Raw genomic sequence first — 72089 nt, 5'->3', positions numbered from 1 at the left:
TAAAATCAAAATGGTCTAGAAAGAATAGAAAACAAGGAAATTGATCTTTTAAAAAGCGGGCACATCCAATCCAGCATTTGCAAGTCAATAATAAATCAATTAATCAATTAAACCCTGTTGATTAATTTGAAATTAAAACCAATTTTACTTGTCGAAAGTAAATAGTAGACAACAATAACACATGAGACAAAAGGAGAGAAACCCAGGGTTAAAGTAGCTCAAGGTCCTGCATTTTTCAGGAGGAGTTCAGACATATAGCATAAAAGTATATGTTTAGTTAAGATGCATGTTAAAATTAACGGTAAACACTAAAATATTAAAAACATAAAATAACTTCCAAATGGTTAGAGGAGAAAGGGAAGACTAAATAAAAGGCAATTAAACTAAAAGTCAGGGAAAGGGGTTAAGAAAAAAAGCATAACAATGCAAATGGAAAAGTGAAGTGATAGGACTAAATCCAAATAGATCGGAACCCAAAGTAAATCTGGACTAAATTCTCCAGTTAAAGACAAAATGGTTATCAGGTTTGGGGAAATAAATATAGATGAGCCTGGAACACATTATACCATAAAGCAAAAATGTTATCAAAGATTGCAGGGGTCACATCGAAAGGATTCAGGATCCCACTTAAAGAGGCTTCCACTGGCCAAAGTTGGGACAATTTGAAAATGCATCAGTAAGGATGACTGCAATGGATGGAAACATAGAAAATACATTTGCAATATCAAAATGTAAACTCTATTAGCAAACATGTGAGCAAATAAGTGCAATTAAGTGACATCTCAAATGTATCATAATGGTAATGGTATTTATTTTTAAATAAGATAAAATTAAAATAATTTTTTATTTTACTTTAAATAAAATAAAATTATTTATTTTCATAATAAAAATATGTTGCCCAGGCTGGTCTCAAACTCCTGGCCTCAAGCAATCTTCGCACCTCAGCCTCCCAAACCCCTGAGATTACAGCGTGAGCCAGCACGCCTGGTCCTATAATGGTAATTTTAAATGGTCATATTTGACCAGGTGCAGTGGCTCAAACCTGTAATCCCAGCACTCTGGGAGGCCAAAGCAGGCAGATTACTTGAGGCCAGGAGTTTGAGACCAGCCTGGCCAACAAGGTGAAACCCCATCTCTAATAAAAATATAAAAAATTTGCTGGGCTTGATGGCACACATCTGTAATCCCAGCTACTGGTGGCTGAGGCAGGAGGACTGATTGAACCTGGGAGGTGGAGGTTGCAGTGAGCTGAGATGGTGCCACTGCATTGTAGCCTGGGTGACAGAGTCAGACTCTGTGTCCAAAAAAAAAATTCTTCTTTTTCTTCTTCTTCTTCTTCTTCTTCTTCTCCTTCTCCTTCTCCTTCTCCTTCTCCTTCTTCCTCTTCCTCTTCCTCTTCCTCTTCTTCTTCTTCCTCTTCTCTTCTTCTTCTTCTTTTCTTTTTTTTGAGACAGAGCTTCTCTCTTGTTGCCCAGGCTGGTATACAATGGTACGATCTCAGCTCACCGCAACCTCTGCCTCCCAGGTTCAAATGATTCTCCTGCCTCAGCTTCCTGAGTAGCTGGAATTACAGGCACCCACCACCACGCTCAGCTAATTTTTTTTTTTTTTTTTTTTTTGGATTTTTAGTAGAGACGGGGTTTTGCCATGTTGGCCAGGCTGGTCTCGAACTCCTGACCGCAGGTGATCCACCTGTCTCAGCCTCCCAAAGTGTTGGGATTACAGGCATGAGCCACTGAGCCCAGCCATCAACTTCTATTTTTAGAAAACTAGTAAGAAAAAGGAAAAACTCAAGCATCTATCCTGCCTTTCTCGTGCAAACAATACCTAAGGGTAACCAAATAATTAATAGGGAAAAATATTATTATTAAGTGGCCCCATCTATTAAATGAAGAAAGGTTATAGAACTGGAATATAGAAGGAATATAGAATCACCATTTTGCAACCCTGCTACAATGACAGATCCAGTCCAAGAATTGACAAGGTTTTTGTTAAAGGCCAGATAGTATTTTAGGCTTCACAGGCCTAAATGGTCTTAGTGACAACTACTCACCTCTGCTCAAAAGCAGCCATAAACAACACACAAATGAATAGGCATGGCTGCATTCCAATACAGCTTTAGTTACAAAAACAGGCAGTGGTCAGGATTTGGCTAATAGGCCACCACAGTTTGCTAACCTCTGATCTGGATGGTGGTCATCAATGTTTGCTAACATCCCAAAAAGAGAGATAATCCTACTGACCAAGCACTCTGAAGCACGATGCAGCTCACTTAAAAACAATAGCAAAAGAAAATCATATTCCGAAATGTTTAGTTACACTTCTAAAGATTTCAAAGCTCAAAGAATAAATCAAAATGTAAATCAGAAAATGTTTAGAACTAAATGACAACAAAAACACTGCATCCAGCTTGCAGAATTCACCTAAAGTGGTACTTAGAGGGAAACTATAGCCTTTAATATTATATCAGAAAACAGGAAAGATTGAAAATTAATGAGATAAGCTTGCAAACATTTAGGGAAATAACAACACAATAAATCCACAGAAGTAGAGAAAAATACATACTAAAGACAAGAGGAAAAGTTAGTAAATTAGAAACAAACATACAAAACAGAGAAAAAAAGAGAGCCAAAAGCTGATTATTTGAAAACAACAATAAAACAGACACAGCAGGTAAACCAGCTAACATTCACACTTCAAACAGTCAGGATAGAAAGGAACCAAGAAATTTCACATTAAAAATGCTGCAAATGACAGATTGGAAAGACTAGAAAGGAAGGCAATATTTTGTTAACTAATGATTGCAAACAACAAGGATTTATTCCAGGGGTTCTCAATCTTTTACCTAGGAACATATAATTCTTCGTGTTTTATTCAGAATCCACTATTTTATACTTGATTCTGCCTCTTCATTTCTCCTACTCCACTGAACTTCCCTACTCACCCGCAGCTGATTGATAACTTCACCTCAAGGTCATTGAGGAAATAGAAACCATGGGTGGCAGTCCCCAAACTCCTCTCACTTCCCTAAATTTACTAACCCACCTGCCCTGGACCCATTTTTTTACAAGCTCAAACCTTACAGTCACATTTGCAGATGCCTTTTCCTGGCCTCCCTTTTTGTAACTGGTGTTTGAAGATTTTCTTCCCAATGTTGTGCTCAGCAGGTCTTCTCCATCCCACTAACAATGTCATTAACACACAAGTGAACAGGTGCAGCCACCTCTTGCCCTGGCTCCCTGACTTCTGTCATTTTCCCCCAAATCACTCTGGCAACCACAGACAATCTAATTTCTATTTTTAAAAAATTAAACGCAAAAAAAAAAAAAAGAACGAATCATGCTCTTCGGCTCCAAAGCCATCCACAACTCCCTCCTGCCCCTCATATGAAGACTAAACTTGGTGTTGGCCATGCAAGCCTCCAGCTTCCTCCCAGCCCTGTCCTCCACTGCACTCCTGCCTTTCCAGGATATCCTTTCCCTGCAGACTTGCTCATTGAAGGACTCCCTCCTGGGAACTGCCTACTTCTCCTCCCTCTCTCCCAAACTCTCGTGAACTTCATCTATATAAAGGATTTGGGGGCCTCACTTATTGTATTAGTCCGTTTTCATGCTGCTGATAAAGACATACCCAAGACTGGCAGCAATTTACAAAAGGAAGAGATTTAATAGGACTCACACTTCCACATGGCTGGGGAAGCCTCACAAGCATGGCAGAAGGCAAGGAAGAGCAAGTCATGTCTTACATGGATGGCAGCAGGAAAAGAGAGAGAGCTTGTGCAGGGGAACTCCTCTTTTTAAAACTATCACATCTCATGAGACTTATTCACTATCATGAGAACAGCACGGAAAAGACCTGTCCCCATGATTCCATTACCTCCCACCAGGTCCCTCCCAAAACAAGTGGAAATTCAAGATAAGATTTGAGTAGGGACAAAGCCAAACCACATCACTCTGCCCCTGGTCCTGCCCAAATCTCATGTCCTCACATTTCAAAATCAATCATGCCTTCCCATCAGTCCCCCTAAGTCTTAATTCATTTCAACATTAACTCAAAAGTCCACAGCCCAAAAATATCATCCAAGACAAGGTAAGTCCCTTCCACCTATGATCCTGTAAAATTGAAAGCAAGTTAGTTACTTCCTAGATACAATGGGGATACAGGCATTGGGTAAATACAGCCATTCCAAATGGGAGAAATTGGCCAAAACAAAGGGGCTACAGGGCCCATGCAAGTCTGAAGTCCAGCAGGGCAGTCCAATCTTAGAACTCTGAAATGATCTCCTTTGACTCCAGGTCTCACATCCAGGTCACAATGATGCAAGAGGTGGGTTCACATGGTCTTGGGCAGCTCCACCCATGTGGCTTTTCAGGGTACAGCCTCCCTCCTGCCTGCTTTCACAGGCTGGCATTGAGTGTCTGCAGCTTTTCCAGGCACATGGTACAAGCTGTCAGTGGATCTACCATTCTGGGGTCTGAAGGATGGTGGCCCTCTTCTCACAGCTCCACTAGGCAGTGCCCCAGTAGGGACTCTGTGTGGGGGCTCTGACCCCACATTTTCTTTCTGTACTGTCCTAGCAGAGGTTGTCCATGAGAGCCCTGCCCCTGCAGCAAACTTCTGCCTGGACATCCAGGCATTTCCATACATCTTCTGAAACCTAAGCAGAGGTTCACAAACCTCAATTCTTGACTTCTGTGTACTAACAGGCTTAATACCACATGGAAGCTGCCAAGATTTGAGGCTTGCACTCTCTGAAACCACAGCCCAAGCTCTACATTGACCCCTTTCAGCCACAGCTGAAGCAGGTGGGACACAGGGCACCAAGTTCCTAGGCTGCACACAGAGCAGGGACCCTGGACCCAGCCCCAGAAACCACTTTTTCCTCTCAGACCTTTGGGCCTGTGATAGGAGGGGCTGCCAAGAAGAACTCTGACATGCTCTAGAGGCATTTTTCCCATTGTCTTGGGGATTAACATTCAGTTCCTCATTACTTATGCAAGTTTCTACAGCCAGTTTAGATTTCTCCTCAGAAAATTAGATTTTCTTTGTCAGGCTGCAAATTTTCCAAACTTTTATGCTCTGCTTTCCATATAAAATGGATTGCCTTTAACAGCACCCAAGTCACCTCTTGAATGCTTTGCTGTTTAGAAATTTCTTTCTCTAAATACCCTAAATCATCTCTCTCAAGTTCAAAGTTCCACAAATTTCTAGGGCAGAGGCAAAATGCCACCAGTCTCTTTGCTAAAACACAGCAAGAATCACCTTTACTCCAGTTCCAAACAAGTTCCTCATCTCCATCTGAGACCACCTCAGCCTGGACTTTATTATCCATATTACTATCAGCATTTTAGGTAAAGCCATTCAACAAATCTCTAGGAAGTTCCAAACTTTCCCACATTTTCCTGTCTTCTTCTGAGCTCTCCAAACTGTTCTAACCTCTGCCTGCTACCCAGTTCCAAAGTTGCTTCCACATTTTCAAGTATCTTTTCAGCAGCACCCCACTCTACTGGTAACAATTTACTGTATTAGTCTGTTTTCATGCTGCTGATAAAGACATACCCAAGACTGGGAAATTTACAAAAGAAAGAGGTTTATTGAACTTACAGTTCCAAGTGGCTGGGGAAGCCTCACAATATGGCAGAAGGCAAGGAAGAGCAAGTCATGTCTTACATGGATGGCAGCAGGCAAAGAGAGAGAGAGCGCTTGTGCAGGGGAACTCCTCTTTTTAAAACTACCAGATCTTGTAAGACATATTCACCGTTATGAGAACAGCACAGGAAAGACCTGCTCTCGTGATTCAATTACCTCCCTCCAGGTCCCTCCCACAACACATGAAAATTCAAGATGAGATTTGGATGGTGACACAGCCAAATCATTATCACTTATAAAACACTTTATGAGTGATTTCTTTAAGCAGCAAATCATTATTCTTCTGTGGATTTTCTTCTGCCCGTGCCATCCCAAGACAGCAAGACCAACACATCCTCTTCCTCCTCCTCTTCCTCCTCAACCTACTCAATGTGAAGACAAGGATGAAGACTTCCATGATGTTCCACCTCCACTTAATGAATGGAAATATGTGTTCTCTTCCTTATGATTTTCTTAGTAACATTTTCTCTAGCGTACTTTATTGTAATAATACAGTATATAATATATATATATATAACATATAAAACTAAGTGTTACTCAACCGTTTATGTTATTGGTAAGGCTTTCAGTCATCCACAGGCTACCAGTAGTTAAATTTTGGGAAAGTCAAAAGTTCTATGAAGATTTTTGACTGTACAAGGGGCCAGTGCCCTCACCTCCTACATTGTTCAATGGTCAACTGTAGGTAGGTAGATACATCTATGTAATATACATATATCAGCCCTATTCATAATAACCAGAAATTGGAAACAACCCAAATGAGTAGAATGGACAAATATATTATAATTCATATATAGAATGAAATACTCTACTGTAGAGAAAATAAACAAGCAAACATAATATAGAATGTATACATCATTTTATCCATACAAAGTTTGAAAAAAGCAACACTAATCTATGGGGTTAAAGGTCAGGATACTGGTTACCATTGGCAGGATAAGGAGAGGAGTTGGTAACTGGAGTAGGGCTTTATGGAGGCTTCTAAAATAATAGCTGTTCTTCTTTATCTGGGTACTGGTTACAGGGTGTGTTCTTTTGTAAAAATTCATTAAGCTGTATACTTACGATCTGTGCACTTTTCTGCGTTCATCAAACTTCGACAAAATATCCACTTAAAAAATGCATCAAGTATCCACTATGTGCCAGGCACAGGGTTAGAGCCACTGGGAACACAAAGAAAAAGGTCCCTCAAGGGCCAGAAGCCAGGTGCAGAAGGCAAGCGAGCAACCTCCATTACAGCACAGCGAGAGAGCAGTGACTGAGGTGAGTGCAGAGTGCAACCCACTTCAACTCATTCAACCTCAGTTTCCCCATCTGTAAAATAGAATCCTATTTCCTCCTTCATTGGGCTGCATACAGATTGTCTTAGTCCATTTTGTGTTGTTACAGAAAATTACCTGGGGCTGGATAAGATACAGAGAAAAAAGGTTTATTTGGCCCACAATTTTGATGACTGGAAAGTTGAGAGAAAGCAAGAGAGAGGGTGGGATGGAAATATCAGGCTCTTTTTAGCAACCAGTTTTCACAGAGACTAACAGAGCAAGAGCTCACTCACCCCGAGGGAGGGCATTAATCGGTTCATGAGGGATCCACCCCCATGACCCAAACACCTCCCACAAGGGCCCAACTCCAACACTGTGGAGCAGATTTCAACCTGAGATTTGGAAAAGACAAACATTCAAACTATATCAAGGATCCAGAAAAAAATCCAAAATATAATATAGATGAGCATGCCCCACAGAGTGCCTGGAGCATAGCAGGTGCCCAACAAAGGTTACTGTCTCTGTATCCAGCTCTCAACAGGGGTATTTCTGGAAAGCTCTAAAGGTAATGGCTTCTTATGCTCGGCTTCCATCCCCATTCACACATAGGCACACACACTCAGACACACATAAACACACATATACAGACACTACTAGTCGTGGCCTCTTGGATTAAGACACTAGTAGAAAATATATACTAAACTTCAAAGATCTTCTTGGTCCTTTTCTCTCATTTCTGAAAATTCCTGGGTTTTCTTAATCACTTGCCTGCAAAGTCCTGAACTGATCCCAGTCAGAAGGCACACTGATTTCCCCTGTTGCTCAGTGGACAGGCCAAAAGGGCTACCAAGAAGTCCCATCAGAGGCATTGGTAAGGCTTTAGGTCATCCACAGGATGCTAGTAGTTAAATTTGCGGGAAGTCAAAAGTTATATATGCAGAGTTTTGACTGCACTAGGAGCCAGTACCCTAACCCCCTACATTGTTCAAGGGCCAAGTGTACACAGGTTCACCTACCTACAGTTGGAATACCTATGTAGAAATATCTACATAGCCCAAGCCATGTTATGTCTGGCTAAGAAACAGATGGTTTCTTCTCCACACCCTCTCTTTTCTCCAGGACAGGAGAGCTTTGCAACCTGATGAAAACAGCTGTGTGAAATTTGTTCATGTTTAGGAATGAATGAAACATAGATGGGCTGCACCAGGTTTAGAGGCTGTGGCTCCAACTGGTTTCATCTGACAGCAGTCCATGATCCCCAGTGACTGACGCAGACAGTGATCTCAGTCAGCAGACTATAGAGTCACTGCATGATCATAAACAGGTCCCCAAAGCTGTGGGGAGGATGCAGGACACTCCCATCTGAAACCATTTGGGAGGTGTGAGTATGATAAATTGAGCCATGGATGGAAAGGAAAGTCACCACACTTGTCGGAAGCCTGCATCTCTGTGCCAGGAGACAGGGAAGCACCTCCACCTTTGTGGTTCCTTCTCCAATAGCTCTCAAGCCCCACCCCTTTTTTGCATCTCCTTTCCCAATACCCAAGCCCTCATCATCTCTCAGCTGCACTTCTAAAGTTACCTCCTCTTCTGTATTCCTTATTCCCTCCTTGCCCTACAAGCTCCAGCCCTCAAACCACCAAGCTCCTTCCACACTTGGCAGTTTGCCCTGCCTGGAATATTCCATGCCTCTCCTCACCTGGCAAAATCCATTCATCCCTCAGATCTCTGTTTCAACATCACATTTCCAGAGTCTTTAATGACCCCATCCCCTGTCTAAATTAGATTCGTATGCTGTCATTTCTCCCCAATAATCATCACAATTTGCAAGTACCTATTGCTCTGCATATTTGTTTGCATTTATGACTCCTTTACTGCTAGACTGTAGACTCCATGGGTTAAAAATATGTCTCTTACTCACCACTCTGTCCTCAGGGGCTAACACGCTCCCTCAAACACAGTACATGGTAAATATTATTTCACAGATCGGATGATTGATTAATCGATGGTTCTCTGCAAAGGAAACATTGCCAAACAACTTTGAGTTATAAAATAGAAAGGCATTTTCCTTCATTGGTAAAAGAGGTTTGGGAGGCAATGAAAGAATTATGCTGCTTCTGTAGCTCAAAGTTATAGGTGCTGTATGGCATGAGCTCAGCACCAGACAAACTTGTTCCTGCCATGCACAAGCTGTGTGGCCTTCTGAAAGTGACTTTGCCTCTCTGAACCTTAGTTTCTTTCAGACAACGGGAAAAATAATGTAGTTTTGAGTTGTTGATAGAATCAGATACAATAAAGGATATGGAAGTATTTAAAGACTCTTACAGCACTGGAGAGTTCATGGAGCTTAAGTTAAGGCAGTAATAGGGGAGGCAGAGAGTACTGGAAGTCTACAAAGCTCAACGTATGCACTATGCTGTATTGAATAGGGTCCCCCCATAATTCATGTACACCTAGAACCTGTGAATGTGACCTTATTTGAAAATAGGGTCTTTGCAGATATAATCAAGTTAAGATGGTCCCAGCTACTTGGGAGGCTGAGGCGGGAGAATGGCGTGAACCCAGGAGGCGGAGCTTGCAGTGAGCTGAGATCCGGCCACTGCACTCCAGCCTGGGCGACAGAGCGAGACTCCGTCTCAAAAAAAAAAAAAAAAAAGATGAAGTCATGCTGGATTAAGATGAGTCTTAATCCAATGATTGATGTACTTATAAGAAGATAAAAATTTGAACACAGAGACACAGAGGAGATGGCCATGTGAAGATGGAGGCAGAGATTGGAGTTCTGGGTCTACAAGCCAAGGAACACCAAGGATCTCCTGCCACCACAGGAAGCTAATAAGAGGCAAGAAGAATTCGCTAGAGTCTTCAGAAAGATCACGGCCCTGCCAACACCTTGACTTTGCTGTTTTAAGCCACTCAGTTTTTGGTAACTTGCTGGCAGCCCTAGACATTATATATAATATGCATACTCTTGCAATTTGCCATTGTGAATACCTACAGGTGCCACCTGCACCCCACCTTTGCCCTAGTAAGTAAGCCTTTGTAACCAAGGAAACAGCTCTAGTGCTTGGCCTTAAAAAGCTACCATGAAGATCTCTCTGCAAAAGATAAAGAACAAAGATGAATTGTTTCTCTGGAACTGCCTGCTCCTTGGATGATGCTTGTCAATCTTCATGCCCTAGTTCCCTGCGTACATAGAATGCCAACCAAGGCTGTGATGCTAGCAGCCGATGCCAGCTTTCTCTGTCGCCTGAGGTCTAATCAACTGCTGGTGTCCTCCCTTCTGCTACTTACTGCAAACCATTGGTGGGGAAATTCCATCACAGGTTCAAACTGACTGAGGAATAACTGGCCAGGAATTATTTCTGTTTGCAGCTGAGGTATGTGCTTCTATACAAATGACCTTAAGGAGAAACTAGCCAGAACATCTTTGATGACCTTCCCAGCAGAACACCAGACTGTGACTTCCTTTTCTTGATTGCATGTTAGAGATCAAAGATCAGAACTGCTGTCAACACTCAGCAATGACAGAAAGGAACCCCCAACTCATCCCCCTAAGCCCACAACTGGGCTTGTACCTTCCTCTGATGTGGTAAAGGGGAATGCACCTTCCCTACATCTTCTGTCATGAGATGCAATTTTTCCCCAAACATTTCTGGCTTCTTGCCTCTTACCCTCCCCATAGAGGTGGAATGGATTTCCCAGTCCATGTGCAACAGTCATTGGTTCATATTTCTCAATAGGGAGGAGACAATTCATCAAAGGTGGTGAGTGAGGGTCACTGGTCCCTTTGTCTTTCCCTCTCCACCCAGACCTGTAGGCAGCAGTGACTTGAGGAAGTGTGGTCTGCTCTGCAGAACAAAATTTACCTTTGGAGACAAGACTATGGATGGGAAATATGCAAGCCATTTGGGCTCTATGCTGCAGCCTCCACTGATCGTCAATATAAAAGGTGGCATTTGGTCTCCATATCTTAGTCAATCAGTTCAGAACCTGGGTGATAAAAAAGAGTGCTCTTTCTTGGGCCCCTCAATGATCCTGAGATACAGTTGATTCTCTTTCTTCATGATAGTTATGTTCTATAAAGTTGCTGCGAACACTGAATTTGCAAACACTGAACCATCACCCCCAAGGGAAATGCATGTTTGTGTGTGTAAATACACACAATACACACACACATACATCTATATCTATAGGTTGGTATACACACAACACACACACACATACATCTATACCTATAGGTAGGTGTACACACACACATCTCTCTCATAGATTATAACCTTAGCTCCTAAAAACAACTCATCCTGGTAGATTCTATTTTCTTTATTTTACAAAAGAGGACTGAGGTGCAGAAGTGTTAAGTGACTTGCTTGAGGCTGCCACACAATCGAGGGCCAGAGTGAGGACTCAAACCTGATGCAACCGGTCCAGCATTGGAGCTTCTGGCACCATGTGGCACAGCCCTCTGCACCTCCACGCTCTGCCTGTGTCTGTATGAAAGCTGAAACAAGGAGGCAGAGCGTTGCCTTGTTCGACCTCAGCTAGGAATGTGCACATTTGAAAACTTAAATTTTTCACCACTCTGCTCGTGTCTGCAAATGACCACGAAAACACCTGAGTATTGATTTGGGAATTACAAAATCAGTTTTAGCAAGTAGGAAAATTCACAAATACGGAATCCATGAATAACAAGAGTTGACTGTGCATTGCATTGCTGCTCCTCATTAGTCACTGTCCTCGCAGTTGGAGGATTCTACATCTGTCCACTGCTATGTGACTTGCAGTTCCTCCCTGGGGGAAGAAGGATACTTCTCTGTCCATTGTCATCAGGCCTGGCCATGTGACTTGTTTGACCAGTAAAATGCAAGTAGCAGTGACATAAGCCAATCCCAGGAGAACCTCTAAGAATCATCTCATGGTTTTATGCACTTTCTTGTTCTTTTTCCTCTGCCACAGGAACAGCAAGTTCCAGATGGAGCTGTTCCTTCAGCCCAGATCCTAGAATGAAGATGCATGGATCAGAGTTGTCATGTAGCATAACTGAGAAACATAGCTTTGAGCTCATAAGCCATTGAGATTTTGAGGTTGGAACTGCAGCATAACCAAGCAGAAGATATACACACCAGCTGTGATGAATACACACTCTTGCTGTAACCTGTATCCTGTGGGTTAGATAATAAATCCTCTTTCGTTTTAGTAGTGGTTGGTTGGAACTTTACTTTTTGCTTTCTACAAACCAATAAAGAGGAAAAGTCAACCAATATGGTATCAAAGACAAATAATGGGTCAAAAAAAAAGAGCAGAAATTCATCCCACAGTAGCCTGGTGTGCCAGTCCAAGAGACGGGATAATTGTGAATCATTACCAATGAAGGATAAAGGGAGACAGCGCAGAGAAGGCTGGGAGAGACTTCAGCCAGTGATGCTTTTCTCACATCTGTGAAAGAAGAGAGCAAAGGAAAGACTAGGGAGGAAGAGGCTCAGGCAGCAGTTCAGAGAAAGTTTCAACCACATGAATGGGGAGTCCCAGAGCCAAATGAGAGCCAATGAGAGCCAAAGCTGCTTACTGGGGTATCCTGAATTGAGCAGGAGCCCCTACCAAGCTGTCCTTGACTCAGAGCAACCTGCAGAAAACACACCCTTGGCTAATGGGGCTGCCACTGGGGCTGCTGACCCACTATGTTCCCTGCAGCACACTCTCTTGAAGGAAATCTGAGCCGTGCATCTCAACAGGCCTCAGACCTGGGAAGAGTTAGAAGAGGAGGCTTGCGCTTTAAAATGAAGACCTGTCAGTGGGGCCCAAATTGATATGAAGAATGGGTCAGCCAGAGGTAGAAGTGGGATGCAACTCTGGAGGTGGGTACTTAAACTTTGGACCAGACTGAAGACTAGCTGAAACAGGGAAGATGCAAAAGCCCCTCTCCATGAGACACACCCACCAGTACCATGCCATGGCAACACCCAGAAGTTACCACCTTTTTTCTAGAAATTTCTGCATAATCTGCCCCTTAATTTGCTTGTTACTAAAAGTGGGTATAACTGTGACTACAGAACTGCCCCTGAGCTGCTTCTCTTGACACACTGCCTGTGGGGTAGCCCTGCCTGTGAGGTAGCCCTGCTTGCAGGAGCAGGCACAGAGCTATAATTCCACTGCCTCGACAAAACTGTTTTCTTCTACCACTGACTCACTCTTGAATTCTTTCCCAAGTAAAGCCAAGAACCTTCCTGGGCTAAGCCCCAGTTTGGGGGCTTGCCTGCCCTGCAACAAGATGAGGAATATATTAGAGATAAAATCCAAATGACATATCTCCCATGGCCCTTTACATGCTATCTCTAACACAAGAAATAGACTCAATACCTAGAATATGTTTCTATTTCTACAATGCCCTTGAGAATCATGTCATACTATTACCCCTACTAGCAAAAATGAAGAGGCAGTTGCTCCTTCAAAGAGGAGGAACAGTCAGGTTTAGCCACTCATTCAAATTATGCAGCAAGTCCCGGCAGAAGCAGAATGTAGTTGATGATCATGTAATCCCTAGACGGCCTCTACTTTCTTCGCGGAAGACTTGTGCAGATTCTCCAACCAAAAAAGCATGAACTTGACCGCTCCTGCCGAGGCTCATGCTTCTCCTCTTGACTTGGAGGATGTATCCGTGTAGAATCCATACAGGGTCACAACAGCCCCTCCCAGCTTCGCGTTTCACATAGAAAACAAATGACACTCTGACTCAGAGAAGGTGACGCCCAGGACCACATCATCAAATGGAAACAAGACCCCAGAAACTCCAAGTCTATCCAGGATTACAGAGAGGAAACTGAGGCCTGGATTTCAAAACTCTACATGTGCTGTGGTGTTCATTCATTCACCTGACACATGTTTATTGGGCATCTACTAGGATGAATGCCTTAGGCCCTGGGAATATGGGTAAAAACAGGCACTGGAGACCCTGCCTTCCCAGAATTTACCTTTTCAAAGTCTTCCCAGGTGTGGCTCAGAAGTGCACCTCCAGGATCCCCTGGTTTGGTTCTAAATCTACTGGTGTAAAAGCACAGCCTTTCCCTGCTGTGTGTGAGCTTGTGATTTTTTTCCTGCATCAGTGAGGTCAATTACACTCCCACAGTTTTGCAGCAAAGTTTTTGAGACTCTCCAGTCACCGCTCTTATTAATTACTGTATCAGCTGTTTTACATACCTTAATTATTTCCCCATGGCACAGACAATGCCCTTTTTTGAGATTTTTTTTCCTTACTTTTTCTGGTAAAAATAGAAAATATGAATATGTATGTATTTTTTAAGGTTTTTCAGAATTTAAATACGACATGAGCGCCACCTGCTGGTTAAAATGAGACATATCTGCACTGATTCCTGTGATCTCAACTTTAAATATCCTACTATCAGGTTGGTGCAAAAGTAAATGCAGTATCCCCATTACTTTCATTTATTTTTAAATAATATTTTAGGATCCCATTTAAGCACCTACTGTATTCCTCTGCTAAGTTCCTTAATCCTCATAGTATAATTAATAACTCTAAAATAGTCATCATAAATATCATAGCTGATACTTGGTAAGAACTTATTTTATACTTTATCTCATAAAATCTTCACAATGACCCTGTTTTTAAAGTCCTGTTTCTAACTGAATTTCAAAGATTTGGAAATAGACACAGAGAGAGGAAGTGACTTGCCCAGGAAGTAGGTGGCACAGCCAAGATTGGAACTCCCGTAGGTCTACCTTCTATTCTGCCCTGGTATTATATAATAAGCTTAGCAAAATCAGGTACAGGAGTATTGAAAGTTCACAGGACCCTCCCTCTATTCTGCCTGTATTAACTTTTGCACCTTCCACACCTACCCGTTCTTCAATGGGGAGAGGAACTACTCGACTCCTGGCTACAGGCAACCACCGTCTTCCGACACCGGAGTACTGGCTGGTCCTACCATTAGCTTTTCTTGCAACTCCAAGAATAGTAGGCATCACATTGCTAATCCTTCTTGGTGTCTCCCAAACAGCGTTTTGCACACATCATTGGTAACTCACTGATGTCAAAGGATTAAGATTAAGAACAGAGGAATCCCAAGACCAGAGTCATTCAGAGTCACGCAGGTAGAGTTGGGCACAACTCCACCCTTTACAGAAAGTTATTAAGCCTCTTTAAACTTCAGTTTTCGACTGGGCACAGTGACTCACACTTGTAGTCCCAGCACTTTGGGAGGCCGAGGCAGGTGGATTATTTAAGGTCAGGAGTTCAAGACCAGCCTGGCCAACATGGCGAAACTCTGTCTCTACTAAAAATACAAAAATCAGCTGGGTGTGGTGGCATGTGCCTGTAATCCCAGCTACTCGGGAGGCTGAGGCAGAAGAATTGCTTGAATCCAGGAGGTGGAGGTTGCATTGAGCTGAGATCACGCCACTGCACTCAAGCCTGGGTGACAGAGCGAGACTGTCTTAAAAAATAATAATAAAAATAAATAAATAATAAATTTCAGATTTCTCATCTCTAAAATGAGGATAATAATCCCAAGCTCCGTACTATAGTTTGGATGTCTGTCCCACTAAACCTTAGGTTAAAATTTGATCCCCATTGTTGAAGGTGGGGCCTAAGGAGAGGTGTTTGGGTCATGAGAGCAGATGCCTCATGAATAGATTAATGCCCTCCCTCGGGGATGAGTGAGTTCTCATTCCTGCGGTGGCTGGTCATTAAAAAGAGCTGGGCACTTCCCTGCCCTCCATCGCTTCCTCTGTCACCATGTGATATCTGCACACATGGACTCCTCTTTACCTCCCACCATAAGTGGAAGCAGCCTGAGGCCCTCACAAGATGCCCAGTCTTGAACCTTCCAGCCAGCAGAATTATGAGCTACATAAACCTATTTTCTTTATACATTATCCAGCCTCAGGTATTTCCTGATAGTAACACTAAATGCACTGAGACACTGTGAAATGATAAGTGATGATTAAAGGGGAATCACACGGAAAAGTGCTGCATCCAGTATTCCCTTTGCGTTTGCCAAGGAAAGACCTTCAACTGTATGGCTTTATGAACCATAGTTTCTCCGTAAACTCTGAAGCTAATGGAAACCAGAGATGTAAACACTTACTGTAACATGCTATAGGAATATACACTGCTATCATTATTAGACACACACACAAAAAAATTGAGATTCCACAATGATTTTTCAGCTTCACTATTTATTGAGTAGTCTTGCGATCCAGGCAACCTGTTGGGGGCAGTGGAGGGCAGGATATTCAGAATGCACCATGGTCTTGTGCCTGAGTCACTTATTACCCAGCAGAAAGACTGTACTCCTTTCATTTCTCTCAAGCTGACACAACTAGGACCAATGGATAGTTGGAAAGAAACCAATTTCAGCTCAGTCTGAGAAGTAGCACAGTACAGCAGTGAGGGTGCAGCATCAAAACACCTCTCTGTTCTTCTGTCTGCTTTTACCCTGTGTGTCCTTCAGGCTACTTACCCTGTCTTCCATATGAGTATCAGCCCAGATAACAAATATAAAAAAGGATTTGTAAAGTGCTAAGCAAATATTGTAGCAAAGACTGCTATTTTTCTTCAATTTCATATTCCCCTCCCTCAACAGCTGGAAACATGGCTGTTCAGAATAAAGACTACATTTCCCAGACTTCCTTGCAGATCAGGAGTGGTCATATGACTAAGTTCTGCCAATGGGATGTAAACAAAGTATCATGTGGAATATTCCCTTTGCTTCTGGGAACCTTCTTTAGAGAGAGCTGGCCCACTCACTGGGCCCCCTTCTTCCCACCTTCCTCCATCTGTGTTTGGAAAGTGAATGTCACTCCTGAAGCTCTCTATCTTGGGTCATGAGTACAGTGGCTAAACCCTGGGAGGAGTGGAGTAGAAGGTCTAATGGTGCAGGTCCCTGAGAACTTTGTGGAGCAGAACCTTCATGGCAGTCCTGGATTAGACTAACTGTGGATATTTACATGAGAGAGAAATAAATAGCTATTTAAACCACTGTCATTTTGAGTTTTTTATCACTCACAACTGGTACTAATTCTAGCCCATATAAATGTGGTTTGCTATCATTACTAATGGCATGCCAAAAATGCCCTTTCTTACAGGGATATTGTTCAACAGAATGGGATGGGCAATGTCAACTCCCAGTAAAAACAACATTATAGGAGAGACTGTGCAAGCTTCCTTTAAGGTTATTACAGAACAGAATCTTCCCTCAGCTAGAATCCAAAGACCAGCAACCAGTGGGCATGAAACCTATGTGCAGAGTAGGATCCATGACAGAAGTCAAACCATATCATGAATAATTCATGGAAAATATATTCCCAAAGCACCTACTATGTGCCAGATGCTCAGGCTGCGTGAGAGCTGAGATATGGTCCTGCCCTCAAGTGGCTTACAGTCTGGTGGGAGACACATAATGGCAACACCATGGCATCTATGCACTAACAAAGACATTTCAGGTGCTATGGAAACGTGACAGTGGAAAGACACTGGCATTCTGGTAAGGAACCAAGCAGAGAATCAGGAAAGATTTCTTAGAGGGGCATTTAAGCTTGGTCTTGACCAGACGCAGTGGCTAATGCCTGTAATCCCAGCATTTTGGGAGGCCAAGGCAGGTGGATCACCTGAGGTCAGGAGGTCAAGAGTTTGACACCAGCCTGACCAACATGGTGAAACCCCATCTCTACTAAAAAATACAAAAAGTATCCAGGTGTGGTGGTGCATGCCTGTAATCCCACTACTTAGGAAGCTGAGGCAGGAGAATTGCTTGAACCCGGGAGGCAGAGGTTGCAGTGAGCCAAGATCATGCCATTGCACTCCAGACTGGGCAACAAGAGTGAAACTCTGTGTCCAAAAAAAAAAAAAAGAAAGAAAGAAAGAAAGACATTTCAGCTTGGTCTTAATGGAAAAAATGGGAGTCACCCAGAAAGAGAAGAGAGGAGAAAACATCCCGGTCAGAGCACAGAGCGCAGAGGCAAGAAAATGTTGGTTGGAAACCCAGAGCAGAGGCCACAGTGCCACAGATCACAGAGCCCGGAGGGAGTGGCCAGCTCAGGTGAACCCCACGAGCCTTCCCAGGTTTCACTTGCCAGGGTGACTCAGAGGATGATGTGGAACTGCTGTGGGCTCCCCAGTGGTTTTTTCACAGGAGCAGCTTCTGCATTTCAGGTCACTGCAGTGAGTAAGGACACAGGCAGGCTTTATAGATAGAAAGTGAGACTATATCAAAGGGCTCAAAGCAGGAAGAGAGAGATGTGGGGCAAGCAAAAGAGAGAAGAGCATCATTGATTCCATTTTCAGAGACAACACAAAAGGCAGGCCTGCTACCTCCTTGCCTGTTCTGCTCAGTGAAGACAGAATCTCAGTCCCCAGCTACGTGTCACCAAAGGGTCAAATGGGATCATCACAGAGCCTCCCCGGGTGACTTGGCCTTGTCTTTTACACAGAACTGTAGCATCCCCTGCCACGGAGTATTTGGACAAGTCTTTGCGACTTCTGAGAGCCATTTCCCACCCTACCCTGCCATCCTGGGAGCATGCCTACCAGAAATCCAGGACACAGTTCACGTCTTCTCGGACCTGCACACACTCAGCCCCTGGCCCAGCTGGAACTCAGCTGAGCCCCTGTGCGGATGGTCCAAGAAGGACAATGCCTGGCAGAATGAAACCTCACTTCCTCGTGTGTAACCTGACATGAGGGCTTCCCCCACAACCCTTCATGGAAGCACAGGTTTCCACACTGCTTAGATGAGAAACAGAGTTTGAAGTAATTGTGCCAAAGCTCAGGCCAAGTCAGTGACGCTCTTGTCCCTGTGCTGTGGCTGCTAGGAGGAGACGGTATCTGTTCCTGACCCAAAAAGTCCCATTTTCACATGGCATATATGACTAAAGACGATCACTCTCAGTCCTCAGGCTTAAGGACAGGGGCATCTAACATAAATCATCTACTAGACACTAACATAAATCATTTCATTTCAGCCTTACCATGACTACGATGAGGTCAGAATCAAGACACCAACTGTACAGACATTAGGGGAGCTAAAAGTGATTCATCAAAGATCCAAGAACCAGTGACAGAAGATGGCGTCCCAAAACCTATGCTCTTTATACTACAATAGAGAGTACCATTGTGAACAATGCAGGTTTCTGGGCTCCACCCCAGACCAGCTGGATCAGAATCTCTGAGGGTGGAACCCACCAATGTGCTCTTAAAAAGTCATTTCTGGCTGATCCCAGTGGCTCATGCCTGTTATCCCAGCACTTTGGGAGGCGGAAGCAGGAGCATCACTTGTGGCCAGGAGTTGGAGGTCCAGCGAGTCAATGAGCTATTATTGCACCATGGCACTCCAGCCTGGGCAACAGGATAAGACCCTGTCTCTAAAAAAATAAAAAAAAAATAAGGAAATAAAAAGTCATTTCTCTCCATGATTTGTATGAGTGGTGTAAGAAGAGTGATTTATGCCACATTTTTATGAAAGTGTAAGAAGAGTGATTTATGCCACAAAAGTCCAGCAATACTAGGCAATGGCCCAAGATTCATCACTAGAGCACGTGGCCTGGGAGGCTGATTCACAGAGGTTAAGAACATGGTATCTGGAGCCGGGTTGCTTGGGTTTGAAACCTGGCTCTGCCACATACTAGCTACGTCACCTGGAGCAAGTCACGTATTCTCACTGGGCCTCAGTTTCTTCCTCTGAAAAATTGGTGTCAAAATAGTACATACCTGTATGGTTGTCTGGGAGACTGAATGAGTTAAGTGTGTCAAGAGCTTAGAAGAGTGTCTGCCAGAGAGTAAACACCCAAGATGCTGTCATTACTGTTATATGATTAATTGTCAAAAATGGCACAGGAAAGAGCAGAATTCTTGATGCTGTCCCTGAAGGAGGAGGTCAAAAGGCAGAGTTTCAAAGTATTCAGCTGGATAAAGAGAAAAGAGATGAAATAACTAGCTCTTTCTTTAGTTTCTAGGCTGGTTCTTACGACACTGTTTGTTATTCCTTGGGAAATGTCACCAGGAGCAAGTCACTGCAGTTGAGACGGGTCATGAATCATTCTGCAGGGCTGAATCACAGCCGAAGCGTGGCTCAGGACGGTCAGGTGAGCCCTGTGACTGTTCCTGTTGCTTAAGCGCTGACTCCTTTCCCAAAAACTGAGCTGTGTTTGCTTTTGTTGGCCACCAGGGGGAAACAAATAGGACTTAATTGACCTTACAAAGAATGGTCTTTTTTTTTTTTTTTTTCAACTTTTAAGTTGAGGGGTACAAGCACAGGTTTGTTATATAGGTAAACCTGTGTGATGGGGTTTTTGTTTGTTTGTTTGTTTTTGTTTTTGTTTTTTGAGATGGAGTCTTGCTCAGTCACCCAGGCTGGAGTGAGGCGGCACGATCTCGGCTCACTGCAAGCTCTGCCTCCCGCGTTCACGCCATTCTCCTGCCTCAGCCTCCCGAGTAGCTGGGACTACAGGCGCCCGCCACCACGCCCGGCTAAATTTTCTGTATTTTTAGTAGAGACGGGGTTTCACTGTGTTAGTCAGGATGGTCTCGATCTCCTGACCTCACGATCCGCCCGTCTCGGCCTCCCAAAGTGCTGGGATTACAGGCGTGAGCCACCGCGCCCGGCCGATGGGGGTTTTAAGCCCAGTACCCATTAGTTATTTTTCCTGATCCTCTCCCTCCTCCCACCCTTCAATAGGCCCCAGAGTGCATTGTTCCCCCTCTATGTTCTCATCTTTTAGCTCCCACTTATAAGTGAGAACATGTAGTATTTGGTTTTCTGTTCCTGTGTTAGTTTCCTAAGGATAACAGCCTCCAGCTCCATCCATGGTCTCAGAAGTTCTTCTTAAACTCCTTTATAATTTGGACTATTTCTGCAGCTTTGTTTTCACTTATGTTATTTCTTCAAATGGCCCTACTTTCCACTGCTAGCTTGTTGTCAAGCTCCCAGCTGAATACTTCATGGTAAAACTAACTCAAGCCAGATACTGTGCTGAGGGCCATGGGAGATAAGAAGAAATACAAGGCATTGTCCTTCCCTGGAGGGTGAGGGGGCATAAGCAATGCCTGCTCTGCACCAGACACTGTGCTGGATGCCTAACATAAATTCTCTCATTTAATCCTTGCAACCACTACAATGGGGAAGGCCTTATGTATTCATTGGTCGAGGCTTGGTTCCACAGGAATAATATTCATGGCACCATTATTAAGTGCCAGGTACTGCACTGAGCCCCTTGGGTGGATTTTCTCATTAACTTCTCAGAATTACCCAATGAGCAGGTGCTACAATTATCTTCATTTTAAGCAGAAGAGACTGAGACTTAAAGAAACTAAATAACTGACCCTCACCCAAGAACACAGAGGTAATAAGATAGATGGAATTCAGATATGAACCCATGGAGCCTGGTCATAGAACCAAAGCCCCCATCCTGGCCGCCTCACTGGTCCTGCCACAGAGCCTTTGACCCCTGCCCACGCTGCCTTCTTTCTTCTCTGAATTCCAGTTGCATTTATAGCTTAGCTACTAGGGATTTGTATTTATTTCTTCTCTCACACACGCAGGTAAATTTCACTCTCTGATTTTACTTCACTTGCCGGCCCCTTTCAGGAAAAGGATAAGTTCCTTGAAGACAGTGACCCTATCTCATTCTTCTTTCTATGTAGCTACCTTTCATCGAGCACCTACTGTGTCTGGCGTTATAAAGGGCACTTTCATTGTTTAGATTTGTTCCCAGTGACACTGGGAAGTATGTGTTGTTATTCATATTTTATAGATGGAAGATTAAGGCTCAGATGTTAGGTGACTCTAGGCCAATGTCACCTAGCTTGCAACTAGAAATGCAAGACCCCTAAGCCTATGCTCCCCCCATTGCCCTAAGCTACTGTGCTCCCCTGTGCTTTGCACAGAACTGCTCTGAGTGGAGGGAGGCCTCTGAACATGAACTTGAAGACATCAGCTAGAGTCCTTGGTCAGTGATTGACTAGTTATGAGACTTCAGCAGGTCACTTCACCTCCCTGAGACTCAAGTCAAACACATAATCTGTCAATTCCTGTCCTAGTACAGTTCCCAGGCTTGGGCCATCTGCTGTCCTCAGTCCTGTCCCGCTGCCTCTTGGAATCTCATGTTTGAGTGTCACTAATCTAAGACCTCCTTTAGGATAAGAGCCTCGTCGTATTCAGCACAGAGCCCAGCACACAGTGAATGCAATATATGCTTCATGAATAAATGAACCAATAAACAAACCAGGAAACTGGCACATGAAGTCCCCAATGCACTCTGGGGACTGGCTTGACCACTTCCCACCAGCGTTCTGCCCTCAATCCCATCGTGCAAATTTGAACAATAAAAAAGCACTTTGTGAATTTTTAACAGGCTTGAAATATAGTAGATATCATGCTGCCTCTCTCTTTTCTGCTCTCACTCTTTTTAATTCCCAACAATTAGCCCTGACTATTTGAGGAGAATTCCACTAGTATTAGGATATCCCACAGCACCTTCCCCTTTGTGATAATACTCGATCTCTCCCTTCAATCTACGACACTGGTGAGGGCCTAAGAGATGGTCTGTCTGGAACTCTGATGCTGGCTCAAAGATGCAGGAAGGATGTAGATGTTTTTCACTGTAGGGATGATGTCTGGAGTCCAGCACCAGCTGTAGTCAGAGGTGTGATCCGCAGAGCTGGTGGAAATATTCTAGCAGTACTTCTGATGCTGACTTTGAGGCTGGCCTCGGCTGTGCTTGCTGCTACCCGGCCACCCTGGATTTCCAGCTGGTGCTCCAGCCTGCTGCCAATTCTAAAAGCCACCCAGTACACTTCCAGTGAATTTGAAATGTAGGCAGAGTCCATTTCTGCAGCTTGCAAAGTGGCAAAAGCTAGCTAGATGCTTCCCAGCCTCATTTCCTGTTCTGCCTAGACACACAAGACCGCATTTCTTCTTCCTTGCAGCCAGGGTAGTGGCATCCTGACCAATGGGGTGATCATAAGACATCCTGAGCTATCACCACATTCTCTTCCCCTTTCACAGTGACTTTGGAGGCTACTTGGTTAAGAAGACAACGTCACAAAATGGAAAGCGCTAGATCCCCATATCACCATTTGGAGAAGAGACACCCTAAATGGGCACACGACCAGCACTGAACCATGAAATAAACCTGTAACCATTAAGGCCCTGAGGTTCAACGGTATTTGTAACAGGATCTAGAGTTCCTCACTCAGACTAACAGACCACCAACAACCTGACTAATTAATCATCATTATCACTGGTGTTGCCATTATTAGCATGGCTATTCATATAGTGGGTGTTCAATAGGTGCTCTATTGCTAGAAAATAGGTCTTGAGTTCCTATGAGGCACCCACATTTTACTAAGTATTGGAGAGCCCAGTGTCTAAGGTGAGACAACTGAAAAAAGATATGGGTGTGATTTTTGTAACACCCAGCACATAGTAAGTGAGAGTATTTTATTGTTAGGATGCAGTAGAACACAGTGGTAAAGAATATGGGCCAGGCACGGTGGCTCACACCTGTAATCCCAGCACTTTGGGAGGCCAAGGTGGGCAGATCATCCGAGGTCAGGGACCAGCCTGGCCAACATAGTGAAATTCTGTCTCTATTAAGAATACAAAAATTAGCCTGGCATGGTGGCGGGTGCCTATAATCCCAACTACTCCAGAGACGGAGGCAGGAGAATCGCTTGAACCTGGCAGGTTGCAGTGAGCTGAGATCACACCATGCTTTAAATTCCAGCACTAAGAGTTAGCACAGTTCTCCAAATGCAAGCTCGCTGCCCTGACTTGGGCGCCCTTCCAGCTTGTCTAGGGATGCGCTAACCCTGAACGCCTGGCCTTGGAGGGCTGGTACAATGTAAAGTGCTCGGCTGATGAACTCCACATGCCCAGGTCTGCCTCTTGGCCCCACCACTTGCCAAGTCACTCACCCTCTTTCACCTTCAGTTTCCTTATCTGTAAAATGGGCTTAATCACACCTTCCTCGATGTGAGGATTAGGATGAGGCCTGTGTCTAGCAATCTAAAGAGGAGCTCTCTGTCGCTTCTCTTCTGCCTTTCCCTGACATGAGGCCAAAAGAGTGACCACCCAGTGGAACACCCAACCAATCAGCAGTTCTCATTGTTGTTGTCTTAGGCCCAGACAGGGATTGGGGGTGTGGGAAACAGCTGCGTCACAGCTTCATGATATGGAAATGCCCTGAGGCCTTTGTTACAAACACAGATCCTTGGACTCCACCCATAGAGAATCCATAGCTCTGGATTTTTAACCAGCTTCTAGAGAATAGTGGCCCCGGTGGTCACCAGGCCACCCTCTAAGGCACACTGCCCTTCAGTCATTGATTCCAACATCACAACATCCACCATATCTTCAAACTATCTCATTATTTTTAACTCAGAATTTATACATCCTTTTTATTCCAATCAACATGCTTTTGTAACTTTAAATAATCTATTTTTAAATATCCTTTACACCAGTACCATAAATGCAAATAGATTGAAAGGAAATATGACAGGGTGTTTAACAGGAACATGAGCCCTGGAGCCAAAATTGGCTGACAGAAACCCCATCTCTGCTGTTTGCCAGCTATGTAAATTTAGACAGTTTGTAAGACTCCTTAAAATTTCTGTGTGTCAACATCCCCATGTGTACAAAGGGGATAATAAGAATATCTAATGATAAGGCTGTTGTGATGATTAAATGCTTTGCTGTAAAGCACTTACAGCAGTACCCAGGACACAGTAAATGTGAGTTATTCTTTTTTTTTTTTTTTTTTTTTTTGAGACGGAGTTTCGCTCTGTCACCCAGGCTGGAGAGCAGTGGCACGATCTCAGCTCACTGCAACCTCCGCCTCCTGAGTTCAAGCGATTCTCCTGCCTCAGCCTCCCAAGTAGCTGGGACTGCAGGTATGTGTCACCACGTCCAGCTAATTTTTGTATTTTTAGTAGAGATGGTGTTTCAACATGTTGGCCAGTATGGTCTCTATCTCTTGACCTCATGATCCATCTGCCTTGGTCTCCCAAAGTGCTGGGATTACAGGCATGAGCCACCATACCCGGCCCAAATGTGAGTTATTCTTGCTGTGACAATGAATTAAAAAGAAAAAAACAGTATCACTTATTACAGGTGGAAAATAACCACCAAAAAGTGCATAACTGTGAGAAGTTGTTAAAAGTTCATCCATGCACCATCTAAAGTCATCTGTGTGTCATCGGTAGTAGACATTCCACACTCAGGCAAACACTGTTGCAGAAAGTGCCAAGAAACTCTACCAAGTGGGGCTGTCACCGGGCAAGCTAACTTGGCAGTTATTTTGGTGTTGCTTTAGACCTGATTCTGAGCTTCCCGTTAACCTAAGAGCTGCATGTGTCCACGGAAAATTCTCTTTGGAATCTACTGTTTCGGTTCATCCAAAAGCAGCTGGAAAACATCTGTGCCCAGGGATTAGGAACTGATTCCTCCTCTGTGGGAAAGAAAGTCATCTCTCAAAGCAAGTTGCTCAGCAACGGGCTCATTAGCACTTTGTACTTCTTGAGGTTTGTTTATCTACAGATCTCAACATGCCTCAAAACATTCATTAATGCTCACAACACCGGGTCAACCGAGAATCACAGTCCCCATTCTGCAGATGGGAAAATTGATAGAAAGGGCTATTAAGTGACTGCACTCTTAAGTGACTGAGCCATTAAGGCACTGTTGAGCAAATGAAGAGTTGTGGCAAGAAGAAAAGTGATGACTTCTGAGGATCCGGGCCTGCAGTACCACCCCACTAATCAAGCATTCACCCTGGGATAGAGACACGCAGATGGCAGCAGGCCACACGGTTCCCTTTATTGTTCCCATGACAGTGTGGGAACAGGATGGCATCTTTGGAGAGAATTCCAGAAGTGCCAGGCACTGGGCATTTCATACATTTTTACTGGATGAATATGCAGAGGGAATTTTCACGAAGGAGTCCAATTTCTCCTTCCCATCCAATTTCCCACAAGAGAAGTGAAGATAATTCCAGCAGGACCTAGAGCTAAGCCAGATTTGGTTGGGAAATTTATAGCCCAGAATAACAAACAGGTGTGTAGATAGTGTCAGGAAAGGAGGCCAAGAACATGAAGGCATCGCATCCAGGGAGCAAGATGAAGAATAGAACCAGAAAGCAGGACTATAGCTTGAAACTGTGGAAGAGGTTCAAAACAAGTTGTGAAGATGAGATGTACAAAGAATCTTCAAAATGTTCATTTTTTTTAACTCAAAAAAAAATAAAAACTAAAGTTCAAGAATCTCTTCAAAGCAAATATTAGGAAAATTATATGAAGGTTCCTAAACAATTGTATAAAAATATCTGTAAATATATTGTTTTAAAAGTGTAATCTAGAGCCAGACACAGTGGCTCACGCCTCTAATCCCAGCACTTTGGTAGGCCGAGGTGGACAGATCACAAGTTCAGGAGTTCGAGACCAGCCTGGCCAACATAGTGAAACCCCGTGTCTACTAAAAATACAAAAATTAGCTAGGCATGGTGGCACACACCTGTAATCCCAGCTACTTGGGAGACTGAGGCAGGAGACTCACTCGAACCCAGGAGGCGGAGGTTGTGGTGAGCCGAGATGGCACCACTGCACTCTAGCCTGGGCAACAGAGCAAGACTCCAGCTCAACACACACACACACACACAAAAGTAATCTATACTAACAAAAGTTAGAAATAGGCTGGCTACAGTGGCTCACGCCTATAATCAAGGACTTTGTAGGGGTCAAGGCAGAAGCATCACTTGAGCCCAGGAGTTTGAGACTAGCCTGAACAATATAGTGAGAATTTGTCTCTACAAAAAAAAAAATATATATATATACACACACACACACACACACGTATATACATATACATATATATGTTTATATATAATCTAAATATTCAGAATTAGGGATCAATTTAAGAGGTTATGTTACACCAATACTACAAAACCATTAAAAATATTTTTAAGAAAACTTAATTATGTAAAAAAGATCATCATAAACAAGTGAAACTTCAGGATACAAAATAATTAACACAATCATAAAAATATCAGAATTTTACACTAAAGGTAAAACTGGAAGAACATAGCATTAAAGTATGTAAATAATTTGGTTGGTGGAATTGTGTGCTTTAAATGCATATATGTGTATTTACTAAAATGCCAACAATAAGCATGTATTATTGTAATGTAAAACATTAAACTTTTACTGTGAATATTATTGAGACTTTACTTAGGGACTTGTTCTAACCAAGTGAAGGCTATGAAGTTCTAAAACAGATCCACAGACTTAAAGAGACAGATTGTACCTCTTGCCTGGCTACTCCATAGTGTCAGAATGGCCAAGGTGCTCCCAGCCCTCTACATTTATGAAAGGCATTACAGAGCATGAGAATGAACCCTGGATTCAGAGTCAAGAGATCTCACTGGTAGTCCCAGGTAACTCGCTTACCCACTCCACGGCCTTGAGCAAGGCACTTCATTTCAGATTTCTCATCTAAAATGGAAATGGCAATGCAAGTACTGACAACTTCCCAGTGGCATAGTTTGTAGAAAGCACATTCAAGTGAGAGTTGCATCCCCATAGGAATGAGAGAAACAGCATCCTAGACCTTGTCCCAAAGAACAACTTCAGAGCTCATCCTTGATCAGGTCTGCCCATCCATCTGCATCCTCTCCCTCTATAGGCCACGCAATGAGAATAGATGTCCACAATTGTGACCTTGGAGTCATGTCTAGCTCCCAGAGGACTTTCAGACTCATCTAAGAAAAACTAAATCAGGAATGGAATTCTTAAAAATTTATAGGCCTGGCACAGTGGCTCACACCTGTAATCCCAGCACTTTGGGAGGCCGAAGTGAGTGGATCACCTGAGGTCAGGAGTTTGAGACCAGCCTGGCCAACATGGTGAAACCCTGTCTCTACTAAAATACAAAAATTAGCCAGGCGTGGTGGCGGGCACCTGTAATCCCAGCTACTTGGGAGTCTGAGGCAGGAGAATTGCTTGAACCCAGGAGGCAGAGGTTGCAGTGAGCCGAGATCGCACCACTGCACTCCAGCCTGGGAGACAGAGCCAGACTCCAGCTCAAAAAACAAAACAAACAAAAAAAAAAAAAACAAAAAAAATAACGTGTATAAACATCTGTGTTCACCATGGTGACTTGGTGAGTCAGGATGTTTTAATTAGCCGAAACATCCCATTTCCTGACTCAACTAGATTAATATGTGCTATAGGTTGAAAGAGTCCCCAAAGTCTATGTGTTGAAAAATTAATTCTTAATGCACCAGTGTTGAGAGATAGGATCTTTAAGAGATGGTTAAGTCATGAAGGCTCTGCCCTCATGAATGAATTAATGTTGTATGTCTACCAGAAGTGGGTTCTTGATAAAAGAATGACTTTGACCCCCTTCTTTCTCTCTCTCTCTCTGTCTCACACACACACACAGACACACATATGCTCTCTTACCTTTCCGCCTTCTGCCATGGGATGACACAGGAAAAAAGTGAACCCCTTTTTTTTCACCAGATGTGAACCCCTCAACCTTGGACTTCCCTGCCTCCAGAACTGTAAGAAATAAATCTCTGTTCTGTATAAATTACTCACTGTTAGGTATTCTCCTATAGCAACTCAAAATGGACTAGGACAATATGAGAGAACCACTGGTAACGAGTAGTGGAGCATATTGGTTGCTTTAAAGAACATTACTCGTAGTCAACTGTTAGCACACATCTGTGCAGTACCAGGAGCTTCATTTTCCAGGGAGTCCTTCCTCAGAGAAGTCCCACTGGCTTGCACTTTTTATATTGCATGATTTCTTGTAATAAAGTGGCCAGTGTATTTCTGACTACATGGAATACACACTGATGCATCAGTGTTGCCTGAGAGTCTGCATGTATCTATGTCTCTAAGCTAATAGCTTCTTTAAAAATGAATGGTGGAACACCAGCTACAAAGAATGATACTTACAAGAAAAAGATGGTCCTCACATCATTTTGGGAAATGAACTTCAGAAGGCAGTATACTGAAAAGGGTCACTGTGATGACCATGGAAGCTTTTTTCATTACCCAGGATCTGGGAACACATTTTGGTCAACATTGCTTTGAGGCCCTGTGATGTCTAATGGCACCCAGCTAGCTTTGTCTTCAGAAAGCTCTCTTCTAATTTGTAACTACCTAGAAAATATTCTTCAAGACACTGTCTTCACAAAATACTCTGAATTAAGCATAGATATGGTCAAACCCTGGAGAACGCCCAGGGAATTCCTTTATCCACCTTTATCCCCAGGGACCTATGATTCTATGGCATCTTCAGTAATTAATTCACTGACAACCCACCACCACCAGCAGTACTACACATGCACACAGTGGTACCTGCTCATGGAAAAAAATGCTTTTGAGTGGTATTTCCTTACCTTGTACAATTGTCTTGCTCACTGAAATGTTTGTATTAGCAACTTCAGTCTCCACAGAAGCATCAAACCATGAAATAATCACTGGATAAAAAGTCAAGACCTCAGGGCCATGACTTTGGAGAAATGGCTTAACTTCTCTGGCTTCAGATTCCTTATAGAGGAGGAGGTTAGACTTCCTTAACTTTCTTTAACTTTCTTCAAACTTAGACTCTATCCAATTTCACTGAACAAGATACAACAAATCCTCAGAGCTAGGGTTAATAGAAAGGGGGCTTAAGCCATGTGCAGGGTCTATGCCAGATGCTTCATATATGTGCCTACAGGTAATGTTCTCAACATATCATGCCTATTTCACAGGTAGGAAACTGAGGCTAAGAGCAATCATTGGCCCAAAGTTACAAAACAGAAGTAGCAGAACTGAAACAAGAACTCAGATCTGACAGCTACAGTATGCTGATCATGCTAAAGACCTGAGGTGCAGCGCATGCCCACAAGCCCTCTCTGTGTGATCCACATTGCAGTTACTGCTCTGTCTGTGTGCACACCACTCAGGCTGCTTTCTTTATCCACCTGTTTTAGGAGCTTTATAAGGTTCTCACACTTGGGGATGCCTCATCTCATTGAGATGAAAATATTAGGACACCAAGAGAAAGACACCAGTCAGATATTTCACATACCCTTTGGCTCCCTCTGGAGTGCATAATGTTTCCCACACTGATTTCCCCACACTGATTTCAGACCTCTTGCTAAAGAAATCTTCAATGTCTTCAGTGCCTGGTTCCTAAGCCCCAGAGATTCCCTGGTTCTTGGGTTGCCCCAGGGATGGGAGTCAGGTTAGCTGACAACCTACATAGGAGGACGTACAAAAATTATTGGGCATCCTTAGCAAAGATGCATGGTGGGGTTAAGGAGACGGAGGGAACAGATATCACTATTCTGCAGTAAACATTGTGGACCCATGGAAAATCCAATCACAATTTTCTTTTGCCTCACTTGGAAAACAACGGAACACTTTTCCTTCATTCTAAAATGGAAACATTCATGGCAAAAGGGACAAGCAGGTGGGCTTCCTAAAGAGAAGTCCCTTCAGCAAGGACACCTTGTCTGGTGTTTGTTGACCTCTGTGCAAATGCAGAACCCATCTTCAGGAAATGGGGCTATAGGCTTGTCATACCTGGTTTAAGAACAGTGGCCATGACCTTTCATCTCATCTGGGATCCCACAGAAAGGAAAAAACCATTCCAGGGCATTGCCAGAGACCTCAGGCTCCACCTATTTGCAGATGTTTCCATGGATCTAAAAAGGATAAACATCTCTTCTTTATCATTGTTCATCATTTGGCCAAGAAGGGAAACCAATGGGCCTCCAAAATGCCCTAAACCAACGTGGACTCAACCAGTGGTCCCAAAAACTGACTGTTTCACTAAACAGTCAGTTTAAGACAATTACCTGTTACTGTATCTCTGACTTAGAGATTTATCTTCCTACTGTTTTGTGGACTCATGATTTTTTTTAAGGATATCGGGTTGTGTTATGAGTCGGTCTGTTTGTGCTCTAGAATTGCTCAGTCCACCTCTGAGCTCACTGTTTAAAGCCATGTTTACACTTAGTCAGTCTCCGGCCCCAGTTCTGGAGCCCAGGGAGACAGAGACACACCCAAGCTATGGCTGCGAGGCTGTCCTTGGGCTCCTGATTCTTAACTCCACTTCTAAGAGCATTTCTTCTGAGTGGGGCATCCAACACCAAAAGGGGATGGAAAGGGGAAATATGACCTTTTAAATTCTTGTTGCAAAAGCCTGAGTCCCTGGTTGTTTTATACTTGTTGTTGTTGTTGCTGCTGCTGCTGCTGGTATTATTGTTATTGTTTTGCAAGACAAGTTTTCACAAAGTAAAGTGTCTATATTCAAGGAAAGCTACCAGAGACTTCAACCAGCCCCTCAAGCACCCATGAATTCAGATCCACTCCATGCATCCAACACCTGTGAGTTGGTGTAGCATATATGTACCAAGGGGAACCCTTAAACCCCCAAATCAACTTTAGACTTGTGGTCTTCAGTTACCTCAACAGCGGAAAGAGATTCCAGGCCCTCTTAATAAATCACACCCATACCCTCTAAGGTAAGCCAGGGAAGGAAGTCAGTCTCTGAGAGCTCAAGTTAAGGCTAAAAAAAACCAGCACCGGCCGGGTGTGGGGGCTCACGCCTGTAATTCGAGCACTTTGGGAGGCCGAGACGGGCAGATCACGAGGTCAGGAGATCGAGAAGATCCTGGCTAACATGGTGAAACCCCGTCTCTACTAAAAATACAAAAAAAAAAAGAAAAAAATAGCCGGGCGTGGTGGCGGGCACCTGTAGTCCCAGCTACTCGGGAGGCTGAGGCAGGAGAATGGCATGAACCCAGGGGATGGAGCTTGCAGTGAGCCGAGATCGCGCCAGCACCTCCACCGCCATGAAGATTCCCCTCTCATTGCCAACGCTAAGGGTCCTGGGTTCAGCTTTTTAAAAGGATTTGGAGACTTTTCAAGTGAATTCTAGCTTGCCTCTCCTTTCCCTTTTCTCTCCCTAGCCCACCTCTTCCCCAAGCCCCTAAACAGATCTTTGGAGTAGGCAAGGGGGATTATTGAGAATGAGAGATTATTAGAGCCCTGGAGAACTTGAGAAACAAGTTGATTCCAAAAAAAGGAGCCTCAGGGCCTTTGAGTCCCGGCTCTAAAGCTCACCAGCTGCATGATGAGGGTGAACATGGCCTTCCTAACCTCAGTTTCCTTGTTAGTAATGTGAGGGTACTAACACGTACCTACAGGATTAGTAAACATAAAACCTGCGTGGAAAACACGAACATCCTGCATGTGACATTCTTCAGTTATTCAGCAAGTGATAAGAACTAACAATTCTTGGGTGCTGACTATGTGCTGGGCAAGATTCTAAGAGCTTCATATATATTCATTCATTTCATTCCCACAGACTCATGGTACAAGTGCTGTATTATCCACACTTTTACAGATAAAGAAACTGATACACAGAGAAGTTAAAAAGTGTCCAAGGTCAGGAAGGTAATACATATTGGACCTGGGATTTGAACTTAGGTGGCCTGGCTCTAGCATATACTCTTAAGTGCCACACTTTATGGCTTCTGCACATATTTAGTAAATATCTACCATGTGTTAGGCATGGGAGTTACAAAGACTAAGACCTAGTGCCTTCTCTCAGGGACCTAAAAGTTTCATGGAAAAGAAAGGCATGTCATCATTAACAGCAACACACAATAAGGGGTATAGGAGAATAAATATGATGTGTTATGGGATCACATAAGAGACACCTTTGGGAGGCTGAGACAGGCAGATCACGAGGTCAAGAGATCGAGACAATCCTGGCCAACATGGTGAAAACCCATCTCTACTAAAAATACAAAAATTAGCCAGGCGTGGTGGTGGGCACCTGTAGTCCCAGCTACTCGGGAAGCTGAGGCAGGAGAATCGCTTGAACCTGGAAGGCAGAGGTTGCAGTGAGCCGAGACCACATCGCTGCACTCCAGCCTGGGCAACAGAGCGAGACTCCATCTCAAAAAAACAAAACAAAACAAAACGAAAAAGAGAGAGAGAGAGAGAGAGACCTAACCCAAACAGGATGGGTCAGGGAATGCTTCCTGGAGAAAGAGGCACCTGAACTGGAAGAACAGAAGGAACAGAGTATGCAAAGAGAGATGATGTGGTACCTTCAGGAAACTGCAGAGGCTCAGCATGGCCAGAGCGTAAAGGCAACATGGGAACAAGAAGAATGATGCTAAAGAGGCAGGAGGGTTGCACAGGGCTGTTATAGAAGCCTCAAGTGCCAGGCAGGGCTAAGCAGCCTGGATTTCCTCCGAGGCAGTAAGGAGTCCTGGAGAAATGCAAAGCAAGGGAGGAAAGTCGTAGGATTTAGGAGTTGGGTGTAATAAGGAGAAAGAACACAAAGGATCGAGACTGGAAGCAAAGAGATCAGAGAGGAGGCTATTGCGGCAATCCAGAAATCAGTGATGGGGACCTGGACCACAAGGGTAGCCATGGGGAAGAGGGAAAGAAGATGATTTAAAGCATGAATACAAAGACGTCAGCAAGACGACTCGAAGCAGATGGGATAGGAGTTGTGTAGAAAGCAGGAGAAGCAGAAGCCAGGCTTTGACATGGAGTTTCTCTGAGATGTTGGCACCACTCACAGAGTAGGATTCATGAGTTCAGGCTTCAGTGAGTTGCCTTGGAAGAGGAGATATTCAGTTAGCAGTGAGATATACAGGCTGGGCACACAGTAGAGAATTGTGAGCTTGAACTACAGATTTAGGAATCATGGGAATTCCCTGATCTTAAAGCCATCAGGATGCATGAGGCTGCTCAGGAAAATTGACCCAACAGACTGTGTAGAATGAGCAGAAAGATAGCCCAGGCCTTAACCTTGAGGAATACCAGAGTCTAGGGCGGTGAGCAGAGAGGGTGAATCCAGAAATAAACACTGAGAAAGCAAAGAGAGGAGGAGTTAATGTGGTATCACAGAAGTAAAGAAGGAAGAGGGTTTCTAGGAAAGGGCAATCGATGGCACCTATCTGAACTGAACAGTGCCCCCACCTAAATTCATATGCTGAAGCCCTAACTCTCTCTCTCTCTCTCTCTCTCACACACACACACACACACACTCTGAAGATAGGCTATGTGAGGATATAACAAAGAAGAGAGCCCTCATTAGAAACCAAATCAAGGCTGGGCGCAGTGGCTCACACTTGTAATCCCAGTGCTTTGGGAGGCCAAGGCAGGTGGATCACTTGAAGTCAGAAGTTCGAGATCAGCCTAGCCAACATGGTGAAACCTCATCTTTACTAAAAATACAAAAATTAACTGGGCATAGTGGCATGCACCTATAATCCCAGCTACTTGGGCTGGGGTGGGAGGATCGCTGGAACCTGGGAGGCAGAGGCTGCAGTGAGCCGAGATCATACCACTGCTCTCCAGCCTGGGTGACAGAGCGAGACTCTGAGAAAGAAAGAAAAGGAAGGAAGGAAGGAAGGAAGGAAGGAAGGAAGGAAGGAAGGAAGGAAAGGGAAAGAAGGGAGGGAGGGAGGGAGGGAAGGAAGGAAGGAAACCAAATCAGCCAGCACTTTGATCTTTGACTTCCCAGCTTCCTGAACTGTGAGAAATATATGCCTGTTGTGTAAGCCACCCCGTCTATGGTATTTTGTTATGGAAGCCCAAGCCAACTAAGTACCCAATAATTCAGAGATGTCAAACGCTTGCATCAGTTGGTGTGCTTGTCTAGAAATTCCAACTCAAATTGACTCACTGTCACACACAACTAAAAAGACCAGCAGTAGGACGACCTTCAAGTAAGGCTTGATAAGGGCTCTGGTTCCCCTTCTCTACAATGGTTCCAGAGCTGTTCTCCTCCATATGGCATTCTTCCTGGTAGAACAACGTTTACACAGGTTGAGCATCCCTAATCTGAAAATCTGAAATTCAAAATGCCCCAAAATCCAAAACTTTTTGAGGGCCACCATGATGCCACAAGTGGAAAATTTCACACCTGACCTTATGTGACAGAATGGCATCAAAAGTCAGGCACATAACACATAGATTATTCAGTTTACCAAATGGAAAGAAGGCCCTGCCAGCCCCCTTCAGCTGCAATGTAGCTTTCCTGCACACACCCAGATATTTCAGCACAAGCACACCCACAAAGGGTAATAAAATAAAAACTTGGTTTCATGCAGAAAATTATTTAAGATGTTGTATAAAATTACCTACCTCAGGCTGTGTAAATAAGGTGTATATGAAACACAAATGAGTTTCACATTAGACTTAGGTCCCACCCCCAAGATATCTCATTCTGTGTAGGCAAATACTTCAAATTTCCAAAAAATCCCTAATAGAAACTCTTCTACTCCCAAGCATTTCAAATAAGGGATACTCAACCTGCAGTACTATTGGGGTTTCCCATTCACATACCGTGTTATCCAGTCCAAGAGAGGCTGAGTGTTTTTGGATAAATTTTGTAACATCCCTGAGCCTCGGTTTTTTCATCTGTAAAATGAGTATAGTTGAATCTATCTCTCATAGTTGTGAGGGTTAAGTGAGTCAATTAATGTATTAGTGTCTGAAACTTAACAAATGGACCCTGCCCCTCACAGCTGTCCTCCAACCAGCTAGGAAGAAAGGAGAGAGTGGGCATTGGCAATGAAAAGAAGGGTTTAAAAATAAAGCTAGATTAAATCAATCATGTCACTCCCTCTCTCAAATACTGTTGATGCCTCCCCATTGCCTGAATCTTAGGCATGGAATTCAGGGCTCTCCACCTTCAAGCCCCAAACCACTTTCAGCCTTATTTCCCATTGACTTTTACCTTACCCCCTAAAAATACTGGTCTACTTAGCTATTTTCAAAATACTTTGAACTTCATCCCTCCTCTCCTATGATCTTCAGTTCAAATCAACATACGCACATATTTATATGAAATGCTTTTCTCCCATCTTTTAGGCCCGTGTTCTGGCCTACCAGAGTTTATTTGTGTCCTGAATCTGTCAGTCAAAATACTCAGCCTGTTATTTCTCTGTGGCACAAACTTAAAAAGTGTCTCTGTTGTCTCTGAAACCATTGTTTAAAGTGTTCAATGACACTGAACATGGAATGTGTTCTTAATATCCTCTTTTTTTTTTTCAATTTTTTTTCTTGTTCAGATGAAGTTTCGCTCTTGTTGCCCAGGCTGGAGTGCAATGGCACGATCTCAGCTCACCACAACCTCCAACTCCCAGGTTCAAGTGATTCTCCTGCCTCAGCCTCCCAAGTAGCTTGTATTATAGGCATGCACCACCGCACCTGGCTAATTTTGTATTTTTTGTAGAGACGGGGTTTCTCCATGTTGGTCAGGCTGGTCTCAAACTCCCAACCTCAGGTGATCCGCCCACCTCGACCTCCCAAAGTGTTGGGATTACAGGCGTGAGCCACTACACCAGGCCAATATCTTCTCTTAAGGTTCATGTTTATTTGCTAATCCTCCATTTTAGGGTAGATCCTTACTCAAGTAACTTAGATGTTTTATTATCCATCACCCAGGACCCCAATTTGTCCAGAGAATACCCCAACTTGTTCATGAAAGATCCTCTTGAAAGCCGTGCTGGAATCAGACACTCTGCTCATGAGGCTATCATGGTACAACTGGCCTAATCACCATATTCAAAAGAAAATGTGCTTAGCCTTAAGTGAAGTGGCTGATCCATTCCTCAGGATGGGGTAGACTGCTGCAGTAACCGATCAGTCAGGAAATCTCTGTGGCTTAACGTAATACAACTTTATTTTTCATGCACACAAAGTCCAGGATGAGTGCAAAAGTTTCACTCTTGTATTTTATCATCTGGGATAGAGTCCTCCAAGGCTACCACCACAACAACAACAAAGGAGAGGGCTGGGGAAGCGAACTAGCAAATAATTCTGTAGCGCCAACCTGACTCCGAGGGCATCTATGACATGTCAGGGAGAAAATGAATATTTGGTGGCATTAGTCATCTCCGTCCTCACTGGGTATGTTTCTCTGTGTGATCTCATGACCATTTTTTTCCCTCTGCCATATTTAGAAACCCTGATCATCCACCGTAGCATATTCAGCATTTATGGAATCCTCCGCACTGAAGTCTTTGGACAGATTCCATTAGCATCAACCACCAGAGTCATAAATGCCAGTACAATAACCTAGATGTTCCCAAATATTGCTTAAGAAGTCCCTTTCATGTCTTTGGGAAAAAAAAAAATCTAATCCTCTGACCATCGCAGGATAAGAACACTCAGTTCCAAACTACATGTTTGACTAAGTCTGATTAATGAATTTCTGAAGTTATTTTTGTTGATCCTCCCACCCTTGACGCCATAATTTGCCTGTGGCAACATGTGTGTAGATTAATGAGGCTTTCAGCAGCTAGTGGAAAAGTGTTCATTACCTTAATTATCCACACCTTCAGATCGAGGGTAACGCGGGACTGTCAGGACACAGCAGGGCATCTGCGCTGGGGAAGAGCGCCTGCAGGGTGCGGCCCAGCCAGGCCGTCATCTCTGGAGAAGCAAGGCAAGGACCTAGGTGAAAGAAGTAGATGCACAGAAGACAAAATTACAAGAGAAGAATAAGTGTGATTGCCTAATTGCATGCTGAATTTGCATGCGTTCATTAAGCACCTAGCATAGGTCAACCCACAGTAGCCTGCTTATTCCTCATACAATTCAGGAACCAATCTGTCTGAAGTCAATGGGAATGGAATGGAAGAATCTTCATCAGGATCAAACAACAAAGCCCAAGTCTATCCTCCTCCTGGACTTATCTGATTTTATATCTCAGTTCTGGTTGGTTCCCACTTGAACTCAGGTCTCAATGACACAGAGCCTGACAGTGTGCCTGGGTGCTGTGCGTTGCCTCTGATGGCCCCCATCCAGCTCCCCCAAGGACTAATCCTACTTCTGATCCTAGTTGTGTGAGGATCAAGCAGGCTACTGAGCCCCAGGCCCAAGGGAGACATTTCTCCTCCTTCTTCATGCACTCATCTCATGCCACGATCTCAGCCTGATGCCTCTCCTTATCTCCTGGTTGCTGTGCTCTGCCCACTGGGACCAGCTTTTGCTCATCATCCCAATTGTAGAGCTTTGCCCACTGGGACCAGCTTTTGCTCATCATCCCAATTGTGGAGCTTTCACCTTGGCCGTCACCACCCATTGCTCTTCATGGCTTATAGAACTCCCTGCTAGACCGTGTCAGGGACAGAGATGATCCTACAGGAGTTCATGGCACATAGGAGAGAAGATTGTTCCCCAGAGAAAAATCATTAGAGGAAAGATGGCTTCAACACCTTCTAAATCAGTCTTTCTCAAAATCACTTGATAGTGAGAATCACTGGAGACCTTCCAAAGATACAAGTTACAAAGCCCCACCAAGAAAATCTGAAGTGAGACCCACACATTTTCAACAAGCACCCAGGAGATGGTTATTATGCGGCAAGTTTAGAAAGCACCAGGAAACAACAACGTGACAGTTGCAGTGACCATTGATTGAACTTCCAGAGGCTAGTCAAGGTCCTAAGACAGTTACATCTATCAACTCATTGAATTATCTTATCCAACCTTTCCAGAGAAGTGCTAAATTCTCATTCTCATCCAGATCCACTGACTAAGTGTTCAAAATCATACATCTAGTAAATAGCAGAACTAGGATTCAAATCTTCATCTCCCTGGCTCCTAACTCACATCAACCTATTACTGAAGGCTAAACCCTAAGGAAAGAGAATAGGCCAGTGCTCTCTGAGCTTTTTATAATCTGGCCCTATATCAATAACAAAATTTCAAGCATGCACCTCCAATATATGCCTGTGGATTTTTAATTTATATGTAGATACTATTACTCTATTATTCTAATATATATCATAAAATTACATAACAGTAAGTTTTAAATGTTGAAGTTGAGATGAACTAAATAATTTTAGTAATTTTATTTTATTTAGTAACACCTAATCAACTTTTTTGCTTTCCTATAAAAAAATTATAAGAATAAAAATTATTTCAGTGAGCACAGTGTGATTTTGTACGTGTGTTCCTTTTTTTTTCAATCTTGGTTTAATCTTTATGACATAGTAATTGATGGTTTGGTCCTAAATTTGATTTGTTCTGATACCTGCTTTTAATGACTATCATAGCTGGAAAGGATATCTCAAAAAGATACACAGATCCAAATGAAAGAAATACAGCATTTTTGCCTTATTCAGTCATAATACTTATTTTTTTAATTCCATCTACCAGTTAGGCAAAGGTCTTGGTGAAATTTGGGGCTAGTAAATTTCCAGCCTCCTTGGTGACAATCCATTTTTCTCACAATTTATTGAAATGTTTTAAAAATACTTAAATATGCACTGGAACATTTCATTTGGAAATTTAAAACAGGCTAGATTATTCTATTTCAATCTTTTCAGAAATAGAGATGTGGTTTATACACATTATGTTTAACAATGTTAACATAGAAACTGCTTCAAATCATCACTGCGCAAACCCTGTCTTCACAGAACAAGTGACTTTTTTCTTTTTATTCAAGAAAATGCACACAGAAAAGTGTAGATGTAAGTGGACAGATCAACGTGAACATGCCTTGTTTAGGAAACAGATTAAGACACAAAACATTGTCTGCACCCCTAGGAGCCTCTTTCTATGCTCTTGCCAGTTCTTTTCCACCCAAGGACAACCACCATCCTAACTTTCAATTAATTTTGCCTGACTTTTCTTTTTAATCTCTCATAAGTGGAATCACACCAGACAAAACCTTTTGTTTGTGTGTCTCCTTTTTCTCAAAATCTCATTTGTGAGATGTGTCCATATCACCAAGTATTGTTGTGGATCATTCATTCGTGGAGTATTCTCTTGTGTGAATACACAACAAAAAGTTTATCTATTTTACATTTGATGGGCACTTGGGCCATTTCCAGTGTTAGAGTATGAGGAATGGTGCTGCTATGAACATTTTGGTGTCTGTCTTTTGGTGAACATTTGCATGCCTTCTGTTGGTATATACCTAGAATTAAATTGCTGGGTCATTGGGTTTGCTTATGTTCTGCCTTCCTAAATACTGCCAAACAGTTGCCTGAACTGGTTTTATGAATTGACACTTCCACTGCTGTGGGATTTCTAATTGTTCCACATTCTTGCCAACTCTTGGTATTATCTTTTTCATTTTAGCCATTTTGGTGCACACATAATGGCATCTCACTGTGGTTTACAAGTTTCTTCTGAAAATCCGTTACTATTTCGCTCATTACTAACTCATGACATTTACCTTGATAGGATAATTTAAATGTATGTTTGTGTTTTTTCAAATGTACCTGCTATGCCTTACTCTTCACAGTCCCTTATCCTTGAAAAGATCAAGTAATTTGGCACCCATAATTTTATGTTCACTTACCGTTTCAAATACTTTGCCAAAATAGAATGAGGGAATCTCTGCATGCACAAATATTTCAGGTTTATTTCCTAATTATAAAGCATTGCTAAGATTCTGCTATATTTTAAACATCTTGCCTCTATATATTGGTCCACATCAATGACATCCTATTGTGCTCTATTCGCTTGTGACTTTAACTTACTTGCTTAAATAGCTTGATGTAAAGAATGCAGTAAATAAATTTCACATGGGTGCTAGCTCAGGAAACCTACCTAGTTTTTTCATCCTGGTCAATACAAATATCAAAAACATTGCTTTTGTTAAGAAACTGATTGACTATTGAGAATATTTCTTTCTGGTACATTTTTTCTTTAATGGCTCACAAGAAAGGGCCTTCCAATGTATTCCATTATTGAAAAGAAGAATCCAGCAATGACATAAGCTGAAATATGTCAGTAACATCTGTACTTTTGAGCAACTGCATTGCAAACCTCTCACACTAAACTATTTGTTTTAATATTTGTTTCTTCAGCTCTTTGGCAACAAGTTTGATGCATCTTCCAACAGTATTTAATGACTAAGGAATGTAGTCATTAGGTATTTCTTCAACCATTTTCACTTATCTTTTCAAAGATAAGTGACTGTCAAGAGTCACAAGGACAAGTGACTGTCAAGAGCAATAATGTTTGACCAATGGAATATGGCTATTCACTTTCACTATTAATACATGAAAATTATCAAATTTAATCTAAATGTGTAAAGATCTGGAGTGAGTGTCTCATGGCTTTGAACAGTTGAAAAACCTTAGGTTTTTTAATGCTGGTCAATTGCAATGGCAATTCTCCTTAGCTTTATCAAGACACAATACTCACTCAGGAGAGCATCATCGTGAATGTGAAAGGCCATATTTCAAATAGTCTTCTTAATAATTTTTGTCTTCTGACCAATTTTGTGATTGATGTCATTAGACTGCCATTAATTTTACCCTGTAATTAACTGAAACGCAGCAAGCACCAGGAGTTGCAGGGGTGTCAGTTCAGTCATTCTCCTGCTGCTTCCTTAGCCTCACATCATTAATATTATCTTCAGCTTGCAGTTTCTTCACAGGAATCATTTAAATCACTTGTCCATTTTGTGAGGATTAGCTCAATTGAAATGAGATCTCATGAGCTGCAAATCTACTTAACCAGGCACATAGGCCTGCAATATATCACAAATAGGCTAAATACTTACAGGAGGCACAAAAATTTCCATTTCAAAAAGACTCTCTTCACACCGAAGGATTTCTTTGAATAAGTGCTCCCCTGCCTTTCACCATGGGACTCTCTCACATCAGCACTCTCAGAACCTCTAGAAAGCCTCTTGTCAGCTTCCTCATTTGACAGATAAGGAACCAGAGACTCCCAGAAGAAGACTGGAGGCTGTTTAGAGTGTGGTTTAGTATACAGGCTCTAGCAGTAGAGAACATAGGTTCAAATCCTGACCTCAGCTATTTCTTCTCTGTACATGCTTGAAAAAGTTGTTTTATCTCTCTAAACCAGTTTCCTCAGCTATATATCTAAACAGGACAAATGCTACCGTATGTAAATTTTAATTTAATAAACTCATCTTTAGAGGGAAGGGAAGGGAAGGGAAGGGAAAGGAAGGGAAGGGAAACCAGTCAGAGGTAGGGTCTCTGTCTTATCTCTGTATCCCTGATGTGCTTAGCAGAGTGCAAGACAGAATAGACGTTTTAAAGTTTAAGTTATTACTGATTATAGTGGGTTGAATGGTGACCCTAAAAAGATACATCCCAATCCCTGGAACCGTGACTATCGACTACTGGTACATTTTTCTTTTCATGGCTCACAAGAAAGATTCTGCTATATGACTGATAGAGCTTGGATATTTGTCCCCACCAAATCTCATGTTGAATTGTAATTTCCAGTGCTGGAGGTGGGGCCTGGTGGGAGGTGTTCAGACCATGAGGGTAAATCCCTCATGGCTTGATGCTGTCTTCGTGACAGTGAGTTCTCACAAGATCTGGTCATTTAAAAATGTGGAACACCTCCCCTGCTCCCCCAACACCTTCTATGCACCTGTTCTCTCCATGTAATGTGCCCGCTCCCCCTTTGCCTTCTGCCATGATTGGAAGCTTCCTGAGGCCTCCCCAGGAGCAGAGGCCATTAGGCTGCCTGTGCAGCCTGCAGAACCATGAGCCAATTAAACCTCTTTTCTTCATAAGTTATCCAGTCTCAGGTATTTCTTTATAGCAACGCAAGAATAGCCTAACACAATGACTTTATTTAGAAAAAGGGCCTTTGCTCATGTCATTGAGTTAAGGATCTCAAAATGAGAACATCCTGGATCATCCAGGTGGACCCTAAATCCAATGACAAGTGTCCTTGTAAGAAACAGAAGAGAAGAAGCCATACATAGCAACACAGAGGAGAAAATGTATGAAGATGGAGGCAGACATTGACGTGATGCAGCTACAATACAAGAAGTGTCAAGGATCGCCAGAGTCACTGGAAGCCTCAGAAGAGGCAAGGGAGGATTCTTCCTTAGAGCCTTCAGAATGAGCACAGCGCTGCCCATACTTTGATTTCAAACTTCTGGCCTCCAGAACTACAAGAGTATAAGTTTCTGTTGTTTCCAACCAACTAATTTATGGTAATTTGTTACAGGACCCCTAGGATAATATTACTGGTCCTTTTGGCTTCTCCTAATCATAAAAGATTTGATCTTTCTTCAAGATAGACTATATGATAGCCCACAAAACAAGCCTCAATAAATTTAAGAAAATCAAAATTATATAAAGCACTCTCAGACTATAGTGGAATAAAACTGGAAATCAACTCCAAAAGGAGCCTTCAAAACCATGCAAATACATGGAAATTAAATAATCCACTCCTGAATGAACATTGGGTCAAAAATGAAATCAAGAGGGAAATTTAAAAATTCCTCAAACTTAACGACAATAATGACACAACCTCCCAAAACCTCTTGGATATAGCAAAGGCGGTGCTAAGATGAAAGTTCATAGTCCTAAATGCCTACATCAAAAAGACTGAAAGAGCACAAACTGACATTGTAAGGTCACACATCAAGGAACTAGAGAAACAAGAACAAACCAATCTCTAACCCAGCAGAAGAAAGAAAATAACCAAGATCACAGCAGAACAAAATGAAATTGAAACAACAACAACAACAAAAATACAAACGATAAATGAAATGAAAAGCTGGTTATTTGAAAGATAAATAAAATTGATAGACCATTAGCAAGATTAACCAAGAAAAGAAGAGAGAAAATCCAAATAACCTCACTAAGAAATGAAACAGGAAATATTACAACTGACATCAAAGAAATACAAAAGATCATTCAAGGCTACTGTGAATACCTTTATGCACATAAACTAGAAAACCTAGAAGAGATGGATAAATTCCTGGAAAAATACAACCCTCCTAGCTTAAATCAGGAAGAATTAGATACCCCGAATAGATCAATAAAAAGCAGCAAGATTGAAAGGTAACTACAAGATTACCAACAAAAAAACCTCCAGGTCCAGACAGATCCACAGCAGAATTCTACCAGACAAAGAAAAATTGGTACCAATCCTTTTGACACTATTCCACAAGATAGAGAAAAAAGGAACCCTCTCTAATATATTCTATGAAGCCAGAATCACCCTAATACCAATACCAGGAAGGGACATAACCAAAAAAGAAAACTACAGACCAATATCCTTGATGAACATAGATGCTAAAATTCTTAACGAAATACTAGCTAACCGAATACAACAACATATCAAAAAGATAATCCGACATGATCAAGTGGGTTTCATACCAGGGATGCAGGGATGGTTTAACATATGCAAGTCAATAAATGTAATACACCACATAAACAGAATTAAAACCAGAAATCACATAATCATCTCGATAGATGCAGAAAAAGCATTAGACAAAATACAGCACCAATTTGTGATTAAAACCCCTCAGCAAAATCAGCATACAAAGGACATACCTTAATGTAATAAAAGCCATCTATGACAAACCTACATCCAACATAATAATGAAAGGGGAAAAGTTGAAAGCATTCCCTCTGAGAATGGGAACAAGACAAGGATGCCCCCTCTCACCACTCCTCTTCAACATAGTACTGGAAGTCCTAGCCAGAGCAATCAGACGAGAAAAAAATAAAGGGCATCCAAATTGGTAAAGAGGAAGTCAAACTGTCACTGTTTGCTGACAATATGATCGTTTACCTTGAAAACCCTAAAGACTCCAGGAAGCTCCTAGAACTGTTAAAAGAATTCAGCAAAGTTTTCAGATGCAAGATTAATATACACAAATCAGTAGCTCTTCTATACACCAACAGCAACCAAGTAGAGAATCAAATTAAGAACTCAATCCCTTTTACAATAGCTGCAAAAACAAAATAAAACACTTAGAAATATATCTAACCAAGGAGTTGAAAGACCTCTACAAGGAAAACTACAAAACACTACTGAAAGAAATCATAGACAACACAAACAAATGGAAACACATCTCATGCTCATGGATGGGTAGAATCAATATTGTGAAAATGACCATACTGCCAAAAGCGATCTCCATATTCAATGCAATCTCCATCAAAATACCACCATCATTCTTCACAAAATTTTTTTTTAAGAATTCTAAAATTCATATGGAACCAAAAAAAACCTGCAAAGCCAAAGCAAGACTAAGTAGAAAGAACAAATCTGGAGTCATTACACTACCTGATTCCAAACTACACTACAAGGCCACAGTCACCCAAACAGTGTGATACTGGTATAAAAATAGGCACACAGACTCATGGAACAGAATAGAGAACCCAGAAATAAACCCAAATGCTTACAGCCAACTGATCTTTGACAAAGCAAACAAAAACACAAAGTGGGGAAAGGACACCCTTTTCAACAAATGGTGCTGGGATAATTGGCTAGCCACATGTAGGAGAATGAAGCTGGATCCTCCTCTCTCACCTTTATACAAAAATCAACTCAAGATGGATTAAGGACTTAAATCTAAGACCTGAAACTATAAAAATTCTAGAAGCTAACATTGGAAAAACCCTTCTAGACATTGACTTAAGCAAGGATTTTATGACCAAGAGCCCAAAAGCAAATGCAATAAAAACAAAGGTAAATAGCTAGGACCTAATTAAACCAAAGAGCTTTTGCACAGCAAAAGGAACAGTTAGCAGAGTAAACAAACAACCCACAGAGTGGGAGAAAATCTTCACAATCTATACATATGACAAAGGACTAATATCCAGAATCTACAATGAACTCAAACAAATAAGCAAGAACAAAACAAATAATCCCATCAAAAAGTGGGCTAAGGACATGAACAGACAATTCTCAATAAAAGATACACAAATGGCCAACAAATATATGAAAAAAATGCTCAACATCACCAATGACCAGTGAAATGCAAATCAAAACCGTAATGTGATACTACCTTACTTCTGTAAGAATGACCATAATCAAAAAATCAAAAACCAGTAGATGTTGGCATGGATGTGGTAATCAGGGAACACTTCTACACTGCTGGTGGAATGTAAACTAGTACAGCCACTGTGGAAAACAGTGTGGAGATTCCTTAAATAACTCAAAGTAGAACTACCATTTGATCCAGCAATCCCACTACTGGTATCTACCCAGAGGAAAAAAGTCATCATACACAAAAGATACTTGCACACACATGTTTATAGCAGCACAATTCACAATTGCGAAATCATGGAACAAACCCAAATGACCATCAATCAACGAGTGGATAAAGAAACTGTGAGATATATATGTATATATGTGTGTGTATGTGTGTGTGTATATATATGTGTGTGTGTGTGTGTGTGTGTGTGTATGTATATGATGGAATACTACTCAGCCATAGAAAGGAATAAATGAACAGCATTTGCAATGACCTGGATGAGATTGGAGACTATTATTTTAAGTGAAGCTAACTCAAGAATGGAAAACCAAATATCGTATATTCTCACTGATACATGGGAGCTAAGCTATGAGGACACAAAGGCATAAGAATGATACAATGGATTTTGGGGACTTGGAAGACTGGGAGGGGGTAAGGGATAAAAGACTACAAATATGGTGCAGTGTATACTGCTCGGGTGATGGGTGCACCAGGATCTCACAAATCGCCACTAAAGAACTTACTCATGTAACCAAATACCACCTAAATGAGTTAATATTTTAAAAAGATTTGATAGTATTTAATCCAAGGATTTCCAAAGTTAACTTCTACAGAGGTTATAGAAACCTCGGATGTAGAAACAGGTATGGTACCTATTTTGTATTTGGAGGTTAAAGTGTTCTGTTTAAAAAAAAAAACAAAAACTATATTAAAAAATTTAACCAATGAACCCTAAATCTTATTCAACTCTAAATGTTAACATTGAAGGGCAGTTACACAATCTGTCCAAGTTCTCTTGCAAGCAAGAGACAGAGCCATAGTTGGCCATCCCCCCATCTTCTCACTGCCTATGCAGGGCTCTGCCTGGACACCAAAGAACCTCCATTAAAGAAATGTGCTTGTATGCCAAGTGCGGTGGCTCGTGCTTGTAATCCCAGTACTTTGGGAGGCGGAGGTGGGCAGATCACTTGAGGCCAGCAGTTCAAGACCAGCCTGGGCAACGTGGCAAAGCCCCATCTCTACTGAAAATACAAAAGTTAGCCAGGCGTGGTGGCAGGTGCCTGTAATCCCAGCTACTCAAGAGGTTGAGACATGAGAATCACTTGAAGAGGTTGCAGTGAGCTAAGATCACACTGCTGCACTCCAGCCTGGGCAACAGAGTGAGACCCTATCTCCAGAAAAACAAGAAAAAAGAAAGAAAAACAAATGCCCTTGGAAAAGAAGGAACATCAGTAGCACTCCCATTACAGTCAAAGATAAGACAAAGATGCTCTTTAATATCAATACTGTCATTCAGCATTTTCTTCTAAGATAAAGAAAATGGAAAAAGAAAAAGAAAGGATAATTCAAGGGTTCGAGTTTTGAGGGGTGGGCAGAAGCTTGAGGAAAATGCCCACAGGTCCCACACCTGCAAAGGCAGAACATCCTTCCTCCATGGACTGACCGGTCAGCTCAGTCTTCTGTCACTTTGCAGTTCAACAAAAGTGGATTTCAACTGTAGCCCTGTTACTTCTAGCTGTATGACCCTCTCTGAGCCTCAGTATCCTGAGTACATGGGAACAAAGCTACCTTGCTGGGTTGAGGTAAGACTTAAATAAAGGTGGTGAGACTTAAATGGGATGGCAAAGTCTAGCCATTCTGAGCCCAAGTTCTGGAGCCAAGCTAGTTGATTTCTGCCTCCGTGATGCACTAGCTGTGGACCTGGGGCAATTTACTTTACCTCTCTGTGCCTCAGTTTCCTCATCTGTAAAACAAGCATAATACCACCTACCTCAAAGGGTTTCTATGACGGTTAGAATGAGCTAATATTCACTAAGTACTTAGAATGGTGGCTGACAGAAGAGTGCTATATGAGCATTTGTTCAATTAAAAATTAACATGAAAATATTCCTTTAGAGGGGACTTGTGATTCAAAATTTGGTTTTAAAACACCTGAATTTTTTGCATCGTAATTCATCCAAGTCAGTTTTAGCAAAAGTTTGTTTTTCTGACAGACCTCCATTCTGAAGATTTGGAAACTCTAAAAATCTTCTTTGCCTGACGCGGTATGGACAGAAAGTTTCATGTGGAAAGTAAAACCCTGAGGGTTTCTATGACTGGCTGACAGTCAGAGGGTTTCCTTTCTCTGATGAATTTTTCCAGCATTATGAGCCTAAGTGAGGGGTGTGCATCTGTCAATCCCCTGGCACTGAAGAAGTGTTGAGTAATTCTCTTCCTGTTTCCGCAAGCTTCCCTCTGAAGGGATTAGGATTATTCCAGGCCTAGGACCAGACATCCTCAGGCTATGGGCACATATCTCCCTGACTTGCATGTGATTCCTGTAAAACTAATCTGCAGGCCTCCAGCTCACAGCAGCTGATCTTGGAGTTCTCTCATTCCTACAAAATAAGAAGTACCAAGCATGTGTCAGGCTCTCTGCTGCTAAGTGCCAGAAACACAGAGATGAACTCATGGGGAAATGAGATTAACAAACAGAACATTGCAAGTACTGTTAGGTGGGAGCACAAAGGAGGCAATTCAACTTAATGGCAGTGGGGCGGGGGGGGCAAGTATACGACAATCACACAGCACTCGCTATAGGTTAAGCACAACTCCACGCATCTCCACTTATGAACACATTCACCCCTTATATCCACTCTATGAGGTAGGTGCTTGTATTAGTCTGTTCTCACATTACTATAAAGAAATGCCTGAGACTGGATAATTTATTTTAGTTTAGTTTAGTTTTTGAGACAGAGTTTTGCTCTTGTTGCCCAGGCTGGAGTGCAATGGTGCAATCTCTGCTCACTACAACCTCTGCCTCCCGGGTTCAAGCAATTCTCCTGCCTCAGCCTCCCAAGTAACTAGGATTACAGGCATGAGCCACCACACCTGGCTAATTTTTCTGTATTTTTCTTAGAGATGGGGTTTCTCCATGTTGGTCAGGCTGGTCTCAAACTCCCGACCTCAGGTGATCCGCCTGCCTCAGCTTCCCAGGTAGCTGGGATTACAGGCATGAGCCACCGCGTCTGGCCTAATTAATTAAAAAAAAAAAAAAAAGAAAGAGGTTTAATTGGCCCCCAGTTCCTCAGGCTGTACAGGAAGCATGATTCTAGCATCTGCTTGGCTTCTGGGGAGTCTGCAGGAAACTTTCAATCATAGCGGAAGGTTAAGGAGAGCAGGCAGAAGAGACAGAGTGGGGAAGTGCTACACCCTTTTAAACAACCAGATCTCACAAGCCCTCATTCACTAGCATAAGTGCAGCACCGAGGGGGATCTCGGCCCCCGTCACCTCCCACCAGGTCCCACCTCCAACACTGAGGATTACAATCAAACATGAGATTTCGGCAGGGAAACAGATCCAAACCGTATCAGTGGTATATCCCCAATTTATAGTCGAAAAACATGAAGAACAGAGAGATTAAACAACTTGCTCTTCGAGAGCTCTGACACTACAAGGTTATGGGGAGATGAATCAGTGTGCCTCCAGGCAGTGGGGCCCCAGACTCCCATGCTGTCGGTCATCACACTGCCTCTTACTTGGGGCTGAGGTGTCAGTCGCTTGGTGGCCCATTGCATTTCACCTTTGTATCCCCTGTTCCTTCAACAATAGGCCAATGGATCTGCCCAGAAGGCCAGTGCTGTATTCCTGTCAAGAAAGAGGAGCTGGCTGGGTTCGGTGGCTCACATCTGTAATCCCAGCACTTTTGGGAGGCCAAGGCTGGTGGATCACTTGATGCCAGGAGTTCGAAACCAGCCTGGCCAACATGTGAAACTCTGTCTCTACTAAAAAATGCAAAAATTAGCCAGGCATGGTGGTGCACACCTGTAATCCCAACTACTAGGAAGACTGAGGGCACGAGAATAATAAATAATAACGATGAATATATATATCCAAATATATATAATGTATATGTATGTGTATAAAATATATATATAAATATATAGTACATATATGTATTTGGATATATATCTCTATATATACACACACACATATCAGGCATGGTGACACCCATCTGTAGCCTTAACTATTCTGGAGGCTGAGGCAGGAGGGTCAAGAAATAATAATAACCAGTATAATATTGGCGACTAATATATACGAAGCTCTTAGCATGTTGCAAGCACTATGCTAAGCATATTATTTCATTTAATCCTCTTGACATCACTGTGACATAGATTCTTTTTTATCCCTATTTTACAAATGAGGAAAATAAAGCTCAGCTGGTAAATAATTTCCCCAGTTTGTATACGGTGGTGCAGCAGAAATTCAAACCCAGGCAAGTTTGACTCCACAGCCCATACTCTCAATTCCTCCTGCCCTTGAAGCCAGAGATAAGACATCCAAACAGCCCCAGCTTCCGCATGGCTGGATGCCCTTGAACAGCATACTTAACCTATCTGAGATTTGACTTCAATCGCAAAGATGGAACCCATAATACCTGCCTTCTGAAGTGGCAGCAAGGAGGAACCGAATCAAGATCCCCAGGGTCAGGAGCTGGACATTAGAGTTGCAAAACATACCCAGGTGATTCAAATAAGCAGTCACTGTTGGGCTCCATCCCATCAGGCCCTTGTAGGTGGAAAGGCTTCTCATGTTTTAAGGTGATGTGGATCACCTGGGATCTTGTTAAACCACAACTTCTGATTGAGCAAACCTGGAGTGGGGCTTGAGATTCCGCATTTCTAATGAAGCCTGCTTCCTCCTCCATTCCTCCCCGCCTCCAAGGCTGGTGGACCACACTCTGAATATCAAGTAGGTCATGGTGGTGAGATTAATTTTCTTTTATGTCCCAAAGGATGTGCCTCCCCCATGGAGAGCTATGCTCTGTTCTATTGCCTACAAGAATCAGTCTGGCTGCTCTGTAAAGAGTAAAACTCCAGCCTGGCTTATATGGTGAAACCCTCTCTCTACTAAAAATACAAAAATTAGGTAGGCGTGGTGGCGCACACCTGTAGTCCCAGCTACTCAGAAGGCGGAAGCAGAAGAATCTCTTGAACTCGGGTGGCAGAGGTTGCAGCGAGCTGAGATCATGCCACTGCACTCCTGCCTGGGTGATAGAGCAAGACTCCGTCTCAAAAAAATAAACATAAATAAAAGTAAAGCTTTGGGGAGCAGAGGGGTGGGGGACTACGGTAAAGTGGGGAACCCACTATCTGTCCTGGCCTGGAGACTACATGAAAAGACTCCTAGGCTCTCTTCCTAACGGAAATGTATGCAGGGAACCAAGCATAGTGTCCGGCATAGGAGGCCAGAAACAGATAGGGGTGGTTGTCATTGTCAAGGCTGAGAGTGGGCAAAGGGTGGGTGCGCCAGGGGCCAGAGGCAAGGTCCTTCCTGCTGCTTCCTACCTCGTCCACCTCAACAGGAGGAAGTTTTCTTGGGGTGCTGGATAGAGAGCACCCTCTCCCCAGCTGTGACTGGACACAGTGGAGAATGGAACAGGAAGACCCAGCTGGGCAGGTTGGAGAACAGAGCACGCATTTTCCTGAATTCTGCAAGGCTGCCTATACCTAGCCCTGAGCCTGGCACCATCTGGCTGGCCCTTCTGAAAGGCGCCATGCACCTCTGGCCTTCCACACCCTTCTTTTGGTTGCTCAGAGAGAGTTGGGAGGAAAAGGATTTCACCTCCAAAGGAGGGGCTGAGAGCATGTAACAAAAGACTCATCTCACCAGGCTCTGTTACCCTCTTGGCCAGGTGAGTCATGCAGCTAGAAAATAACAAACATGGGTAAATAAGATAATAGGAATGACACAGGTGACTCAGCGGACACCAATACACATTGACCAGGGCTCAGCAGCCCGCAGCACGCAAGAGGCTGCTTTCGGAAAAGGAGGATGATTGTGAATAAGAAATCCACTCAAGATAGGGTTTCGTGGTTTTTTCTCATCCTAGTTTCAGACAGCATTTCACAAGGTGTTTTTTTCCCCCAGGAGCTGCCTGAATCTGGCAGGCACTGGCATTAGTCATAGGGGAGGGAGGCCTGGGGCTGGAGTCAGGGCCCAGGGAAAGAGGGATGTGTGTGTGCAAACCTGCCTTGACGGTTGCAGAAAATGCAGCACCCTCCCTCATCACGGCCACCCATTCTGCCCCAGAGAACTAACCTAGGCTGAGGGTTTTCTCCCTCAAACCCTTCATCAAAATAAATTTGGACCCTAGAGTATTTATGTGTAAAGTAACAGGATGTCATATATATATATATATCACCTGTCTCCCAGGGTGGAGTGCAGAGGTGCGATCTCAGCTCACTGCAGCCTCCGCATCCTGGGTTCAAGCGACTCTCCTGCCTCAGCCTCCCGAGTAGCTGGGATTACACCACCACGCCTTTTGTATAGTTTTAGTAGAGATGGGTTTTCACTATGTTGGTCAGGCTGGTCTCAAACTCCTAACCTCAAGTGATCTGCCCACCTCGGCCTCCCAAAGTGCTGGGATTACAGGCGTGAGCCACTGCCCCTGGCCTGGGATATGTTTTTTAAACTCTGCTCCCCATCCTAAAATTGGGAGGTAATAGATGAAATTAGATTGCCAAAATTTTGATAACTGTTGAAACTGGCTGACAGGTACGAGTATGTGGGGTTCATTAAACTTCATGTTCTCTCTTTTTTTATGTGTCCTTGAATTTTCCTAATAAAAATGCTTTGTTCTTGTTACTTTTTTTTTTTTTTTTTTTTTTTTAGAAAGAGTCTTACTTTGTCACTCAGGCTGAGTGTAGTGATGCAATATTGGCTTATTACACCCTTGACCTCTCGAGCTGAAATGATCCTCCTGCCTCAGCCCCCTGAGTAGCTGGGACTACAGGCATGTGCCCATGCCAGGCTAATTTTTGTTTTTTGTTTTTTGTGGGGATCACGGTTTCACCATGTTGCTAATTTGGGTCTCAGGCTTTCCTGAGCTCAAGAGATCACCCTGTCACCTCTAGCGGCCTCCCCAAAATTTTGTCACTTCGAAAAGGCTGTTTTCAGGCACCTCTCACATCTGCTGGTACTGGACCCATGGAGGACAGATGGTTGCTGCACTCAGGACGTGCAGGCGCAGCCGTGCAGCAGGGTGTGGTGTCATGACTATCTCACGGGCATCCCAGCCCCCCAAACCTGTGTTTCTGTGGCAAGCTTGGGTGGCATGCAGAGTACAGTGGGACAAGCAGGATTCTGGAGCCGCAGTACCTAGATTTGAATGTGGGTCACCAGTTAGGTGACCTTGGACTCTTTCTTTTCTGCTTTTTTCTTTTTTAGAACCCCAGAGTCTCACTCTACCATCCAGGCTGAGGTACAATAGCATGATCTCAGCTCACTGCAACCTCAGTCTCCCAGGTTCAAGGTGACTATCACGCCCAGCTTCCAGGAATAGCTGGGATTAGGTGCCCACCACCAGCAGCCGAATTTTTTGCTCTGTTTTAGTGAGATGGGGTTTCACCACGTTAGCCAGGACGGTCTCAAACTCCTGACCTTAAGTGATCCACCCACCTTGGCCTCCCAAAGTGCTAGAATTATGGACATGAGCCATTGCACCCAGCTGACATTTCTTTAACATTTCTGAACCTCAATTTCCTGATCCAAAAAAATGGGGAAAAGTTGTTACCAGGATTCAATAACTGTGTATTTATAAAATACATAAAACAGCGCTTGGCATATGGAGTTCCAGAAGTAATGTTAACTAAAGAAAAGGGAAAGACTTCAGAAGAGAGGGACAGCCAGCTGACTGACACTCTAGGTCTGGACTGGCAAACTTTTTCTCCAACATGCCAGATAGCAAATATTATTGGTTTCCTGGGTCATATGGCGTTTGTCACAACTACTCAACTCTGCCATAGTAACAAAAAAGCCACAAATAGATTACATGTAAGCAAACGGGCATGGCTGTGTTTCCAATAAAACTTTATTTCTAAAAAGAAGCAGTGGGCTGGATTTGGCTTGTGAGCTGTTTTTGCTCAGCCCGGCTCTATGATCCAACAGAAAGGAGCACTGGACCAGGAGCCAGGAGATCTGGGTTCCTGTTTGCTCAGGCAAGTCCCTCCTGCATCATGCTTTTTATCCCCCACATCTCCTTTGAGCCTCACAGCAACCCTGAGAACTATTAGTATTATTATTCCATTTCCCTAATAAGAGCTAGCAATCATTCAGTACTCACAAAGAACCAGATGATATACTAAATGGTACAAGTCAATTGTCTTTTTAACCTTCTGAAGGATCCTATGAGATAAGTACTATTGTTATCTATATTTTATAGATGATAATCTTAGACCCAGAGAGCTAAAGTAACTTGCCCATGGTCGCACAAGTGGTAACTCTGGCGTTCAATAGCAGATGATCCAACTTGAGAACCAAGCCTTGAATCTGAATTCTGGTTCAGGGATAAGTCTTGGCCTTGGGACAAAGCTTGGCCTTGTAAATACAGAGTTGAGTTCTGGAGGAGAAGCAGGCATTAGCCAGGTGATGAAGAATGTGGCTAACAGAGAATAGGGAGGAGCATGCCAGGCACAAGTCATTCCTCAATTAGATGCATTGAAGTGTCACTTTCAGGTTAAATGAGGGGAAGAGGAGTAAGAGACTGGGTAAGACTGCAGCTGAGAAAGGTAGAGGCCATGCAGCAACGTGGAAAGGCACATGACAAAGAAGCTGGATTTTATACCAATACCACGGAGAACTACTGAGGATCCTAGTTCATGACTGGGCTAGTGCTCACCAAATATATTCATCCATGACTCTGCACGTCCATGACTCTGCTGGAAACTGATCGCCTGTTCCCTTGTAGTTATGCTGGGACCAGGTGATCCAGTTCTGATGGATTATGAGTGGCAGTGACATTCACTACATCCAGGCTGAGGCAACTCAAAGCTAATGTGCCTCTTCCCCTCATCTCTCTGCCTGCCACAGCAGCCCCAGAGGCTATGTGTTCCACATGGTGTCACTACAAAATTAAAGAGAACTCAATCTTCACTGCATTTTAGCACAATGAGAGGTAAACTATTGTTGGCGAAACTGCTGAACTGCCTGTGGCTTGTTACTGCACCACAGCTTAGCCTAGCCCAACTAATACATAATTAGTAACCCTTGGGACCATAAAGAATAAAGTTATCTCTCTTTCCCATATTCATTCCAAGTTATGCAAACCTTTTGATTTTTGTTTTTGTTTTCATATACCATGGCAAATTCCCTCACCATGCCAACTGACATCTGCGTAACACCTTCCAGTTTGTGTAGGCCCTTCTCTAAGTCACTGCCTAAAGCTCACCATGATCCCCCAGATGGGCCTGACTTGCAGTGGAATGCCAGTAACCCCCTTCCAGTTCCACTTTCAGGACTACACCACAGGGCCACATCAGGCATGCTTGGAGACGGGAGGTCAGATCCTACTGTTGATGCAAACTGAGTTTCCTGTGAATCAAATTCTAAGTATATATCACAGGTGCCTCTGCTAAGCCCATCTTCTCATACAGTTTTTTTATAATCGACTTTTAATGAAGACCAAGAGGTCTTGTTACATTTCCTCCTAGGCCACCATGCCAGCCTCAGGACAGCTATCACCCAGCTAAAGAGAACAGGAAAAACTGGGAGGAACAGTAAGAAAGTGCTGCAAAGTGACTACAGTCTGGCGTTTCTTGCTCCTGATGGTCCCAGGCCTTTGGGGGATGGGAATGTGTGGAGAAGGGAAGGTTCCAGGTGAGCTATACTTATGGTGACTGTTTCTTCCAAGCTGAAAATCGAGATACAGATCAGATCGAAATATTGTGCCATTTTGGAGAGGGAGGGATTCATTTGGATGCTCACATTAGAGAATTTTAGGAATATAGAGGGATCCTTTGGGTCAAGAAGAAACAATTCTCGGCCACTGGGGTTGCCCGGACAATCTGGAGGATATGATTACAGCAGATGCTGTTGTCTGGAGACCTCAGAGAAGGAGGGGCTCTAAACTGCTACCATGAAGGTTGGAAGAGAGAGGAAAGATCCAGCAGAGTGCTATTCACAGGTAGAAAGCAAGGAAATTGGGCTTCAGGACCAAGAAAGCCTGCATTCAAATCCTGGCTCTACTGTTTATCTATCCTACGAACCTTGGGCATGTCCCTAAACTTCTCCAAGCTATAGTTTCCTCAGTCGAATCTTATTTAAATGGCAGCACCCACCTTGAGGAACTGCTGTGAAAGCTGAAGGGTGAAGGTCTATAGACGCCATGCTCTTAGAAAGTGTTGGAGCTGGGAGTGCCATTGCTCACCCCTTCTTCTTTCACTAGGTCCTAGGTAATTCTCCCACTATGTACTTAACTCCCACTAGATAATGGATAAAAGGAACTGTCTGTAAAGAGAAAAATATTCACTTTAGTCAAAATATTTCATAATAGTTTTTAGAACTGGAAATTGCCTTGGGACAATGGTACATATTGTATATTAGAATCACTGGGGAGCTTTTTGAAAAAAACTCCTAATGCCTCGGCCCACCTCCAGGGATTGTGTTTCATGCAGGCTGGGTGACTACAGTGTGCAGCTGGGCTTGAGGACCTCAAGATCAGCACCTCCTACCTCCAGAGGGAGTCCACCCACACAGCCCACACAGGTCAAGGTGCTGGAGACTGAGCGGCCTCCCACCCCACATGCATCCTGCCTTGAAGTTCCTGCCTGGAAGGCTGAGCATCTTGGCTGCCAGCCATGCGAAATTCCATCCTTCCCTTGAGAAAAATAGGGAATGGACCAACTCTATCTAGGAGAACACGGAACCTAAGGCTGGGCTCCTGCTTTCCCAAGAGACAATTTATCGATGTTACAACAAGGAGTAGGAAATGGGAGATAAAGCATTATTCAGAGTCTTCATATCTTGCTGTAAATCATGAGATCTTTTCCACATTTGCTACTTTGTAATAAATCTATTAGAGGTTAGAGGAGATCGAGCTCCCAGGGTCCCAAATGAGAAGAAATAACAATTGAATGTCACTGTTGCCAACTAGCTCAAGCGTAAAAGAAGGGGGCAGGTCGCCTTGTCCCCAGGCAAGCAGTGACCAGCTTATGTTCCAGGAGCTGAACCATGAAGGGACCTCTCTGTCTTCCTCCAATAAGGGTGGGAGTGGGCAGGAATGGAAGAAGAGGGGAAGGATCTTCACCGTTCAGAATTATTTGACGCTATCCCAGGAAAGAAATTTCTCCAGCAGAGAGATGTGAAGGCAAAGTCAGTAACACCTGATTGTATTTCCATATTATCTTGAGGAGACAATAAAAAGAATCGTGTTGGAAAATTTATTTGCTGGTATTCTTGAATTTCTAAACCCTTCACATCCTACCTGATTACAATTTTTTGGTTTTAGTTAATTAAGAGGCGGGCAAAACATGAATCACTTCTGTTCTTTGGCCAAAAATTTTCCTACAACATCATCGGGCGGAGGGGGAGGGCATTAAATCATGAAAAGTGAAAGTGCAAGGAACCAGGTCAGATTCCAGGCGGGTCCAGAAGGAAAAAGGAGACACGAAGGCTTAAAATATTAACTCTGCTTAATAGACCAAGGTGAACCAGAGATCATCAGTCCTTCCAGCCTCCCCAGTACACCAACATTTCTGCACTTCCCATGAGGAAATATGATGAGTACAGTGGTAGAGTGAGAGAGAAGGCCTGTCTCTAGCACTTCCCATAGAGGACAAATATGCACATGCAATTTCACACCTCTGTGAGCCAAAGAAGGAAAGCAAGGTGTGTTTGTGGAATATTCCAGAAATCACGCCAGCCCCATAAACCCAAGAGTGAACACTATCTTCTTATCATTCTTTCTCTGCTCCCTTGATATTTATTCATGCAACCAGCATTGATATGTTTCAGGCACACAGAACCAGAAATTGGCAGAAATAGGAACTGACTTCCACTGGAACTTAAAAAATTGCTCAGACATCATGGTGATGTCCTATCAACAAAAAACCAGAGCTGGCTGCCAAGAAACAAGGCTGTTCTCTCTTTCAAATCACCTTCTTCGGGTTTCAGGCAACCAGGGTCTCCACCCCAGCACTGCACATGCCCCACGCAACTTCCAGTTTGTGCTGTAATGTGAGTCATTGACTGTCTGTGCCTCAGTTTCCTTGTCAATTCAGATGAGAGCAGTTACTCTGCCTGCCTGCTGGGGCTGCTGTGTGTGTCAAAGCAGTACAGTGACCTATGAGGCCACGCATGCAGACTGGGTCTCTAGAGAATGGCGGGGGAGGTGAGAAAGTGGTCATCCATCCTGCATCCCACCCAAATGGCAGTGAGGAGGAGGAGGAGGAGGAAGAATAGAAGGCTGCTGCTGCTGCTACTAGTAATGACAAGGATGACCACAGTCATGACAAAGACCCTTGTAATCTCATGGTACAGATTCTATACATGGGCTGACCAGCAACCAGTAGAAAAGGGAAAGACTGATTGGCAGATCGCTATTTTCTCTTCTCCCTGGGAGGGCACCATGATTTAAGGCATTATCATAGACAAGAAGACTCATATTATTTAATTTGTTTCTTGAAAAATCACCTTCAACATTCTCTTTTTGTTCACATTAAGGAAATGTCACATAGAAGACATCAAAGCAATGATCCGATTAGAATGGGTGGCAACAACTGTTGCGATAACCAAGACTCTACACAATAGCGCTTATATTCCACCTCTCTCCCTGGGCACTCAGCAAGCCAGTGCAGACGGGATCTTGCTCATGCACTCAGCACTCCCTCTGGGCCTATGGGAAAAGTGAGGCTTCCCTCCCTCAGGGATGCTCTCCCAAGGTGTTGCGGCAATCTTCCTGAGCCAGAAACCAGAAGGAGGAGGAGAGCAGCTAATGTTTATTGAGTGTTAACTAGGTACTTTACTTAATCCTCCAATTATCCTATGCAATAAAAAACATTGCCCCCATTTTATAGATGAGGCAACTCAAGGTCTCAGAGATAAAGTGACTTGACCAAGATCACAGAACTAATAAGCAATGGAACCCAGAGCTCGAAGGGAGGCCTGGCTCAAAGCACCATATGCTATGGTGCTGTGGGAAATGTAGAGATACATATTCCCGAATAAATATGCCTTTAAGGAGCTTTCAGTCCAGTCAGTGAGATAAACAGGTACAAGTACCATAAAATACGAAGTAGAATGTGATAAATGGTAACGTACAAGTAATGAACTCCAGGTGCCCACAGGAATAATTCGTTTGACCCTGGGATCTAGGAGGTCTTCAAAGAACAGACAGTATTTGAATAGACTCATGAAAGATGGTGCCACAGTAGGAGGAGGAAAGGGAGAGGGGGGAATAAGGAAGAACAAAGAAAGGCCAGCCTGGGAGAGACCTGGGAGTCCAAGAGCACCTGACAGGTTGCCAAGTCAGGAGGGCGGGGACCACATCACCACCCGGCTTATGGTTTCTTTTCTCTCAGGATAGAATCCAGATCTCCTAACAAGGCTCACCAGGGCATTCAGGAACTGGGCTTCTTCCCAAGCCATAAATTGCCACAGTTGTGTTAGTTCACGACTCCTCATACTGTCTCTCACATCTAAGTCCTTCTTGCTGGGATGCTCAGGCCATCCATGTTTTCCACTCCCCACTCCCACCCCTGACTCATTGTCAGGCGACATCCTATTTATTCATCCTTAAATGCTGGACATCTTGCCCTCATCCCAGGCAGATGCAGCCTCCCCTCCAGTGGGCTTTTAGAGCCCCTCCACGTCCCGCAGCACCACACTGATCAAGCTGCCTGTGCTTGCTCACTTGTTTCTTGCATCTCCCAAGAGGCTGTGAGCTTCATGGGGATTGGGGGACACGATTTTGTTCCCCAGAGTTTAATGCAGCACCTGGAATATAGGAGGTGAGAAGCAATGATTGACTGAATAAATGACCCAACAATGGGAAGAGGTGAGACATGAGGGAAGAGAGGAAACTTAGGTCCAGATTTTGAGTTGGGAGCAAAGGAGCAGGACTTTGGATTTAATGTGCTTGATTTTCATTCTGTGGACAATAAGGGGACTCCCTGATGAGTTTGAGGAAGAAATATATCCTGCTTATCAGGTCGCAGTGCATGAACATGGGGAGACAGCAAGGCTGGAGACAGGGAAATATGTTAAAAGGCTTTCATGATGGTGCAGACAAGAAATGGGAAAGCAAGCATACTACTCACTTAAACAACCCTTTTAAAAACTGAAAGCAGATGTTCAAAAGTATGTCTTGGTTGTGACCTGAAGACTGGCAGCATTCCATGAGGCCAGACTTGACTGCTGTGGACCAGTCTGGGAAGGGCTGGGAAACTGTTCATAGGAGCTCTTAAGGAATCGACATGAATCAGTGGAAGCCCTGGCAAAAGCACCCCTGGGAAACCGCCTATTATATGACTAAGGCTTTGAGAAATCTCTGATGATGGCCTGGCAGAATGTTCGGCAGCTGAATCTGTCATTGAAAACCTGAGAGGGCTTCTGGGAGCATGTGTATTATGGGCTGTGGGAATCCTGGGTCATAAAACTTTCACCCAGCCGCTGGAGTGCCTGGCCGGGCAATTAAGGAGGATTCTTTCAAGCAGATCAAAAGGCTCTGGTGAGGTGATCTCAGGAAGCTTCCTGCCCTCCCTGTGAGGAAGGTAGGAGTCGGGCCTCATTATCCTCATTTTACAGATGAGAAAAGTAGGTTCCCTGGTGACTAAGTCCTTTGCCTGAAGTCAAACAGCCAGCAAAGGGTGGCACCCAAAATGAGCATATCAGTCACCTGACTCACAGGACATCATTGCTCCAGAGCTTCCCATCCCACAGAAGATGGCCTGTTCTTGGGAAGTCTGAGCCACATTTGGAATGTTAGGGCACGAGGTGGTCTGCAGGGGCTATCTCAACCACTTGACACACACGGATAGCTCCACACACACCCAGAGACTTGGCATCAGCTCTGTGCAACATCAAATGTCTTCACAGTCTTCTCACATTAGCCATTTTATGAAACCAAAGACCTCAACTTAAAAATAACAATGCAATTCATCCTTTGGCCCACCTATATGCAAAGCATTTCAGAGGGTATACACAATTGTAGCAGTCATCTTATGGAACTTTCCCCCAAGTTCGCAGAGTTGTACCTGGCTTCAAATGGCTGTTCTACCCCTCACTCTTCCCGGGACGTGTGCAAGTTACTTAACCTCTCTGAGTCTCAGATCCCACATACGTGAATTGGAAATATGTAGGATACCTCTCTTACTGTGTTGTTGGAAGGATTCAATGAGGTCTGGAATGTAAAGTATATGGTACAGTGCCTAACATGGAGTCATCAGTAAAAAACATTAGCAATTATTAATCGCACTGATTATACAAGTGACCCAAGTAAAAAATGTAATTCTATGTTTTCTCTCTGTTCACAGTCTGGCTACTAAGGAATTAAGTCAAATCTTAATATTTAACCAGTTCCCTCTCTTCCAGGCCAAGGAAATTTATTTTTACTCTTAATCTCAACCACCTGCCATGTTTTACAGAAGAGGTAATTACTCTTAGTGCAAAGGATACTTGTTACAGGCAGACTCTAAGAGTCTCAGAGATGGGTCTAGCTTGTGATGGCATCAGAATCTCCTCTGGAGCCCTGCCTTGGGCCTCCCTAGTCTTGTCACTGCTGCCTGGTCATCAATGGGTCCAGCACCCAACCAACTAAAGGTAGCCAACAAAGAGAGGCCAAAGGATGGTTCCCAGATGCAAGGTGGCATATATGTCTTTGGTTCTGACTCCAACAGCATCCTTGAGTTGCACAGTGTCTCCTGACCTGGAAGGCCATCCCTCCAAATGAGGCCTGGTCATCCAATGTGCTTGAAAAAGCATGTCCTATTACAGGCTTTTTGAATATTAAGGATGCACTACACGCACATCACTGTTCTGCGCTTATCCCATTAGCACATCCCACAGGTCACCTGCAGTTGGGTGACAGCTCCTGTACACTCCTCCACCTTCTTACTCTAAGTTCCTACATCTCTTGGACTGAGGTCTTTATCCTCCACAGGAATGCACTTGGCCCTGTCTCAGGGCAGGCCAGGGAGATAATGCTTCCAATTAATAAAGGACAAGCATTAGTAGATAAATGCCGTAGTGGCCTCAGCCCCAAGTGGACAATTCTGAGATATGTCCCATTCTGTTTCTGCATGGAGTTCTCAGCACAGTTGAGTCCCAGGTGAGTGCAGCAGCAGCTACTCAGTCATGCACCCTTTACTGGCGGCTACCTGCCTTCCTTGGCTCCCTTCCTCACTCCCCTACCAGAGCCTCCTAGGATCACCTCCAAATTAACTGCTGGCACCCAAGTCCTGACCTGGGGTCTGCTTTTGGGAAAGCCCAAACCAAAAAAAAAAAAAAAATTCAATAAAAATAGCCTTTCTTTAAAAAGAGCATAAACAATTTAACTAATACAACTATATTCAATAGACATTGGCACTGAAATACGATATGGAACAAAACCGAGAAGCATGAAACCTCTCATTACAGCATGATGCTCTCTCTCAACAGAACAACTAGCACTGAAATCTTCTAGGACTTTTTCCAGTCACACCCCAAACTCCCACATTCCCATAATCCCCCAGACATTGAAGACTTCCACCTTATTCTTAGGTTTTCCAAGGGTTTTATTGCCTGTTAAGGGCCAGGATTATGATGAGACCAATGAAGTCAGGTTGTCCAAATCCAAGGCTAGAACTAGTCTTTATTTAAAATTTTGACAATTTGTTCATCATCATTTGGCAGTGATTTTGATTTTTTAAATCATTATTTTAAAATTTAATTTATCTTGATTACTGAGGTTTTTGCATCCCTTAAATTTAGCACCCAAAGTCAGTGCCTCACTCACCTCATATTATCCCCAGCCATAAATATGAAGTGAGTCCTACAAGAGCCCATAGCCAGCTAGTGTGAAGCTCTTCAAAACCAATTAATTAGACTCCTCAGAGCCAAGATGGAGTTGTTCATTGGTTCATTCAATGTCAACTTCCTACTATACTCTTTGATCCTTTTCCTTCCAGGTACCAAACTTAAAGGCAAAAAATAAATCAGAGTACTCTGTAAATTTTTTCCTGCATGATCCTCAGAAAATCTTTGCTTAGCTGAGGCAAGGCATGTTCTCAATAACTTATTCAATGAGTGTCCTCCTCATCCTAGATGTACACCTCATCTCCATCAAAAAGGATGCCCTTTATTTAGCTCTGCAGATGTTACATGTTTAAAACACTGGCTAAGAGGGCTCTGGTAAGCCTATTTTCCACTAAGACTTTTAAAATTTAACTTTGGGAGTTTTGTCCTGAAAAATTTATAAGTATTTGGAATCTATAAAAATGGTTTGTTGTTGTTGCTGTCATTGTTGTTTTAGACAGTCTCATTGTTGCCCAGGCTGGAGTGCAGTGGCGCAATCTTGGGTCACTGCAACCTCTGCCTCCCAGATTCAAGTGATTCTCCTGTCTCAGCCTCCTGAGTAGCTGAGAGTACAGGCACCTGCCACCACGTCTGGCTAATTTTTTGTATTATTAGTAGAGATGGGGTTTCATCATGTTGGCCAGGTTGGTTTCAAACTCCTGACCTCAGGTGATCTACCTGCCTCAGCCTCCCAAAGCTCTGGGATTACAGGCATGAGTCACCACGCCCAGCCCAAAAACAATTTTTAAACAAAATTATTTCACCTAATGTGCTGTATCTTGAGTGTTTTTTTTAATTTTCACATGTGCCTTATAGTGGATGTATTCGTTTTTTTGGTTTTTGATTTTGGGGTTTTTTCTATTGCCGTGTAACACATTGCCACAAACGTAGCCGTTTAAAACAACAGACATTTATTTTCTCACAATTTCTGTGGGTTAGGAGTTTAGGCATGGCTTAAGTGGGTTTTCCAATTAGGGTCTCATCTGGCTATGGTTCAAGTGTCAGGCGGGCTGCATCCTCATCTGGAAACTCAACTGGGGAAAAATCAACTTCCAAGCTCATTCAGGTTGTTGGCAGAATCCATTTCCTTGTAGCTCTCTTACTGAAGGTCCTGGCTTTTTTCTGACTGTTGGCTAGAAGCCATCCTCAGGTCCTAGAGACCCCCACAGTTCCCCATCATGCAGCCTCCCCAACATGGTTGCTTGCTTCATCCAGCCCACAAGGAGAGTCTTTGATACAGAATCTGATATAACATAACTTAATCACAGAAGGGACATTCTATCCCCCTTGCCATATTCCGTGGGTTAGGAGCAAGTCACAGTTCCTTAGGCAATTGACAGAAGGAGATTATACAACAGCCTGAACACCAGGAGGTAAGGATCATGGGGGCCACCCTGAAGTAGGTGCCACAGTAAGAGTCTCTACTTAAATTTTAGCAACTGTCACATTCTCTGCCAGAATACCCTCATCTCATACCCTCCCATTCCACCACTAGAAGGCACAAATACACCTCACCCCCACCAAGTATACAACTTCTTTGCAGTCACGTATTTTTACCTTAGAAATTTTTGTGACATTTGCATTTGCATTTATTCTACAATGTATCCCAATATACTTTTATAAAAGAATTTGTTTAATATTTGCTAGTTAGATAGCTTAACTTTTCATCCTTCACCCCCAATGTCTTCAAATGGAAACAAAGCTTAGGAAGATGTGCCATGTTTTTTCATATGGAACTGTGTACCTCTGTTGAAGGACAGTTTAAACTGTATTTATCCTAGTTTTCAAATTCCTTAAAGTTTGCCTGGAGGATCTATAGAGTGGACCTATAAGAATCTATTTGCATAAGTCATTAAGAAGCCTCCTGGGGAGAAATGCATTCTAAGGAAAAGTTACCCAAACTTTGTTCATTTTTTCACACTTTACCACATGTATGATATGTTCTGCATTTGAAAGCCACCTGTATGTAATACTTTTAATTAACTCCTTTTTTAAAATGTACCCTCTTCTTTAACAAAAACAATAACTTACATTTTTCCTACTGCGCTTTAAAATAAGAGGTTAATGACTAAATGTTTTGGTTTTTTGTTTTTGTTTTTGAGACAGGGTCTCGCTCTATCGCTCAAGCTGGAGTGCAGTGGTGCGATCATGGCTCACTGCAGCCTTGATCTTTCAGGCTCAAACAATCCTCCTGCCTCTGCCTCCCAAGTGGCTGGGATTACTGGTGCATGCCACCAAGCCTGGCTAATTTTTTTAATATTATTTTATGTAGAGACAGGGTCTCACTATGTTGCCCAGGCTTATCTTGAACTCCTGGTCTCAAATGACCCTCTTGCGTCAGCCTCCCAAAGTGCTGGGATTACAGGTGTGAGCCACCACGCCCAACCTCACTAAATGTTTTAATCATAATTTGCTTAACATCAAAATTCATTTCACCCCCACCCCAGCCACCTGTGGTAAGCAGCCTCTGAGATGATCCCCAAAGATTCCTGCCCCCTTGTTATTCACGGCCTTGTGTAACCTGCTTCAGAGTGTGAGCCAGACCTAGTTACTAGTTTCTAATTAATAGATTTTGGCACAAGGGATGATACATCATTTCCAAGAATAGGTTATAAAAGACTGTGACTTGTGTCTTGTTTGCATTCTGCCTTTCCCTATCACTTGCTCATTACAACAAAGCCAGCGCCATATTGGGAGATACTCTATGGAGAGATCCATGTGGAAAGGAACTGAGGAAATCTTCCAGCCAGTAGCTCCTCAGGCACTAATAAAGTGCCTCAGCACAACAGCCAGCAAGAAACTGAGTCCTACCCCCACCAACCCCAGTAAGCTGGAAAGCAGCCCCTGCCCTATGCAGCCTTGCCATGACCACAGCTTTGGAAAAGGCCCAGAGCCCAGGGACCCAGTTAAGCCTCCCCTGCATTGCTGACCTTAAAACTGTGGGACACTAAATGATTCTGTTTTAAGCTGCTAAGTGTTGGGGTAATTTGTTACATGGCAATAGATAACTAACACAGCTTCGACCAACGGTCTGTGCCCCACACTTTAGAGAACACCATCCTAAAGGGACTGTGTTCCAGTGGGACACTATTCCACTGTGGCAAGTGGAGCAATCATGGAAAGTAGAGGAGCAAGTTGAGTGCAATGGCTCAGACGTGTCCAGATATGCTTCTTTACCTCTGCCTTGGAGTTTGTTCCAGAACCTGTGAGGGTGAATGCTGAAACAGAAAATATATATATATACATATAATTAAAATCTGCTTGAGTTACTGGAAGGCAACATGGCCCTGCTTTGGGGCAAATGTAGGTAGACAAGATGCAAAAAGACAGAGGCGTCGGATCAGGATGGATCACAAAGTGACACTGGATGAACTTGGGATCCCCAGTGCAGACACCAGTCACACCAACCTTGGCAAGAGCCTCCAAAGCTTGAGTGCAGACATCAGAGGAGAAAGCTGGAGCCAGAAAACAGAAGAGTAAACACTACATGAGAGACAGGGGGATGGAGTTCACATGGACACATGAGCTGTTCCCTGGGACTTCCAGAAATAATTAAGGTGAGACCCTTAGCAGGGGATCCCAGAGAGTACGATAAGAGACTGACAGAAAGTAAACAAAGTAAATACAAATGCGTATTGACAATCAATAAAATAAAAGGTGTAATGGATATTGTGACCCTGATCCTCCCCAAAAGCTAGGGTCCCCAGGGATTTAAGAATATGAAATACTCTCTTCCTAACAATATTGTAAGCCCCACAGTACAGGGTTCCGCCTAGCCTTCTAGAGTGAGGCAGCACACTAGACATTCAGTGCGAAATGCGGAAAGAGAGAAATACCATGACTTTTCCGATCTAAAGACTACAATATAAATGGGCTTATGTGTACCCCCTTGGCCTGGCCCCACAACTGGAAGCTGCTTTTTTTTTTTTTTTACAGGGTTTGCTGGGACAGAAACCTACTTATCCAGTGCTGCACAGTGCAAACACCAGTCAACCACCTCCTCCTCATCACACCACAGCCAAACTGCTCTGAAATGCAACCTCGATGCCCTCTCAGGCTGAGCCCACTCCTCAATTTCTGGGTGCACAATCAGCCCTGAACACAGGAGATAGAAGAAAGCATCAGTGCATTGTGGAACGTTTCCAACATAACAATGATGCTACTTTAAACAGCTCAGTGTTGGCATATTTGTTACACAGCAATAGATAACTAATACATCCTTGACTTATGGTTTGTGCCACACTGTGGAAAACACTGTCCTGAAGGAACAGCATTAAGGCACTATTCTGGTGGGATGGATTAAAGGGACAACCTGGAGAAGAAAACTAGATGAGGAATCAAAAGCCTTGGGTTCTGGTTACAAGTCTATCAAGACCCACCAGCTGAGTGAGCTGAGTGAAATCATTTCCTCTTCTGTAAAGAGGAATTAATGATAAATGCCTTTCTTACATCATGCAGTTATTAGCAGACTCAAATTACAGAACCTGAGTGAAAGCTCTGTAATATGTGAGGTTGTACACCAAGCGAGGAGTTATAATCATCAACATTATCATCATCTTTATTGTTACAAGGTAAAACCAATAAAAGTTTAATGCCCCAGTCAAAGTCCAACCAAGTAAACAGAAACCACTCTAGGTATTTGAAACCAGGGGAAATTAATATGGAGAATGGGTTACCTAGGTGAAGAGCTGGAAGGAGAACCAGAAAATAGTGTCTTTCAATTTAGAGATGAATAATAGCAGGAAGCCACTATCACTGCTAAGCTGGTAGAACAACGGGAAGAGGCAGGATCGCAGCATCCCAAGGCTTAGGCTTACCCTATAAGAAACTGGAACCGTGGCAGGAGCTAGAACCAAGGAAGAAATGCAACCTCTCTGCCAGAGACACCTCTGAAGGCGGAGGGGAGGAGAAACACACTGGTCTTTCCTTTCCTGATCCCCTTTGATCTTCCGCCAGTGCCTTCCTCTGGCTGGACCCAGCCAAAAACCAGCTGACACAAGAGTGACAAATGCATCGGGAGCCCACAAGTCCTGGGCCAAAGAAGCATTCTATTTAGTAAGAAATGCAACCATGTGCTGGAATTGAAAACGACCCAACAAAGACACCCAAAGTCCCAAAGGCAGAGCCCAAAGGAGCGTGGAGTTCATCTGGTCCAAGTCCTGGTTCTATAGGTGAGAGTCCAAAGAGGAAAACGATGTGACTTGCCCAAAACAATGACACAGCTGGCTCTGGGCAGCCTGGAACCCGGGCATCAGCTTCCCAGTTCATAGCTCTTTTCACAACATTAACTTTACAATCATAAACAGCAGATATGTTCCACTAGTTGATTTCTAGGGCAATTATTTGGACTTCAAAATTCATTTTTCTATGAAAACAAGGTTTTCCGGGCTGACTGTGGTCCCAGACTGGCTATCAAATACCTATTGAGCACACTACATGGAAAAGAAAAGAACCTTACTGCTCCGAATTAATAAGAAATCAAAAGGCTGATCAGTATCTTTCTCCTAGGGTAGACCAGAAGAATGACCTCCACCATTTCTCCTCCCTCCACTTCACAGGCCAAGGTTTCCCCCCTGCTTTGACACGAATGGGGCAGAGCACCTTGCCATCCAACTGGTGACAGTGTACTTCTCCATCCCCACCATCCTTTCCCACAGTGGTTGTTTCCAAAGGGCAGTCTGTCGTTGCAAAGGCAGCAACGAAGGGGCCCGGAGCTCCTGGAGGCCTGGAAGCCGTCTCTCATCATTGTTTTCTCGTCGTTGCTGTTGCTGGTGTTGGTTTTGCTCTTTACGTCTTTGTGCCCTCAGCATCCTTCTAGTAACTTCTAGTAAAAACCCCATCCTGAGATTGTCACTTAGTACCACACCCTGCCCAGAAAGGTCTGAATTTGGTAATAGTATACTATCATTTTATATTTGGGAAATGAAAACAATCCCTTTTGTTTTCTGCTATGAGTTAAAGAAAGTAAAAATTTCACACATGCAAAAAAGCAGTCTTCTTGGTTAATGGGGATATTTAGGAAGAACCAAGAGAGCTGAGCGTGTACTGAGGAAACATCTCCACATGGTGCCATCTTCGGTGGCAGAGATGGTCATGAGACAGGCGCTTCCCTCTCTGGGCCACCGTCAGTTTCCCTCTGGTTCTGGCAGAGAATTCCCTAAATGGCTGCAAGGTTGCCCACGCTTGATCTTCTGGTTTTAGACACCCGCCTACAGTTGTTAAGCTCTAATTTCAAGAACCAACTACACTAGAAAGAGAAACTACCCATCTATCCAAAAATGAGAATAAGAGTAAGATTCCTGGGAATGTAAAAGAAATGCAACTTAGTAGCTAGTGCAAGAAATGGAAACAAATACATTTCCTGCCTTGCAGGTCCAAACACAGGGAAGTATTTCCTCAAACCTTGACCACTATCTCCCAGGTGAAGAGAACAGGAAATTAAGGTTTTCGCAGCTTTGGCAGCATTCACACTCCAGTGCCCTTTGCTGTGAAGACTCCCTGCCCTGCAGGGCAGAAGTGTTTGTTCTTATCCCTTGCCTCCTTGCCCCTGACCCATGCTCCCATCCCATTCGATCAGGGACACCATATACAGTCACACAGTCAGTGCACTGCACAAGTCAGGAGGCGCCATTTCCACCAGCTGTATTGTGACTGGGCTCCCTGGAGTTGTATGGTGCTTCCATCAGGATGTGTTTTGTGGCTTGCCTTGTATCATAACTGACACTTTCAAGGCCATAGACTCCTAACTGACCTATAGTCACTGCAGTGTCCCTGGCACCTACCACAGTGCCTGGTACCTAGATAAACCTTAACATAAACTCCTAGGGATTTAAGAAGCAATTAGTTTGAAAAGAGAATCAGCACCACTCTAAGACAAGAAATAAGTAGTTATTTTAGGCCAGGCACAGTGGCTCACACCTGTAATCCCAGCACTTAGGAGGCCGAGGTGGGAGGATCACCCAAGGTCGGGAGTTCAAGACCAGCCTGGGCAACATGGTGAAACCCTGTCTCTCCTAAAAATACAAAAATTAGCCGGGTGTGGTGGCTGATGCCTGTAATCCCAGCTACTCGGGAGGCTGAGGCAGGAAAATCACTTGAACCCAGGAGGCAGAGGTTGCAGTGAGCCAAGATCCACTGTACTCCAGCCTGGGCAACAGAGCAAGACTCTGTCTCAAAAAAAAAAAAAAAAAAAAAAAGTCGTTATTTTAAATAGGAGCAAAATTCTTTTAGAGTATGGATACTCCTTGAATTAACCTTAGATACTTTAAAGAGTAAATTTAACATAACAGTTAAGATCTCTGGCCCTGGAGTCAGAAGGATCTGGGTTTTAATCCCAGCTTTACAACTAATTGAGCCATGCTGGGCATGTTCTTAGGCCTTCCTAAGCCTTAGTGTCCTCATCTGTGAGGGTAATTGAGATAAATCCTTAGCATGGTGCCTGCCACACAGTCACGCTCAATGCATCTTCGTTGTAATTATGAAGTACATTGTTAGTGTCAATTAATCCGGGCAATAACATAAAAAGAAAATGTTAGCTATCCATATTTATATCCCACAAAGAGGAATATGCTCAAGATCTATTAAGTGCCCAATTAATGTTTGCTGAGTGAATAAATGAGAGAGAAGAGGAGGAGGAAGGAAGGAAAGAGGAGGAGGAGGAGGAGAAGGGAAGGAGGAGGAAGAAGAAGAAAGATGAAAGGGAGAGAGGAGAAGGGGTACTGAACTAGGAGTCAGGAGGGATACAGCTTCAAATATGCCATCACTAACTTTGTGACTTGAAGTAAGTTCCTTTCTTGGTCTCAATTTGTTCCGTTTAAAGATGAAAGGTGACTGGTTGATGCCTCAGGTTCCTCCCTCATGGTCTCCTCTTGGGGCTCCAGCAAACAGCTGAGTTCCCACTCCTGATCTTTTTTGCCGTGTTCCCTCAGAGCCTGCAGGTGGTGCTGCTGAGCTAGGAAGAAAACCTGTTTTTCTGCAACTTGGTTCTTAGCTGCCAAGTCTCTGTATTAATAGCAGACCAGAATTAGGGAAATCACTTACTTGTTGCTGAAAATGCCTGGGGCGGTAAATGAGTCACTGTGCTTCCTCTCTTGCCTACCTGGCCTCTCCCGTTGCCATGAAAGTGCCGCGGGTATGGAGTGGCAGCTAGCCCTGATTCTAGTTCCATTCCTGTTTCCGGCTGGTGACCTTGGGCAAAGATACTTGCCCTCTTGGGACCTCTATTGTAGTCTGCGAACTGACGATAATAACTCTGGCGTCCCAGGAGTGTTGAGAAGATTAATTAAATAATGCACATCAATTGAAGATCACAGTGCCTGGCACCTAGTAGGTATTCAAGCAGTGTTGGTTTCCTTCCTTCTCTGCTTTTTTATTCACTGTGCATTGTGGTTAGCACTTCAGAAGAAATGAACAGAGCACAGTGACAGACAGATGAGGAGGTGGGCTTCCCAAGGAGAATGCACTGAGGAGGGGACAGGCCCTCTGAGGCTGGAAGGATGTGGAGGAGGAACAGCATCCCAAGCGGAGAGTCAGCAAGTGCAAAGGCACAGTCCATCTCACCCAGATCCTCTGGCCCCTGCCATTACAAACCCATCTGCAATCCCTGACTGGGTCTGACTTCTGAGCCCCAGGGTCTAACTTGTTCATACCTCTACGACGACAGTCATTCGCTTCTATTATACATTTTGCAGACATGCACACCCCTTTGAGGACCAGGAATGCATTTTATTCATATCTGTCTCCCCAGAACCTGGTGCAACAAAAGCCTTAATGAATAAATGAGCCAATGACTGCATCATACTGGGACCCATTCAGTCTCTTATTAGCTGTCTTGATATAAATGCACCCTGACCTTTTGATGGCCTCCCATCTTGGCATACTCAGCACCTAGTACATAGTAAGTGCTCAACAAATGCCTGCCACTCAACTTCAGTTTGATTGTCATGTATCGAGCACCCACTGTGTGACAGGAACTCTACTAAACACCAGAGACCCAAAGATGTATCAGGGGTAAGCCAGGGTGTGAAGGACTCACGTTTAGAAAAATAAAAGAACCAGGAGCACGTATGCAGCAATTGACGTGTTCACTTCTCAAGTGCTTTATATGCATCCTTCTACTTAATCCTCACGAAAACCTGTGAGGTAGGTACTATGATTAGCGCCAGTTCGTAGTTGGGAAAATTGAGGCTGGGGTGGAGAGACTCACACCGGGTGGCAGAGCCAGGCTAAAAGCCAGGGGTCTGGCACTAAAACCCTCGCCATTTATCACTTTGTCATAAATGTGTGCACACAGAAATAACGTAGATGTGTGCCCGGTGTAGGGGAGCTGAGAAATGGAGGTGGCAGTTGGGATCTTCCAGAGGAGAGTTCATGTGAATTGACCTT

This window comes from Papio anubis, chromosome 8, assembly GCF_008728515.1.
Source record: "Papio anubis isolate 15944 chromosome 8, Panubis1.0, whole genome shotgun sequence".
NCBI classification, from domain to species: domain Eukaryota; kingdom Metazoa; phylum Chordata; class Mammalia; order Primates; family Cercopithecidae; genus Papio; species Papio anubis.
Note: the sequence above shows the minus strand (reverse complement) of the source record.